General features: G+C 32.9%; 3 protein-coding genes across 8 annotated transcripts; all 3 read left to right on the forward strand.

Annotated features, from left to right (window-relative positions):
- The first annotated feature begins 8,959 nt into the window (after window positions 1-8,959).
- Window positions 8,960-36,009, forward strand: LOC117923633 (protein LSD1). Its single transcript, XM_034842021.1, has 8 exons — window positions 8,960-9,131; window positions 9,220-9,262; window positions 15,009-15,122; window positions 28,152-28,262; window positions 32,580-32,695; window positions 35,206-35,286; window positions 35,383-35,436; window positions 35,545-36,009. Exons 3-8 carry the CDS (start codon window positions 15,011-15,013, stop codon window positions 35,584-35,586), a joined length of 516 nt encoding a protein of 171 aa, XP_034697912.1. The 5' UTR covers window positions 8,960-9,131; window positions 9,220-9,262; window positions 15,009-15,010; the 3' UTR covers window positions 35,587-36,009.
- Window positions 36,010-37,493: 1,484 nt separating this feature from the next.
- On the forward strand, window positions 37,494-40,303 carry LOC117924060 (CASP-like protein 1B2). Its single transcript, XM_034842612.1, has 3 exons — window positions 37,494-37,809; window positions 38,669-38,792; window positions 39,885-40,303. Exons 1-3 carry the CDS (start codon window positions 37,565-37,567, stop codon window positions 40,128-40,130), a joined length of 615 nt encoding a protein of 204 aa, XP_034698503.1. The 5' UTR covers window positions 37,494-37,564; the 3' UTR covers window positions 40,131-40,303.
- A 7,695-nt stretch (window positions 40,304-47,998) lies between these two features.
- LOC117923807 (lysine-specific demethylase JMJ18-like) lies at window positions 47,999-58,840 on the forward strand. Of its 6 annotated transcripts, none has more exons than XM_034842267.1 (12): window positions 47,999-48,225; window positions 48,730-48,845; window positions 50,159-50,230; window positions 50,775-50,852; window positions 50,956-51,471; window positions 51,643-51,867; window positions 52,404-52,565; window positions 53,981-54,349; window positions 54,467-55,580; window positions 55,699-55,802; window positions 56,310-56,507; window positions 57,940-58,840. In XM_034842267.1, the coding sequence occupies exons 2-12, from the start codon at window positions 48,804-48,806 to the stop codon at window positions 58,318-58,320; spliced, it is 3,261 nt and encodes a 1,086-aa protein (XP_034698158.1). In that variant the 5' UTR covers window positions 47,999-48,225; window positions 48,730-48,803; the 3' UTR covers window positions 58,321-58,840. The 6 variants fall into 6 exon arrangements, with proteins under 6 accessions (XP_034698158.1, XP_034698161.1, XP_034698162.1 ...); XM_034842270.1 differs by having other exon boundaries at window positions 48,790-48,845; XM_034842268.1 differs by lacking the exon at window positions 47,999-48,225 and adding an exon at window positions 48,256-48,461.
- The last annotated feature ends 13,249 nt before the right edge of the window (window positions 58,841-72,089 follow it).

A 72,089-nucleotide genomic window follows, 5' to 3' on the forward strand; every position in this document is an offset into this window, starting at 1 on the left:
TTATTAACATGTAAAAGGGTCATTTTAGGAATTAATTATTTGAATTATAATAAATTACATGTATTTTAAAATATTTTTAAATTGGTGAAGATAAAAATGATTTATAAAAATTTGGGTTATTTTTTCTGTATTTTTTCTAATTAGTGAATCAAACTAACTTTTCCCAATAAACTATTTTTTAATAAAATAATAAAACTTTTTTTTTATAAAATTAAAAGATCCCTTTCTTAAAATTAAATCCAAAAATCATTTCTTAAAATAAAGTAGAACTATTTTTTGGCAAAATTGAGATATTTTATTTTTATTTTATCTTCATATCTAAGTCTTTTTTTTCTTAATAAAAAGATATTTTTTAATAAATTTTAATTGAAGGTGATGATTTTCCTTTTATAATTTTTTTAATAAAAGTGAAATAATCATTTTGAATAACAAGAAATTTAAACCTTTTTAATTTTTTTATATGTACAGTAACAAAAATCAATTCTTATTTATCAAAACTCTTTTGTTCATGAAATCATAAAAATCCTTTTTTGAATAAAATTGGTAAAAAGAAAAAATTGAATTAAAATATCTTTTGTCACACTTGGGTTTCAGATTTAATAATTAATACTCAAATACAACATAAGTGCTCCCAAAATTGGGAATACAAAATTTTAAATGTTGAGTTCCTAGTTTGATTTTGTGCAAAAAGAGAATGTGGAAACTTGTTATAAAGAAGTATACATCCTATAATACACTTTGTAACGATTAGTTAACAAAATATGATTTGTTTCACAAAGATAACTTGTACCTATATTACTTTACATATAACAAAACCCCATGGTTCACGAAGGATAGCCCATACTACAAGTATACATGACAAATATACATTACATCATTCTTTCAAAAAGATTTAGGTGGTGTTTGTTTTTTTGGCTTTTTGCTGAAAGCAATTTGTTTTCGAAATTTAGGTTGTTTGTTTTTCTCCTTTTTCATGACTTATTATAGACTTTTTACTAAATAGAAAAAACCAAAATATGTAGCTTTTTCTAAATAGAAAAAATAACATATTGGTTTTTTTTACTTTTTAATACTTAACAGAAATAAAATACTATAAAAACAAACAACCTAATATTTAATACTATTAAGCATTAAAGTTCTATTTAGAATTAAGTAAAAAAACAAACACCATCTTAGTCTTCGTATGATACAAAGGCAAAGCCTCAAAACACTTTCAATGTGAGCAAACAACATCCAATCAATAGAAAAACAATGCTCAAGTATTATTTCCAACATAGGTCTTCTGACCTACATCAAAAGGTAGAAGGAATAAGGTGAGTTTACAACTCAGTAGAAAAGTTTATAACCATCTTATGCATATCCCTAAAAAAAACCTTGAATTAAACATATAATAGCATGCATGATAACCAATTTATAACCATTAACAAATATGCAATAATGTTAAACATGTATGCATGTTGTTGATGGTTTCATCTTTGCTTTTCCTTATTCATCATTTCACACTTGATAAACTATTAACCCCCACCAATGTACACATCAGATATCAATGCTCCACAAGATACTCGATCATAAATTATGAATATTTTGGGACTATCACCCAAGGGTAAGTCATACCCCGTGTCTTCTGGGACTCATACCTAAGGGGAGGACCAACCCTGTGTCTTTAAGGACTAAAACTCAGGGGCAGGACCAACCCCATACACCCACATCGAAGTGTCTTCTTTGAGGGCTTCAGGGACTTTCACCCAAGGACTCACGATCCCACATAAACAATATATAAAATGATAGTATAGCTTCACATAAACACTTCTCACATATTAATCAATTCTCTGGATATCATTTGCCATTATTCAATATCATTTTTGCATTGCAACCACACCTTGAACCATTTCCTCAATACTGAACCATGAATCCTCATACCAATATATGTTCAAATATCATTACAACATTTCAATACAATAAACCGAGATACAATGACACATTAAAAGAATTCCTAAAATCATAGAAATGATATGAAATTTCAATAACTGTTTCAAGAAAAGAAACCAAGATACACCATGGAACAACATAAAATTCCCTATCTTACTCCGACCTTCCCTTTGTGATTCTTCTATGTAGGCGATCTTTACCTATTACAAAGAACTGGAATGAAACAACATAATTTAGGTTTCCTAACCATGAAAATTTATACAATTGAAACTTATGACATTTTCCTTTCTTACTAATTTTAACAACTTACTATTGCTAATTTTAATTCTCATATTTTCTAATCTATATGCTTTACTAATCTATTTTTCAATTAAAGCAAACTAAATAAATATGTATGTTGATTCTTCCATCAAAGATACTTAAGTTAAAACTCTTTAAACCTTAATTAATTTTAATTTATAACTAAAACATATTTATAACTAATTACACTCAACTTTTAAACAAACTTCACCATTAATTCGTTTCAAAATGTCATTAGAAACCTAAATATACGCAAATAAAAAAATTTATCTTTTTCCTTACCTTAATTCTTCACTTTCTCTCTCTAGCTTCTCTCTCTAACCCAGGCTGTTATAGAGACAAGGCTACAAACGAGGCTACCAGCCCTTATAAAGGGTCCCAAAGTTGCCAAGCAATTATGGCTGCCACCAACCTCAAATCTGCCAAAATTGCTATTTAGTCCTTCTAATTATCTATTATTAAACCTACAACTGCCCATTAGTCCTTTAGGTTTTTATAACTTTAATCAACCCCTAAGAACCTAATAAGTATGCTTAAGTCATTAACTAATTCCGCTTAACCTTAATCAATGTTTAATTCATAATTAAACAAAATTAGCATTAAACTAGTTTTAACATCTAATTAAGCACGTTTAAGATTAAGTACTAAGATAATCATTATTGCCTATTTAATTCATTAGTACTAGGTATTACATCTTTAGTAAATAAATTTTTAAAAATAATTTACGAAATAATTTGTAAAAAATCATAAATTTGTTAAAAGCTTTCTTCTCATATGATTTGTAAAGATTTTCTTTTTCTTAATATATTTGAAGTGAAATATCTTTTGTAAATAAAATTGACAGAAAATCCTTTTTTAATAGAAGTTAAGAAAAGTTCTATTTTAGATAAAATTGTAAAAATCTCCCTTAAGGTAAATTTCTTTTTTAAAACAATTTGTAATTTTTTTTTTAGTAAAAAAGTTAAACAAAATTCTTTTCTTAGACAAGCTTGTAAAAACCATTTTTTTTTTAAATAAAGTTGTAAATAACAATCCCTTTTTAATAAAAGTCAAGCAAAATTCTTTTTAGATAATGTTGTAAAAATATTTTTTTATAATTAAAGAAAAATTCTCTTTTAAATCAAAATTGTAGAATTTCCTTTTTAAAAAAATAAAATAAATAAGAATTCAAATTGGAATATCTTTGTGAATAAAATTATGAAAATATTTTTTTTTAACAAATTTAGATAAAATCTTTTCTAATATTTTTTTCTTTTCTTTTTTTAATAAATTTGAAAATAATTTTTTAAATTTGAATTTCTTTTTTTAGAATCAGAATAATTCACAAAGTTCTTTTAATAAAATAGAAAACCTATCCTTAAAACAAAGATAAATTTTTTTTTTATATAAAATCAAATAAAAAAATTATGTTTGGGAAATAAAAATAATTAAAGTTTCTTTTGTAAACAATTTATAAAAAATCATTTCCTTATTAAAATGTATTTTTTACTAATAAAATTTTATTGGATTCTAATACTTGTAAATAAAATTATAAAAGTCCTATTTTTAATAAAAGTAATAAAAATTCAATTTGCTTGCAAGTAAACTTGAATTGAAATATCTTTTGTAGATAAAGTTATCCTTATTTTTGTCTCACTTGCCTATTTCGTGTTTTTTCTAATTTCCTTTTCGTCGACCCTAAATTTCCAACTGTACTACCATTTTTTGTTTGTTTCTTATGCTTTTAGGCTTATTTGTTTATCGTAATCCCGCATAGGCAACAAGTGTGATGTGTTGCACTCCTAAGCACTCCACTTCCAACTCAATATGACAAGAAATATTAGTAAAAGTTTTTATATTCTCATTATTCATGAGCACAAGTTTCATTTGCCCCCATGATTCAAGCATAAATCAGATAATAGTTGTGATTGCTACTCATCGATTAGGTTATTACCAAGTGCACTTAAGTCAAGAATTAAAGCTAACATTGTCATGAAATGTTCAGCTATCATGTGTTTAAGGTCCTATCATATTGTTTAAACTTCAAAATAAGCGCCCACAACCAAGGATGAAAATATTGGTAATCATGGATGCATCAGTATTTAGATTTTACGGATATATCGACAGATATTTTGATACAAAATATCGGTAAGCTAGAAATTGATTAAAACTCATGGAAATGTAAGAAAAAAAAAACTTTTAGAAATGAAATTAGAAATATAATAAATACTTTAAAGTTGTTTTTTTTTTTTAAGAAACTTGTTTTTTTGAAGAAACTGATGTATGTATGATATGATATGATTTGCAATATTAAATTTAATTATATCGCATTGATCAATAAGAAATGTGAATTTTGTAAGTGTATACTCATTATGAAGCTAAATTATTACACATGTACTAATTATGTGGTTCAAATATATTACTATATATACTAAGTTAATTTATTTACATTTATTGAAGATATACTAATTATTTGTAAAAATCTACTCTCAAATTCAATGTTATATTAATTTAAAAATGTACTAAGTTAATTTATTCTCAATAGGCTATTATTACACTTGAATATCAAAATAAAATTAAATTATTAATTTAAAACTAAATTATTGCAAATGTACTAATTATGTGATTTAAATATATTTATAATTTTTATTTAAAAATATTGGTACATTTTGACACAAAATATTTTTATTTAAAAATATTGATAATTTCATTTATGATTTTATATTTTTCTTATATTTAATTAGTATACAAAATAAATTATAAGATAATTAAAACTAACTTATTTATAATAATTTAATTCTCATTGATTTTTCATTGATATATCTCCAATATATTTGATATATCATCGAAATTTTGACAATTTTTTTCCATCTAGGACTTATTTTTTGCTTGTATCACCAATATATCCATGATTACTAATATATCGCCAATATTTACCAATATTTCGATTATTCAATATATCTTACCTATATATCGTAGTCATCTTCTCCGATATATCCATGATTACCATTATATCACCGATATTTACCAATATTTTGATTATTCAATATATTTTACCTATATATCGTATCCATCTTCTCCAATACACAATATGTCGGTGATATGTCACCGATATATCCTGATATTTTCGTCTTTTCCCACAACCTAGTTGCAAATGTCAAACTATAAGCAATCTTAAGTTTATTCCACATGTATTGAGTCATTGTACATGTTATTCAACATAATGAAACGTGCATAATAATTCTAACCCAAGAATTATAAGCTTCCATATCACATTGATGTTGGGCTAAATTTCGTACTTCATGTTGGATCATGGCATTAGTTAGCATTTTTAAGACCTCTTGTTCATTTAACGGGTATGTTCATTTAACGGGTATTGGATTTTTCTGTGCCAAATATCATAATTATTGCCATCCATTTTTTTTTCTTTTTGTCAAATCAACAATAACGTTTGGGTGACCATTTCACTACATTTATTGCATAAAGTATGATATTAGCATACATTTTTCAATTTCAAATCAACCTACGATATTCTTGTTAGCATAATGAGATCGAAAATTTTGTGATACTCACAACCATCTCTCATTGAATGTGAATTAGAACATTACAACTTACTTTTTTTAAAAATAAATAAATACCAATATCCCTTAAAAAAAACCCACCATAATAGTAAGGAGAAAAAAAAAATCATCCATAAGTAAAGTCCTATTTAAATAATATTGGACAAAACCAACTCACATAAACAATTGATATGAAAATAAAAATTGTATGCATAAAAATAAAATAAAAAAAAATAAAATAAAATAAATCCATAAATCCATTGAGGTTGTCAAACTTTTGTGGTTGTAAGTCTAGGCTTGCATTTTTAGATTAGACTTGCACTTCTAGACAATACATTTTTGTATTTGCACACTTACATCTACACTTTTGGATTAGCCCTACACTTTTGGGCAATACATTTTTGTGTTTGCATGACTGACCTTATTTAGATTGAACTTGTGCTTCTTGGTAATCCTTTTTTTTTTTACACATTTAAGCCTATCCTTTTGGATTGGACTTGCACTTCTAGGTAGTTCACTTTTGTGTTTGTATGCTTGGGCTTACATTTTTGGATTGGACTTACGCTTCTGTGTAGTCTACTTTTGTGTCTACAAACCTACTTTTGTGTTTGCAAGTTTATGCTTATGCTTATGCTTTTAAATTGAACCTACGCTTCTGGGCAGTCCATTTTTGTGTTTGCGTGCTTGGGCCTACACTTTTGTATTGGATAGTTGGGTGACTCTGTGTACCTTATATAGAGATGTTAATATATATACACACACACACACACACACCTGATATAGCAATATTTAGTGATATTATCTAGTAATATTTTGACACAAGATATTATAAACCTAGATGATGATAATATGATGTACCTATTTATTGATTGTGATATGATATTAACATGAGTTAATGTAAATTGAAAATATATCTTCTTTTATGAACAATTAACATATATTAACAATATTATGAGAGAATGGAGAGATTGGATAACATGGATTCATGATTTACTTATAATCATTACATAAGAAATACGACTAAGAGGTTGTTTGGTAAATCAACTCAATGACTTAAAGTGACTTAATAACTTAAATTATTAAGTAGATTAAGCATGTTTAGTAAAATAACTAAATACTATCTTAAAGTTAAAAATGAATCAAAATAGTTAACTTATTCTTAATCTCAAATATTTTTTTGTCTTATTTACCTACATTTAATAAGAATATATTTTAGAATTATGACTCCACATTTATGATTAATTTTTTATAGTAAATATTTTAAGGTTACCTTATATATTTAAACATGATTGTTTAATAAACAAATGCATTGCTCAAAATTAATGAAAATAAATATTAGTTAAAATTATTAATAATAGATATTAATTAAAATTAATGAGGATAAATGTATCAATTTGATAAGTTAAAATAAATTTTAAGTTAAGTTTATCAAACAACCTTTATACTTAAAGTAAAAAATAAGTAATAAGTTTTAAATTAACAACTTATAAAAAATTTAACTTAAAGTCAACTCAACTTATTGAGGGAATGTTTGGTAAAACTTAATACTTACTACTTAACGAGCTAAGTTAACTTTAAGTTATTGACTTAAAACTTATTATTTAATTTTTATTTTAAGTATTAAGGTTATTTGATAAAATTAACTTAAAATTTATTTTAAATCATCAAATTGACATATTTATCCTCATAAATTATAACTAAAGTAAAAAATGTCGAGTAATAATGGAGGTCATAAAGTAGTGAAAAAGATTGTGGAAATAATTAAGACAAATGAAAGCAAAAAGGTAAAATGTAAATATAGATTTAAGAATAAGTTAATTATTTTTACTTATTACTTAAAGTTATTTTTGACTTTAAGTTATATTATTAAGTTATTTTATCAAACATGGTGTGTGATAAAAAAATTATACTTCAAAACATATAACATTTATACAACAGATTAAAAAGATATATTCAAAATTGACTAGATTAAGATACTTATAATTAATATTTAATTAGTTAAAATGTACATATAATGTTTTACTGGCAAATACTCTTAAATTAAAATTGTCAAAATTCTTGTTAGTACATTTTTATTAAAAAAATTTAAAATATCACAACTTTTAAAAAGGCTTCACAATTTTAAAATAATATTACAAATTTACAATTTAGAGTATGTTTGCTTAAGGAACAAATTTAAGAAAGTTCAACAAAATTGAAAGAAGTAAGGGGGTGTTTGGTAAAACTTAATACTTATTATTTAATAACATAAGTTGACTTTAAATTAAATTATACTTAAATTATTGACTTAAAACTTATTACTTAATTTTTACTTTAAGTATTAAGGTTATTTGATAAAATTAAATTAAAAATTATTTTAAATTATCAAATTGACTTATTTATCTTCATAAATTATAATTAGGATGAAGGAGGTCGAGTAACAATAGGGATTATGAAATAGTAAAAAAGATCATAGAGATAATTAGCGTAAATAAAAATAAAAAAATAAAATGAAGATGTAAACTTAAGAATAAGTTAATTATTTTTACTTGTTACTTAAAGTTGTTTTTCATTTTAAGTTATATAATTAAATTATTTTATCAAATATACTTAATTTACTTAATAAATTAAATTAAATTATTAAGTCACTTTAAGTTATTAAGTTGATTTATCGAACGTCCATTTAGTTTTATTTAAATAAATGTAAAATATGAGCATCTAGTGATGGGGGAGAAAATGGAAGAAAAGTAATGGCATATTTATTACCATTTTTACTTAGAAATATTTGATTAAAAATGATAAAATAACATCTATAATTAGAAAAACAACTTTTATGTATTGAACATATAACCTTTTTATGACATTTTTAGCCTTCACTCTTTTTCTTCAAAAAATACTCGATATAAAATAGGGATTGAAAAATTCCTCGAAAGAGGTCATTTTGTAATATTTATGTTTTCAATGTCCCTTTTAATCTGATAATTTTTCTTAGTCAAATTTTATTTTATTTTTTATCCTCGAAAATTGTCTTAAGGAACCTCCACGTAAAGCCAGTTTCCACCTTTCAAAACTAAAGTCTGTTCTTAAATTATATGGGTAAAGTGGTCAATATCTTCGAGTGGAGGGTGTTTTTAATAAAGTGAGTAAAAAATAAGGCGGGTGTGAAGAGAAGTATTTGTGGGTGTATTTAAATATAACCCTTAATTGAAACATCATGAGGTTTACCGTTTTATTCTTTGTGGGTGACGGATCTGACCCTCCAGGCAACGAAAAGGAATTTCAACGCGCAATATCCTTTCTTAAATCTTCAATTCTCAAAATCTGATTCCACCAAATCTACAACCTTTTCAGCGTATTTTCGCATTCAATTCATCGCCTTTTCCGGTAACAAATCTTGATTTGGTGTCAGAACTATGAGTTCTTGATTCAATTTTGAAATTTGGGTTTTCAAGGTTGTGATTCTTGGTTTCAGTTCAATTGTTCGAGGTCGGAGAGGAAATTCAGTTATCAATCAGGTGAGTCATTTCACACGGTTTCTTGCATTGGATGAAGAAAATGGTCAAAGATTTGGCGTTTTTCTTTTTCTAGATTTGTATTGTTTGTTTGGTGAGAAAACCTGCGAAAAAGATTATTTTTTCGACCTGTATTTTAAACGAAATGAGAATACATGCTGCGTCATCCAGTGTTATTAAAGGCTATTACTCGCGTTGCCTATGACCAGGCAACCTAAAGGTCACCTTGTCGGCCTATGTCCATGGTGCCGGCCTAAGGCGATGGCATCGGCCTACGGCGATGGCGCCGGCCTACGGCGATGGCGTCGGCCTAGGGCAGGAGATCCTCTCGGCCTAAGGCGATCGCGTTTTGTCTCGGCCTTGCCCCATTAAGAGGAGGCAAGCTGTTCCTTGAAGGAAGAAAAATGATCCAATGACGATAATTTGTATTCCAAGGATGGTTACGACGATGATATCTAAAGCCTCTCTAGGATGTTAATTGTCGTGTTTTGTTTTATTTATACTATTATTTATCTCTCTGTTTGGGAAACTAGAATATGGATTTTGGACATTTGATGCTTTGTGTGGTGTGGGATACAATATCTGATGTCTGAAACAATTATTATTATTAGTATTATTTTGATAATTCCCAAGATAAATTGTAACTTAAGGTATGAGCATTCGATAGTGTTTGATTGTTGAATCATATTCTTATTATCATAATCATCAAAATCATGATCATCAAAATGATGGTGATGATGATATATATATTTTTTAAGTTTGGCAGTAGGTTGAGAATGTACACACTTGTCATTTCCCGACATTGCCTTGTTTTTTGCCTTTCCCCTGAGGCAAAACAGGGTCTTATCTCTTTGACACCTCTCTTTGTGATTGACAACACTGGGGAAACATTTAACAGCTAGTGAAAAAATTTGTACAATGTTATTTATTTTGTTTGTGGTTGACCATTTTGCTTGTACTTGTACTAGAAATTCACTACTGTGAAGATCTTTAATGTAGTTTAATTTAATTAATATTTTAAGTCTAGGTTGCTTTGGGAAATAGATGTTTGGAATATTAGTTCCTCTTTTGTGTTGGCATTCCATTTCTTGTTTGTCCTATACTGCATCTTCATACACATTCAAAGTCCTGAATTAGGATTGTGATTAATTTGGTGCTTGCAATTTTCTTTTAATATCCTCATTCTGATCTATTCTTGATGATGAAATTACAGCTAGAATAGTTGACACTGCTGTTTCAATTTTTAGGTTGAACTGAAACATCAACTCCAATAACTAGTTTGTTGTTCTATGCAGGTAGAGTTGATGTTTCAGTTCAACCTACAAATTGAAGCAGCAGTGTTAATTATTCTAAATCCTATTCCAAAACATATATTGTCTTTGTGGCCTGCAATTTTTAAATTTATTTTCATTATTATTATTATTATTATTATTATTATTTATTTATTTATTTATTTTTTAAAATCACTAATTTTGCTCCAGATGATGAAATGAACACCCAGGATATTAGCACTACTGGTTAAACGTTTTGGTTGAACTAAAGAATCCACTCCAGTGATTGATCTAGTATGCTGTAACTATACAATAGCCCCCCATCTTGCACTTCTAAGGTGCTGAAAATTAAGTTATATAATGTTGGCATCGTCTGGCTTCCTTACAGTCAACTCATGGTTTCCTTCAATCAGCTCCATCCAAAGCAAAAAGGAAATTCATGAGCAAACTTTGGTCATGAGGGACTATTCAAGATAATTTAAAAAATTAAGTTAGATTCAATGCTTTATTAGAAGACCTTGAATCCTATAAACATGTCTGTTCAAAATCTAATTGATACTTCCTTCTTTCCAACCTTGGCTTTTCCTAAAGTTTTGGAAGATAGGAACTTCTTAAATAGAAGTTTTTAGAAAATAAAAGATTTGAAAGTATAGAAAAGGCATAGCTAAATACCACCAAATTTTATTTTAAACAAAAAAAAAAAAGCAAAAATTGCCAAAATATTATTTTCTTCCCTGTTGTGAATATGTACTAAGAGGTTTATGCCCATCAATTCCCCATACTTGAAAGAAGCTCGACCTCGAGTTGAGATGACTTTCATTGGTTTATTGGAATCACAAGTAATATCTTCTATCCTTTCTTTCTTTGTTATCCCTCATGAATGAATTGATTATGCATTATGCATTAGTTGAGCTCATCATTAGAGCCGTGTAATCTTGTTTCAAAATGAAACAACCTAGTGAGGTATTCCAAATTTCCAACTGCTCTTTAAATTTATTCTTTACCAGTGTAAAATTGGGTCTCAAGATCTCTGTGGCTTGTAACTCCAAGGACAAACAGTGAAGAGGGAGGAGGACAGAGTAGTTTGGAAGGGAGATAGTAAAGGAGTCTTCTCTATAAGAGGGCCTTATTCTATGTTGGGGACACATTGTATTGTCCCTTTCCTTTTAAAGATAATTTGGAACTCGTGGATTTCTTCGAATGTGAGTTTCTTCACTTGGGAGGCTTGCTAGGGAAAGGTATTGACTTTGGATCAGCTTTAAAGAAGAGGGTGGATGTTGGCCAATAGCTGTGCATTGTGTAAAGATGTGTCAAAGTCCATTGACCATATCCTCCTTCATTGTGACAAGGCAAGAAATTTAATGGCAGCTGGTATTCTCCATTTTTTGTACTTGGTGGGTTATATCTAAGTCGATTAGGGAGATTCGCCTATGGTGGCATGACTCTTTTGTAGATAAAAGGTGTACTGAGGCTTGGAGAGTTGCTCCTTGTATTTTTTGGACGATCTAGAAGGAAAGATATAAGAGATACTTTAAATGTGAAGAATTGTGAGATCAAAGGCTAAAAGATATTTTCCTTAACAATTTCCGTGTGGTTAAGGGTGTATATAGATAGAGGATATACACATTTGATTGATTTCATCGATTGGTTGGGTTATGGATGAAGGAGGGAGTATTTTTTTGTGTACCCTCTTTCCTGTACAACTCATGTACTCTTATGCGCTTTTTTGCGTTTTTTTAATATAATCTCTTCTGAAAAAAAAAATGTTATGCAAGGCAAGTACCAAACTAAACTTCCAAGAATCATGTGAGACAAATTGATGATTTCTCAAATGATGGTGCTATGTTTGAGCTGTGGCCAGTTGGATTCATGCTTCTTTTTTATTCTGCTGCTTCATCAGTAAAATGCCATAATCATATAGAAACTGGTTTTCTCCCTCAATGCAAGAAAGGATTCATCATGTAAACTGTTCCAATCAAACCAAGTGCCTGGGATGGTAGTTTAGGATCACAAGTACAAATGTAAAAGACAGCTGCATAAACTTAGCTATAGCTTGCCTTGATTTGTCCTATATTAGTTTTCCTGCTTCAATAAAATGGACAGTTGCTTAACTGAAATGGCCAGTTGAATGAGCATGCTGCCATCTAGGCATCTTGATGGTGCTCTCATATGATGCCTGTAGAAGTTTTGAAAACCAATCAAACTAATTTCTGGCCTACATCAAACCTCCAAAATCTTTCCAAATCAAGCTGGTGAAGCTGCACAACTATGTTGTTTGGACTTGGGTGTGGGTTTCAGATGTTGGTACATATCTAGGAGTCAGATTCTTTTAACCCCAGAATTTAGGATATGGAGACACAGCTAAAACAAATCTCAATAATGGATATGGACACTTTGATATGACATACTAAAAGGAATCTCAATAACCTCAGGAGGAGTACATTGTGTTTTTCTTTCAAAGAGTCTTGTTGCTTGATTAGTGGAATTGCCTCTATTGAGGGAAGCATCTTCTTATTCCTTTGTGCACAAAGTTATAGGTATTTTCATAGTCTTCATGTTGGGCTGTTGATCAAAAAGTCATGTTATTCCAAGCAAAATACGGTTGACATTCATCTTGCAAAAATCACACCATACTAATCTCAAAATCCTTTTTTTTTTTTTTAATTTTTATAGGCATACTAATCTCAAAATCCTTATAACAAGAATATAAGGATTTGTATAACACTCCATTCTTAGATCACCATGCTGCATCCATGCACAAAGGGCATGCCATGTGCACTACCCGGTAGGGTATGCTTGAAGTACTACCTCCATTGATAACTATAGTACTTGCATAATCTCCTCTAGCAATAAACACAAGTTTACTAGATGCTAGAACAGCACAAAATCTTCTCTTTGTATTTGGTACAGCTAGTAATGGTCACATTAGATAGTGACATAGTTTTAAAAGGGTCAAGGCGCAAAGTCCTCCTAGAGCATAAGGCACAAGGCGCAACTAAGGCACTAGCTTTAATGAAGTGAGACACACCTTAATTTACATATATAATTTTATATAGTACTCTTGGAAAGCTACGTTGCTACTTCTTCTTCTTCTTCTCTTCTTCCTCTATTGAATGGCTTCTTCCTCTTCTTCTTCTTCTTCTACACACATGAGATAGAGAGCCCTAATTTGGGCTGAGCCTTTTTTTTTAAGCCCTAATCTGGGCTGGACCTTTTTTTTTTTTTTTAATTTTTGTTGGGTCAAAACCCCAATCTAGGTTGGGCCCTTTCTTTTTCTTTTTTTGAATTTTGTTGGGTCAAAACACTGCGTTTTGATCCAATTGAAAAAAAAAAAAGCCCTCTCTTCTCCACCTCTGCAACTCGTTTGTGGTTTGTGGAGGAAGAAAGGAGAAGAGAGAAGAAAAAGCATACTTTTTTGGGGCTTTGCACCTGGCCGAAGGTGAGCACCTTGCACGCCTAAGCCGCTCCTCCTTCAACAAGCGTCGCTTGGAGTAAGGCGTGCCGCCTTGTGCCTAGGCGCACCTGAAACGCGCCTTTCACAACTATGGACAGTGACACTTGTAGTCATGGTTGCTTAAATTATTCACATCTTTAAAATTACGTACTTTGAAGCTAAGAACTTTTCCTTTGATACTAAACCTAATGTAGGACAAGATAAGGCAATAGCCTACACTCAAATAAGGGTAGACCAGGGATTTCATTTTTAGGATTTAAAGAGAGAAGTACAAAATTAAGGTTATGCAAGCAGGGAAAAAAAAAAAAAGAAAAAAGAAAAAGGGAAAGAACTTCTGATTTGATCAATGTGGATGACAGAATGTTGTTAGGGAGTAAGTTTATGGAAGGGGAGGTGGTGGCTGCTCTTAGACAGACCTTAGGGTTTGACCTGACCCTGACAACTTGATAGCAAACCTTGGACTGTCACAAAGGATCTGATGAAACAGTGCATTGAGAGGGCAGGTATGCGTGTGCTGGGAGAGCAGAAATGTGCAATCACACTTCCATGTGAGTACCTATTATTGTGGTGTAGCAGTACCTTAATAAAGACCCTGAATCAAATGTTGGTGCAGGCTTTTTGTTGAGTTCTTACGTAAATAAAATTCTCATCTGAAATCTCTCTCTCTTTCTCTCTTTATCTATCTATCTCTCTACTGTTTTACCAGTGTAGTCTTGAAGAAATTTTGAGTTGACTAGACCAATTAAGTGAGTAGCAGTCAAATTGTGGTGCAGATTCATCTTATTTTCTTATGTAAATAAAACTTTCTTGTTGATGAGAATGGGTAAGTTTTTTGTGTTACCATTATAGCTTTGACGGAAGTTTGATTCCACTAGACTAAAAGTGTATTACAAGCAATTGGGGCATGTTCAGTATATAATTTCAACAATTGAAATTGTGGAAGCCATGGAGGGTATAGATATCTCTTATGGTGTAATGTAGTTTATTAGTTAAGCTTTAATATGTGGACTTTCTGAAATTGCAGCTATGCAGAGCCATCTCATGTGTAATGGGTGTAGGAGCATTCTTGTTTATCCCAGAGGAGCTACAAATGTTTGTTGTGCATTATGCAATTCAGTTACCTCAGTCCCACCTCCTGGTACTTTCCTTTTCTACTTTCTCAATTTTGATTGCTCATCTAGAATGTTTAATCAGCCAACTAATATGTTACTCTTGTTTATATACACTGTTTTTGTGCAAAATGCTATCAGTAGTTGAAAACAAAAAAAAAAAAAAGGAAAAAAGAAAAAAAAGAAAAGGGAATTTAAAAGCAAGGAAAAAGGAAAACACCTCTTATGAAAGAAACCCTTGTGCAAATGACATATGTGACTGCTATAACTCAAAATAATCTATAATTACAAATCAGTGTAACAGTTGGGATAGGGTATGAATAGGTGCAGAACCCAGCTTCTTGATGTTGTTGTGTGATTGATACTAAAACAGTTGAAAAAACTTGATGCAGATGGAATCCAGGGTGCTCCTTATATTCAAAATAATTTCACATGCTGAATCATCCAATTCCGCTTATGATTTTGTAGTCTTCATTTATTTATATGTCTATTCCCAATCTCGTGTTGACAAGAGATTGTTTGGCAACCAAAAAAGTTTAATACACTAGAAGAGAGGATACAAATCATAGAAGACCATAAATTACCCAAAACAAAAAGAAGACAACAGCAAAGCAACTACAGTTGAAAGAAACTTCATTTTGACAAATGATCTGCTACTAAGAATATGAAGTACCCTCAGCCATGGGGATGTCTGAATACTTCTCACAAAAAGTGTAAACAGCCTAAGTTGTGAAGTTTTATCAAAACTTGATTAATGAATTATAAGCATCTCCTTGGATGTATATGACTCTTGTTTTGTGAGCTCCAGGCTTTTTTGCTTTCCTCTAATTTTCTTAAGACCCAAACATGATTTTTCATATTACTTGCATTTCCTTAATCCCAGGGCTTGAATTATTTATTTATTTATTATTTATTTTTTTGATAGGCTAACCCTAAAGGCTTGAAAATGTCAAGGCTAATTGCTCTTCATGGTTTTTAGTTATTGCTTGAGGCCCTATTACTCGAATCATCAAGAAGTAATACATCATCCTTTGAGGGAGTATTACAACTTTTCTAGGGCTGGTTGGGAGATAACCCAGGGGGAAACACCGTGTTGCATTGTCAATGGCCCGGGGTCTACAAAGAAGAAGACTGTTACTAGTTAGGAGCTGATGGAGGTTAACAATGGCAGCAATGGAGAATGTGGAGAGGAGTTATGCTTGGTCCGTACAATGCCACATGAAGCTACAGAATGGGAGGAGGTCAATTGGGAGGATAGTGAGCTGGCTAGATTCAGCAAGTTCCTAGGGTTTTCGACAAAAGGCTTGGAGAAGGACATTTTGGATTTCTTGGTCAAGATCAGAAAAAGGAGGGAAAGAGTCCATAGCAAAGTTCTTCTGGACAAATCGAAATTTGAAAGGGAATTGAAAAGACTAGAATGCTTCATTAACTACGAGGGGGAGGGGGGGAGGGGAAGAAGTAGAAGTGCGGTACGCAAGAAAGAGGGGGCCTAAGCTGGAATGTGCGTGGAGCTAATGATAGCTCCAAAAGAAAGGTGATTAAGTCCATGATTAGAAATCAAAGGGTGGATCTATTCTGTCTCCAGGAGACAAAAATTCAAACAACGTCTAAGGGTGTGGTGAGGAGTCTGGGCTCTGGGAGGTTCCTGGACTGGGGTGCCATGGATGCTCATGGACCTGCGGGTGGAATTTTGATTTGTTGGGACAAAAGGACCCTGGAGGTGCTTGAGATGGAGGTGGGACACTTCTCAATTTCCTGTAGGCTCAAGAATGTGGAAGATGTGCTCGTCTGGATTTTCACAGGAGTATATTGGCAGTTCTCTACGGAGGACAGGGAGGCTTTATGGGAGGAGCTAGGGGCAATCAGAGGCATCTGGAATGACCCCTGGTGTTTAGGGGGTGATTTTAATGTCATCCTTTCCCAAAGAGAAAGGAGCAGTCAAGGAAGGATAAGTGGTGCAATGAGAAGATTTGCCTAGGTTGTTGATGAGTTAGAGCTTCTAGATCTTCCGCTGCAAGGTGGTGTGTTTTCCTGGAGTAGGGGTAGGAATAACCAGTCTTGGGTTAGACTGGATAGATTCCTTGTGACCCAGAACTGGTTTGATCAATTCTGTGGGGTTGTCCAAAGCAGGCTGTCGAGACCCACTTCTGACCACTTTCCCATCTCGCTGAAAGGTGGTAGGTTAAGACGAGGCCCCTCTCCGTTTAGGTTTGAAAACATGTGGCTGAAAGTGGATGGGTTTAAGGACCTTCTTCGGGGATGGTGGCAGGGGTCTGAGTGAGTGGGAGGGCCAGTTTTAGATTGGCCACTAAGTTGAAAGTGCTGAAACAGAAAATCAAAGATTGGAATAGGGACGTGTTTGGAAGGTTGGAAGTTAACAAAAACTCGGCTCTCCAGCAGGTCGAGTTCTGGGATAGGGTGGAAAGTGAAAGGAGCCTCTCAAAAAGAGAAATGGAGATGAAAAAAGAAGCAAAGGAAACTTTCAAAAAGTGGGTTCTGTTGGAAGAAACCCATTGGAGACAAGTGTCGAGGGAGTTGTGGCTGAAGGAAGGGGACAAGAATAGAGGATTCTTTCACCGGATGACCAATGCCCACTGAAGAAACAATTCCCTAGATAGAATTAAAATTAATGGGGTGTGGAGGACTGAGGAGCAGGAGGTGAGGGAGGAAATTGTGAATGCTTTTCAGCAACTACTCTCTGAAGAGCCAGGCTGGAAAGCTGATATAGAGGGGTTGCACCTCGAAAGTCTAAATTCCAGTGAAGCTGAAGGCTTGGAGCTGCCTTTCACTGAGGAAGAAATTCACTCTGCTCTGTTGGAAATGAATGGTGACAAAGCTCCTGGACCGGATGGGTTTACAATGGCCTTTTGGCAATTTTGTTGGGACTTTGTGAAGGAGGAGATTGTGGATCTGTTTAAGGAGTTTTATGTACAAAGATCATTTGCCAAAAGCCTCAACACCACTTTCCTGATCCTTATTCCAAAGAAAGGGGGGGCTAAGGACAGCCTTTTAGGGGGCTGTACAAGCTATTGGCCAAGGTGTTGGCGAATAGGCTGAAGAAGGTCCTAGGAAAGGTGGTTTTTGTAGACCAGAATGCCTTTGTGAGGGGCAGACAGATTTTGGATGCCTCGCTCATAGCTAATGAGGTGATCGACTTTTGGCATAAGCGTAAGAAGAAAAGGCTGATTTGCAAACTGGACATTGAGAAAGCCTACGATAGCATCAATTGGAATTTTCTCATGAAGGTTTTGCACAAGATGGGTTTTGGGTCTCGGTGGATGGAGTGGATTTGGTGGTGCATTTCAACTGCGAAATTTTCTGTCCTGATCAATGGGGTGCCAGCAGGCTTTTTTTCGAATTCCAAGGGGCTGCATCAAGGAGATCCTCTGTCTCCTTACCTCTTTGTCCTGGGTATGGAAGTGCTAAGTGCTCTCATAAGAAGGGTTGTTGTTGGGGGTTTCATTTCAGGTTGCAACCTTTGGGGAAGAGGGAGGATGAAGATGGATGTCTCTCACCTACTCTTTGCTGATGACACAATCATCTTTTGTGAAGCAAGGAAAGAGTTTCTAACTTCTTTAAGTTGGATTTTGGCTTGGTTTGAGGCGGCTTCTGGGTTAAGAATAAACCTAGCTAAAAGCGAATTAATTCCTATTGGGGAGGTAGAAGAAATTGAGGAAATGGCAGTGGAGCTTGGGTGCAAAGTAGGGACTTTTCCTTCAGTTTATCTGGGGCTGCCCCTTAGAGCCCATCACAAGGCCATATCTATGTGGGATGGGGTGGAAGAAAGAATGAGGAGAAGATTAGCCCTTTGGAAAAGACAATATATTTCTATGGGTGGGAGAATTACTCTCATCAAGAGCACTTTGGCCAGCATTCCTATTTACCAATTGCCCCTTTTTCGAATGCCCAAGATAGTGGCAAGAAGGCTTGAAAAATTACAAAGAGACTTTCTTTGGGGAGGAGGAAGAATGGAAAGGAAAATCCACTTAATCAATTGGGAGGTGGTGTGTACTCAAAAGGAGTGTTGAGAGAGAGAAAGAAGAAAGACCTTAATTCTCATTAATGTAAAATCTACTTACAATTGAGAAATATATATATATACAAGGCTAGGAGTCCTAACTACCATACATGTATCCTATATTAACAAGGAAAGGTTATACACTATAAATACATTATATTCAACACTCCCCCTCAAGCTGGAGCATATACGTCATATGCACCAAGCTTGTTACAAATATATTTAATCCTAGGACCTCTGAGAGATTTAGTGAAGATGTCAGCTAGTTGATCATTTGAATTAACAAAACTTGTAGCAACACATCCTGATGCGATCTTCTCTCTAATGAAATGACAGTCAACTTCAATATGTTTGGTCCTTTCATGAAAGACTGGATTGGATGCAATATGTAATGCGGCCTGGTTATCACATATGAGTTTCATCTGTTCATCCTTTCCAAATCTCAACTCTAGAAGAAGATGTCTCAACCATATGAGTTCACATGTTGCCAAAGCCATAGCTCGATACTCGGCTTCAGCGCTATATCTGGCCACTACATCTTGTTTCTTACTCTTCCAAGATATTAGATTACCTCCAATAAGAACACAGTACCCTGAAGTGGAACGTCTATCTGTGGGTGAGCCAGCCCAATCTGCATCTGTGTAACCAACAACCTGAGTATGACCTCTGTTCTCGTACAACACACCTTGGCCTGGTGTACTTTTGATATATCGAAGAATGCGGATTACAGCATCCCAATGGCTATCACATGGTGACTGTAGGAATTGACTAACAACACTCACAGGAAAAGAAATGTCTGGACGAGTAATGGTGAGATAGTTCAATTTACCTACGAGCCGTCGATATCTCCCGGGGTCTCCTAAAGGCTCCCCTGTCCTGGTACAAGTTTGACATTCGGATCCATAGGTGTGTCTACCGGTTTACAGTCTAACATACCAGTTTCTTCCAGGATGTCTAAAGCATACTTCCTTTGGGAAAGGACCACAGCAGAACTGGATTGAGCTATCTCAATTCCCAAGAAATACTTGAGTTTCCCCAAGTCTTTGGTCTGAAAGTGGGTAAAAAGGTGTTGCTTTAGTTTCTAAATACCATCCTGATCACTGCCTGTAATGACGATGTCGTTCATATAAACAACCAGATAAATACACTGCCCCAAAGAGTTATGATGATAGAAAACTGAATGGTCTGCTGTACTGCGAAGCATGCCAAACTCTTGAACAACAGAACTAAAACGGCTAAACCATGCTCGAGGAGATTGTTTCAAGCCATATAGAGAACGGCGTAACCTGCATACTAAACCAGACTCCCCCTGAGCAACAAAACCAAGAGGTTGCTCCATATAAACTTCCTCGGCAAGATCACCATGAAGGAAGACATTTTTAATATCCAATTGATAAAGAGGCCAAGAACACATGGCAGCCATGGAGAGAAGCAGACGGACAGAAGCAATCTTGGCAACCGGAGAGAATGTGTCACCATAATCAGAACCATAAACCTGAGTATAGCCTTTAACAACTAAGCGGGCCTTAAGGCGATCAACCTGACCATCAGGACCAACCTTAACTGCGTAAACCCAACGACGGCCAACGGTAGATTTACCCGAGGGTAAAACAACAAGATCCCAAGTGCCATTAGAGTGCAGAGCAGCCATTTCATCCACCATTGCCTGTCGCCAGCCTGGATGGGAAAGAGCTTCATGGGTGCTCTTTGGAAGAGAAACAGAGGATATAGCAGAAACAAAAGCAGAATAGGGTGAAGATAATCGATGATAACTCAAAAAATTGTAAATAGGATGAGGATTACGAGTAGAGCGAGTACCTTTCCGAACAGCAATGGGTAAGTCATTAGGAGAAGGCAGAGCCGGGGTAGGTGAAGCCGAAGGGATAGGAAGTGAGTTAGCAGGTGCCTCAGCAAAAGGGAGAGGAGCAACGACACGAGGGCGACGATGATAAACCTGAAGTGGTCGAGGAGGCATAGCATCAGGTGGGGAGACAATGGGAATAGGCAAGACTTCAGAAACAGGAAGAGACTCAGAAGTGGTGGAAAAGAATGGTGAGTCCTCAAAGAAGGTGACATCGGCGGAGATAAAGTATCGATGAGTCTCAAGGGAATAACAACGATAACCCTTCTGAAGTCTGGAGTATCCCAAGAAGAGACACTTCATGGCTTTGGCGGAAAGCTTGTCCTGTCCAGGAGTGAGAATATGAACAAAGCAAGTACAACCAAAGACACGAGGAGGAAGGAAATAAAGTGGTTGGTCAGGGAAGAGAAGGGAGTGAGGAATCTGATCATGTAAGACAGAGGAGGGCATACGATTAATCAAATAACAAGCGGTAAGAACAGCGTCCCCCAAAAACGAAAAGGAACATTGCTATGGAGGAGGAGAGTACGAGCTGTCTCAACAAGATGTCGATTCTTGCGTTCAGCTACCCCATTTTGTTGAGGAGTATGAGCACAAGAAGACTGATGAAGAATCCCATGATGAGACATAAACGAAGTAAATGGGGCTGAAAAATATTCTCTGGCATTGTCACTGCGTAACACACGAATAGAAACATTGAACTGGGTTTGGATTTCAGCAAAAAATTTCTGGAAAATAGAGAATAACTCAGCTCGATTTTTCATTAAAAATAACCAAGTACATCGAGAATAATCATCAATGAAAGTAACAAAATACTGAAATCCTAAAGTAGACGCAGTCCGACAAAGACCCCAAACATCAGTGTGGACAAGCTCAAAAGGAGACTTTGCCCGATTATTCAAACGCTTTGGGAACGAGACACGAGTATGTTTCCCAAGCTGACATGACTCACACGGAAGCAACGATAAAGTGGAAAAACGAGGGACCATCTTCTGGAACTTGGAGAGACTAGGGTGGCCCAGACGATTGTGAATGAGGAGAGGAGCATCAGTGGAAATGCAAACTGCAGGAGATGAATCCGAGGTGAGGTGATAGAGGCCTTGAGACTCACGTCCTATGCCAATCGTCTTCCCCGTACTCCGGTCCTGCAAGGTCACAAATTTATCAGAAAAGGTAATAGAGCAATTAAGAGTACGAGTGATTTTGCTGATGGAAATAAGATTAAAAGGACATTCAGGAGTATAAAGGACAGAAGTGAGAGGTAGAGAAGGCAGAGGAAGGGCCAAACCAATACCTTTAGCCACAGTTTGAGAACCATTAGCTAAGGTAACATTAGGTAAAGTAGAGGTAGTAGTAATAGAGGAGAAAAGATCCTTATTACCAGATAAGTGATCAGAAGCTCCAGAATCTAGAATCCAGGGTCCAAGAGAAGATGTGTGGGTAAGGCAGGCAGAGGCATTACCAGACTGGGCAACAGAGGCAACAGAAGCCTGAGATGCGGAAGAGCTCGGAGCTTGAGGCAGCGGAGAATCAGAGGACTGGGCCACATGGGCAGTGCGAGGAGGTCGTCCATGTAACTGATAGCAACGATCGCGAGTGTGGCCAAGTTTATTGCAATAGGTGCAATGAGGACGTTGACCTCTACCTCGGGTACCACTACGGCCTCCTCGAGAGTTAGTTTGAGAAACTAACACAGAAGAATCTGAAGTGCTATCAAATGGCAAAGTCTGAGTGGAGGAGATACGGAGGAGGCGAGCAAACACATCATCCAAGGACGGAACTGATGAACTACCAAGAATCTGATCGCGGACAGGCTTAAGATCCGGACGGAGGCCAATAAGAGTAAGAACCATGAAGAACTTGTCAAGCTGTGTTTGTTGAGCCCCAACATCAGGAGTAAGAGGCATCACAGTCAAGAACTCCTCCTTAAGAGAGGCAATCTGGCCAATATAAGTAGATAGATCTAAGTCCTGTTGGCTGAGATGGACAATAGCAGAAGCCACCTTATAAAGACGTTGGATATCATTCGTATATAATCCTTTGGCCTGAGTCCAAAATTTAAAACAAGTTTTGTAGGCCCGAAGATGAAGAAGAATCTTGGGATCAACCGATTGCCATAATACACTACATAACTGTGCATCTATCTTCCTCTACTGTATGCGGTCAACCTCAGGGATATCTGCCTCCTGTGTAATCAAGTGATCCTCATATCCTTGACCCATAAACCAAAGTTCAACAGAGGCAGACCAGGAAAGATAATTGTCACTGCCAACCAATTTCTCCGAAGTAATCATAGGAGATCCAGATATAACAGCGGAAAAAATGGAATTTTTAGTAGTCATATCTACTTATCTGGAGAATGAAGTATGTTTGGATCGAAGAGAGCCCTAATACCGCTTCAGATTGCGGCGTGGCACCACCGAAAAAGGGAGACGGCCTCAGATCGCGGCGTGGTACCACCAGAAAGGTAGAAGAACACTTCCCAAGGCACGTGCAGGGATTGGAGTGGAGAAAAAGTAGTCGGAGCTTCGCCGGAAAGACTGTTTGGAGGGCCGACGGAGACAAAAATCCCCAAAAGAGGTACGTGCAGGGCTCGAATGGGAGAACCAGGGAGGTAGGGAGGCTGGTCGGCGTCAGGCGAGGCTGCTGGAGGAGGCGCGTCGCCGGAAAATCCCTCACGCGCCTCACGCGCCGGCGCGTGAGATGCAGCCGCCGGACGGAAACGTGCGCGTGGGCGGCGCGTGGATGCTTTGTTGGTGCCGGTGCCTTCACAAAAGTTGTAGATCTCCTCCAGGCGCTCCTTCTGGTATGGTCGGTGTCGGAAAAATACGTCGCCGGGAAAGTTCGCCGGAAAAGTTCGCCGGAAAAGTTCGCCGGCGGTGAGTTGTTTCTGTCGACGATCCGAATGACCGGAAAGTATTGGGAGATGGGGAAGGTGACCGGAATGAAACACGGTCACCGGAAGGTTTCCCGGAGTTGATGACACGGGAAACAGGAAAGAATTAGGTTTTCTTCCTTGGCTCTGATACCATGTTGAGAGAGAGAAAGAAGAAAGACCTTAATTCTCATTAATGTAAAATCTACTTACAATTGAGAAATATATATATATACAAGGCTAGGAGTCCTAACTACCATACATGTATCCTATATTAACAAGGAAAGGTTATACACTATAAATACATTATATTCAACAAGGAGAAAGGGGGTCTAGGTATACGGAAGATTGATCTCCTTAACAAGGCCTTGCTGGGTAAGTGGATTTGGAGGTTTGCCTTTGAAAAGGATATCCTTTGGAAGAAAGTGATCGGGGTGAAGTATGGCCAAGAGGGCTTTGGTTGGCGGACTAATGAAGCTCGTGGGGCATTTGGAATGGGGGTGTGGAAGGAGATTTTGAAGGAGGCAAATTGGTGTTGGGATAACATGATGTTTAAGGTGGGCAAGGGGACTAAGGTCAAATTCTGGATTGATCACTGGTGTGGTAACACGGCGTTGTCCCGAATTTTTCCTCAGTTATTTGCCTTGACGGTCCATAGGAATGCAACGGTAAATGAGGTGTGGGACTCTAGCCTCGGTCAAGGGGGCTGGAACCTCAGATTTGCTAGAGATTCTAATGATTGGGAGCTGGATTTAATAGGAGCTTTGTTTAATATGTTGAGGGACTTCAAGATCTCCTAAGAAGAGGACTCGGTGTTATGGAAAGGTGGGGGTCAAGGCACCTTTGGAGTTAGGGAAGCTTACAATTTGCTGGTTGCTCCCAATGCCCTTGCCTCCCGGTTAGATGCATTTGGGTGGACAAGGTCCCATCTAAAGCTGCTTTTTTTGCTTGGGAGGCTACGTGGGGGAAGATCCTCACCTTGGATAGGCTTCAAAAATGAGGGTGGCAGTTTCCTAATTGTTGTTTTTTGTGTGGTTGTGAAGAGGAAAATGTAAATCACATTCTTTTACACTGTATAGTAGTCAGGGTCCTTTGGGAAATTGTCCTTGCCTTGTTTGGGGTTCATTGGGTGTTCCCAGAGACAATCAAAGAGGTGTTATTTAGTTGGAGGGGCCCTTTTGTGGGGAGAAAGAGGAAAAAAATCTGGTATTTCATCCCGTTGTGTATTTTTTGGACGGTATGGAAGGAAAAAAATAGATTAGCTTTTAGGGGGGGTTCCTTAAATATTCAGAAACTCAAAAATTCTTTTGTTTGTAACTTGTGGAGTTGGGCTAGAGTGTACATGGGAGAGGAGTCCTCTTTGCTTTTAGTCTTTTTGGAGTGGCTAGCAGCTACTTAAGGGCTGGTGAGGCTGCTTGTTCTTTTGTTTTTGGGTTAGGTTGCGTTGTATACTCCCTGTATGCTTTCTGGCTTTTTGCCCTTTAATATATTTTGTGCTCATTTATCAAAAAAAAAAAAAAAAAAAATCTTTTTAGTTTCATCTTATTGAGGGAGGAGTTCACCTTATACCATGAATGAGAAGATGCAGAAAGTCAAACTACATCTCTGATGATGGGGTTGTGGCACAGATTATTTCAATTAGTAAAGATGGATTGGGTTCCCCCAAGGAGCATCTCTGACATGTTATCTACTAATTTTAATGGTTTTGGATCTTCTAAGAGACGGATTGTTTTATGGCAAGACGCGTGCATCGCGTTAATGTGGGTGGTGTGGCGGGAAAGAAATGCAAGGATTTTTTAGGATAAAGCAAGGAATTCAGAGTATCTTTGGGATTCTATTCATTTTCTTGCTTCTCTTTGGGCTTTTTGTTCTAAGGTTTTTAAGGGGATACCTCTTAACGTGTTACAACTTGATTGGTTAGCGGTGTGTAACTAGAGTGTTTGCTTATTCCCTTTTTGTATTTTCTTATATTTGATTACTTGTAGTCTTGTTTTTCTTTGGTGGGAGGATTCCTCATCCTTCTATTGTACCTTCTTTTTATCAATATATTCCTTTGTCGTTTCCTATCAAAAAAAAAAAAAAAAAAGAAAGTCAAACTACATCTAGTTCTAAGGTATGAGATAAAGAGGGATCTCTTTGAACTCTTTACAGGCTACCTCAACTGAAGATTGGTTAGAAACCCTCTCCATACTGAACCCAGAGGATCTGTCATAATAAATTCCACCATACTTCCATGCCCTTCCCAAGTAATAGCAAAAAAGAGACAACTCCAAGGGGCTCCCACTTCCTAACAGATCCTGGAAAAGCCCTCTTAACCAAGGAAGAGAGATGAGATAAAGTTTTCCAACTATCACCACTAACCCACAAGGTCTTTGCTTTGCACTTCTAAGCTGTCAGACAATGTGTGCAGATATGGTTGACCAGTTCAATAACTTTTTTTGAGTAAAACAGATACAAAGCTTTCTCCATCTTCTGACCTACAGCATAATCCTGATGAAAGGACCAGGTAAGAGTTCTGACTTCCAGAGGCACTTTTGGATGCTGTATTAACTTTGACAATTAACAGGGTTTTGGATATCAACAAGGTCATGGAAAAAATATTTACAGGAAAATATAGCCAGTGACACCCCAAGTTTCATGGTTTAAACCTGCATCAATATGGGGTGGTCTATCTTGATTATCAAAGTGGAGACCTTGGGTTAGTTTATTATTAGAGTTTCTAGGAAAGATTGGACTGGATCAGCAGGAAGACATTCCAATAATATGCTGTCATCTAAATACTTAGGTTCTAGCTAGTGAACTGCAGTGCTCTGAATCCTGAGAGAACACTAGAACTTGAGTGGTATGTTTGTTACTTTGATTAACCAAATGGCATGATATTTTGTGGTTTAAAATATAGGTTAATTATGTAGTCTATGTGGTAGAATTGGGGAATATTTTATTCCCAATATGGAATCGACAATTTCTTTGAGATGGATTGAAGCTCCTTAAGAGAATTTGATGAGTTTGGTTAGAGTCAAAGAAGTCCTCTGCATTTACTGCAATGTTTAGTGAATCATTATTGATTAAGCATGGGCAGGGTCGTCAAAAAATTGTAAGATGTAAGTGAAGATGTTGCCCGTCAGGGTGCCCAGATGGTTAGGGCAAATGCGGGGATGTGTGGTAGAGGCGCATGGTCCCGGGTTAGATTCATGCCACTAGTTGAATGCCCCAGATTACCCAGTGCTGTTGTGGCAGGCAAAATTAGCACCTGGAGGTTTTAGTCCCATGGAGAGTCCAAAGGGCTTAACCATGGAAGGTGATTCTTGGGTTATAAAAAAGAAAAAAGGTGTAAGTGCAGATGTTGAGGGCTCGTTAAACACCTAGTTTCACTTATGGATGTTAATATATGGAGGGTTGTTACTGCAAATTTTCAATAGTGGTTATCAATATAATGGAGGGGTATTACTGCAAAGATTCAGGAGTGGTGCTCAATTCATGGAGGGTTATTACTGCAAATATTGAGTAGGTCCAGGTACACTTGATTTAGCATAAATTTTCTGCTATCATGTAAATACATGAATCTTAGAGTTCATCTGCAATTTTTATGTGGAGAAAATTGCAATTGGTGGGTTCTAGAAGTTTTCATTGTTTGTCAGAGCTAGATTTCATTTGTCCTTGTGGTTCCCAGACCAGCTCACTATATGTATCCTCTTCACCATGCTTTTCCTCTACTCACTGTCTCAGAATCTATGTAAGCCAAGATATAATCCTTGCTCCTTAACACTGTTTCCTAATGAAGTTGTGTTTTACCCCTGACTGAAACTTGGTACTGATGATGCTAGTATGAGTGCTTTTCACTTTTGAGGAGGTGGAGTTATTGGAGACCATGATGATTTTATTTTCTTCCTCCAATACAGAGTTTTTTATTCCTAGGATGAAAACTCTGTTCTGTTGAATTTTATGTGCCAAAGAGGATTCTTCCTAATAATCTTGGAAGTGGTCCCCCAAATCCTGGTAGAAAATATCAACACAAATGCTTTGGCTTTGAAATATTCTGTATGACCTTCATAAAGTGAAATAGTCGGTTCTTGGTTTCTTGTTTATCCCTCCTTTTTTTGGCCTTGTATACATTGTGTATACTTTAGGTGCTTTTGGGCGCTTTTAATACAATTGCTTTACTTATAAAAAAAAAAGTGAAATAGTTGGTTTCTCTTATGTGGTTTGAATTGACCATATTTATAAAGAAGGTAATGTGGCTACTGATTTCCTTGTGAACCATTGTGATCAGCTTGATTCACCAAAATTTATCAATGACCCTGCAGGGTTGGAAATGGCTCAACTTATATGTGGAGGATGTCGGACGTTGCTAATGTACACTCGTGGTGCAACAAGTGTGAGATGCTCCTGCTGTCATACGGTGAACCTTGCACCAGGTAATATTTTCTCGCTTGAGCATGATGTTTTAAGGTCAGTCTCTATATCCTAATAGCCAATATCATCTTGTGATTGTCAAGATAATCTACAGTGCATCCAGGTGAATAACAACATCTTGTAACTCTCCCTATAATGAGCATGTTCAAGGTTGGGACCCTTTGTTCAATGAATGATGTCTGGCTCTCTTTGGTTGAACTATGCTTTACCATTGTAATGAGTTTCTTCATTAACATGCTTCAATGACTACTTTTGTCATCTTAATCATTCTAGCAAAAACAAAATTTGGGTAATGAGATTATATTTTGTAGTAATGCCTTTTTTTTTGGTTAATTGTGTCGAGGATTTTGAAGATTAATTATATATTTATGTAAGCTAGACAATAAAAGTAATTATCGATTTCTAATGACTAGCATCTATATATGTCTTCCAATTGGCAGAGGGGGAGGGGTGGAGAGATGGGGAGAGAGAGAGAGGGTTTTTGACACATCAGAAAAGGGAATCCATTTTGTTTGGTGTTTATATGAATAAAATCTTTTGATTATTAAGAACACAATGGGACCTTATCAGAAAAGAGGGGGTGTGTCTCATTGGGTTTTTACACTCTCATTTCAACAACTCAATTCATCCATTTACTATAAAGATGAACCCAATCCTGAATATGAACCATAGAAGAACATGCCTATAAAACCAATTAGAGAGAATACCGATTACAATACATATTAGCCAAAGAGGAATCCTTCCAAAAGGAAGAGCCATTTACTAGACTTCCCTCCACATTTCATCAAGTGGTAATGGAAACAATAATTGAAGGAGATTTTACATAATGTCTCAAACTTGAGGTAGATTCCTAACTTCAAATACATTGCAACCTCTCAGTATTTTTACATTTCTTAAATGCTGAAAAGTTTTCAGAGGGTGCACTTGTTACAGCAGCCAACTGCAGATATGGTGGCTCTTGGTGCATCACCCTTCACTGTTGCTACTTGTCTAGCTCTCCTATTTAATGGATGATAAGAGCTTTCTCAAATTCTGGTCCTTACAAAACTCCACCATATCTATATTTTCCATTTCCGATAACTGCACACAACTTGCTCTCTCATCTTACTGTAGTCGATAACAAATAGCTTCATCACCTCCTCTTAGAGACCTTCATAGAAAAGCTGATTTGTTTTCTCAAACCTCCAATTTTATCAAGCACCCAATATGAAACAACACTCCCTTCAGCAGCTCCAGAAACACCTCCTTATCAAATCTATTGTCAATATCAATAGCCTTCAAAATACCCTTTAGCTTCAACCTTTGCAAGGATCAAAGCATCCTCCAAACTATATTAAACTGTGTGATGATCGCCACCATTATTAACTTCCCTTAACTCGCCCATACTCATTAGCATCTCATTTGCCTCTCCTAAAACAATGAACCTGACAGTCACAATGGATGTGTTCCTTAGCCCTGAACTACTGTTCTGAAGTCAAAAGGCACCCTGGAGATTTCCAACAAATCAAAAGAGAACCCTCTGCAGAACTTACAAAGTGCTATGGAATTGGCTGGTTAGGCGACGACCTCCTGTCCCACAAGAGAAATGTCAAAGAGATATCCATTAAAAGATTACCAAATGCTGCTTGCTATCTGGAACCCAACAAGATTGAAGGCTCCTCTAATTCTACTAGTAACTACTACCACCCCATTCCCAAAAGTAGGAGGAGAAATTGGCACCAGAGGACCTAAAGGACACACATGCCCCTCTAAAATATCACCAGCCAAGCCATGTTCCAACAACATCAGCACCGCCCACCACGGCCACATGAGGACCAAATCTAGATTTGCAGGGGCTCAACCCTTGCCTCTTCTCTTTATCAGTAGAAGTTTTGGCATAGACTTTAAATGCCAAGTTCAATTTGGCCGAAGCCTAGGATTCTATTCATTTCCTTGCTTCTCTTTAGGCTTTTTGTTCCAAGGTCTTTAAGGGGACTCCCCTTATTGTGTTACAACTTGATTGGCTAGCGGCGTATAATTCCTTTGGGTTGGTCTACTCTAGAGAGTTTGTTCGTTATTACATTGTATTTTCTTGTTTTCATATTCTTGTAGTTTAGTTTTCTTTAGTGGGAGGATTCCTCATCCTTCTCTTGTACTTCTTTTTTCTATCAATATATTCCTTTGTCGTTTTCTATCAAAAAAAAAAAAAAAGTTTGGCCGGAGCCCATGCCTAAGTACACGATAATGGAGTAACTTAAACCCATAGGCCAAAGGTGCCTTTATCGCAAATGGGTTTCTCAACCACCAAAGCCTACACCCAACTCCACTGGAAGTGGATAAAAATCGGCCAGCTGGGCCAAAGGCCAGAAACCCTCCATCCCTCATCCATTAGTGTACTGGCTGAATAATGATCCTGTATAATTGGCTAAACACTTTGTGTTTCAGCCTCTCCACCATGCTTCTTTGCAGACTGGGGCATGTCACCAACCTCTCTCCCCTGTCCAATCAAGGCTACATGGACTCCACTGGCGTCACCAGATGCCAAGCTCCCTCCAAAGCATGCCCCTGCCCCTTCATCTTTAACCTCCTTATACGCCTACATCCATACCCATGCAAGAATCTTGAGAAGCATGGAAGGTTGGACTTCATCACCATCCAAGGTAGCATATCCCACCATAGTAGTTCCTGAGAGTCATCCCATAATTCTTGACACATTGCTTTTGTCTTTGCCTATCAAATCCAACTTAAATGCTTTTTGGTCTGTCTCACTCCAACAGAAGCCCCTACATGAGATATGGTCATGGAGACCATTTTTGAATCCAGGCCTCATGAGCTCAAGCTCCACTTGAAGCACCCTCCAGCAGTTCCAGCAGTCAAGGGGAATAATTTTCCTCTTAAAGGTACTGTTTTCACCGCTTTTAGGCATTTCTAATGCAAGCCCTTTATTTACCTATCAAAAAAAAAAAAAAAAAATTTCCTCTTAAAGACTAGCCTGTGGTGAAGACCCAACAGGAGCATCAGATGGCCTAAACTCAACAAGAACATGTTACAACTTTGGTCTATCCACTCTCCATCAAACCTTGTTAATCGAAGCTTCAAACTCAGTGAGAAAAGGAATAGGGCCAACATATCCAACCCCATCCCTCACCCAAACTTTCAAGTCCTTGATCTCAAGAGCAATTGCAGCCTTACCAAAAAGCTCAAGACCTTCAGGGAAAGATAAATATAAAAACCTCTTTGCATTCTCAGAGAAGATTGAAAATAACAAGAATCTACATGTATCATTATTTTTCATCTCCAAAAAATTCCATGTTCCTCTCTCTCTCTCTCTCTCTCTCTCTCTCTCTCCCTCTCTCTCTGAAGTCCCCATGAAAAGTTTTCTCAGACTACCACATTCAGCAATGCTCCAACCTTTCCAGTAGCCAAACGTAGCCACTCTTCCCTGCTTTGATCCATCTTGAGAGATTCCTTGCCCTTTTTATGATCCTACCTTCCGTGCAACCCTTCACCTCATAGCAGTAGTTTTTGGAGTCTAAGTGATCTAGAGCTTTCTTCATTTTCCTCTTTTGTTTGCTAAACTTAGAACCATCAATTCAAACCTCAATGTGATACTAATTTCCCAATTTGGAACCACCAAGCTTTTCAATCTTTTTCCTTCTTCTGCCATTTATTCTTCTTGTTTCTTATAAAAAGGCAAATACTGGTGAAAACAAATAAAGAGATGATCGAAAAGAGAGAGTTAAACTGATTTCAGGTGGTTCCCCCAAATGAGGCAAGCACGTTCATCCTGTTCCACTAGACTATGAGGGAAAAGGCAAATAGAATACAATATAGCAGTCTTCTTCTTGCTAGTTGTTTTATATATATATATATGCTCGAAGTCCTTAGGATTTAGGTAGATTGAAGGATAAATACCCAAAATATAGCTCAAGGTTTGTATGATATTCTATAATAATGCTATTCTATCTTAGCCTTTATGATAATGCATTCTTTCTAAGTTTCTTCTCCCTGATAACAACTTTTTTTATCTTGTTACTGATATACACTATGTGATGTCATTGTTCCCTTCTATGCCAAACTCTGAAACCTGACTTGGATGACATCTCAGAACCTTTTTGGGATTTGGGTGCTGCAATGTGTTAATATTCTTTTATTTCATTTGTTCTTTACTTTTTATGCAAGAGTGTAGACTTGTGAAACGAAATTTTGTTAGTGTCCCATACCATTTTGATCCTAGATTGCATATATGGATCTTCTTAGTTCCCATTATGTTACTCATCTTCAGTGCTTCAACTGACTTGTTCTGTGTATACTTTGGTTCTGTCCTTGTGCATAAAAAGCGCCATCCAACCAGGTTGCCCATGTCAACTGCGGGAACTGCCGAACAACACTTATGTATCCATATGGAGCTCCATCAGTCAAATGTGCAGTTTGCCACTATGTTACAAGTGTTGGTGTAAGTATAATAAAAATTTCTTTTATATGTTAATCAGGGAAATCATTATTCAGTTTTTGGATATGATTCTAAATAACCATTTGTAAATTGTCTTAAAATTTCTTTTTGGAAAGGTCCTGAACTTGCTTTACTGTGATGAGCTCCCTAGCTCCTTATCAGTTTTTCTCTCTTCAATCATGCATTGGACAACTGTGTAGCTTGTGTACTTAACTAATGAGTTCACCTATCTTATGTACTGTGCTAGTGATTCATTCATATGTTACTCACTCCTGTTTTTTAAGTTGTTGGGCTCAGACAGACACATGTAGACATGGAAGGAAATATTTATTCATTTATTAATATATAGGTCAGGCATATCAACCAAGTTTGATGGGCATTCCTCAAGAGATTCCTAAATGGCAAGTCCTGACCAAGATATTGGTACAGTGAAAACATGTATGCAATGTATAGATCCTGCCATACATCTACTAATTGTCATTTTACTAGTTTCTCTGGGTTACTTAAAAAGATTCCAGAGATATTCAAAAACTGATAACCCACTCAGATTTTGTTATTCTTTTTTTCCTTTTTTTTTTGCCTTTGTTTTCTTCTGCTTTTTCTTAATCTCTGTTTTTATTTTTATTTTTTTGATAGGTAAATTTTTGTCCCTACTAGGACTTGAACCTGGAACCTCCCACAAACCCTTCCCATCCCTTTACCACTTGAGCCATGCCTCAAGGGCCTTAATCTCTGTTAGTTATCATGATAAACAGGTGTCATAAGTTGGTTTTTATATAAACATTTTTTTTTCTAATTTTAGACATAGCATATTAGTTTATACCTAAACCTCAATGTGTATATTTCTAACAAAATATATTGAGATAACAGATCACATTTTTGAAACAAAATGTTAATTATATCTCTATTATCAGTATTAAGTTTAATGATATATGTAGTTTATTTTGATGGTTGTGTGTAATAAGTTAGTTTTAATTATATAAAAATATATTGTTTGGGATTATCATTAATAGGTGCAGTATTTAAAGAATCTTGGAAGGTTAACCTTACATATTGTTGAAAGAAGTTCCTGTCCTAGTTGTGTGGTAAGAGTTGTGAGCTTCCCTAGGAACTCTATGTGGTATTGAACATTAACCGACTTTGGTAGTGTTGTAGGTTTCTTGACTGAATATTTTGTATTCGCACTTGTATGATTGATTGTTGGATCATATATGAATAGTATTCTATTTATGGCTGTTTTCTAGATGATACCATTGTACATGAATGCAATTCTATTGTTGAATGTTTTTTGGATACTAAATGGAGCATGTGGATTGCAACCAGCTATTGCATTTTGTTATTTATGCTTTTTGTGTTATATGTATATTCAGGATTGTTCATTGTTTGTCACTTTTGAAGATTAGTTTCTTAAAGTTACATTGAAATTTTCAATGTTTTGCTGTTAATTTCAGACTTCTCAGCTATATTGATATTGCTATTGATTTCAATTACTTTCGGGACTCCTTTTAGACAATAGATTTTTTCTTCCTTGCTTCCACATGACACCTCTTGTTCAATTGATGTTTTTTATATGGTTCCATCTTCATGCTGTAATTGGATCTGCATTGCGTGTATCTTGTCCTGGGGATGCTTTACATCCTGTGCATTTGACAATGTTGTGTCCATGGAATCTAGTGGTTCAGTGCTAATGTGGACTCCGAAATTAAAATTATCTATATTAGATTTTTAGAAATAGTACAAAAGAACTACTCCATACTTGGATTGAAAGCCAAGGAGAAGAAAGGCCCTTGCCATAAGCTAGAGTTCAGTTTTTCATCTCAATTGTTTGAAAAGCTAAAATTACAGATTCTTCATCCATTGAAAAAGAAAACTTGCTTCATATATCTACCTCTCCTTGCTTTTATGGAACCTCAAGCCAAACTTGATCTCTTTGAAGAAAGAGAACCTAGAAAGAAAGGAGAAGCACAACAAAGCCTATTAGGTTTCAAATAGGGAGTTCCACTTACCCTAAGTTTTATGGTTTCTACCTTTTTGCAGGAAAGATTTTTGGGGGCCAACTCCATCTGGGGAAGTTTCGTTCTATTTCTTTATTTTCACAAGCACAAGGGAGCCATCCTCAATTTCTTTTTTTTCATTTGTTACCTACAAAACTTCCATGCCAAGACCCTAAAATCGTCCTGGCATCCTGATAGACTCCTGACTTTGAACTTTTCCAATGTTGAGTTAATCCAACTTTGAAGTAAATTTGACATTATGATGGAGGCAAGATACTGCATGTGAGTGGTGGGGTTTTTTAGCTAACTCAAGCATTATCTGTTATCTCTAAACAGCATTTAATGCTATGACTGTAATTTAATCTTTTTTTTAACTACCCCTCATGTTTTATGAGGTAGAATTCTGCAGTTTTGCATATATATTCATTTCAGCCTATGGCGAGTTAGTGTACAGTGAGTGCCAAAAAATATAACAGACAATGTAACAGAAGTCTATTCCTTGTTTTCCCCTCCTTGCAGATGGTTAATGTTAGGGTTCCAATTCCTGTGCACAGACCTAATGCTGCAGCAATCTCTGCATCAACACCCTCTACTTCATCAGTAAGTTGTCAATATTTTTCTGTATTTTAGTTGGGAAGTCTGGATTTACCTGATACTAAATAAATTTACTTGGACACCCTGTGGGCCCATTCCCAGAGCCAAACTGTGGTCGTCGAGAACCCTATGTCTGTTGATGAAAGTGGCAAATTGGTAAACTTTTTCTCACTACCTATTTCTTTCCCCTCCCCCAATTCCTTCTTCCCTTTTGACTCTCATCATAAAAGGAAAATGTTCTGATTATATCCCAAAACTTTTCAGGTTAGCAATGTTGTTGTTGGAGTCACCACAGAGAAAAAATGATGCTGAGACCAAGAGCGGTTAGCTTACATAGAAGAGAACCAAGTTCTTAAAACGCATAAGATGGAAAGGTGGATTTAGAGATTGGTTGTGGATATTAAGATGGATATGGGCTTTTATAAAATTAGATTCAACAGACTATTTCCAAACATGAGGTTGTAGATGAAATTTTAATAGGTGGTGTACATTAAGAACATAAGAGAAGTGGAAAGGTTCTTGTGAAATGTGTGGTTATCTCAAAGACTAAACCATTGTTTGCTGCATGCTTATTGTCTAGCTGAGTGGATGTTCTCAATGAAGTAAATGTGTTTTCAAGTTTCAAAAATAAATAAATAAATTGAAGAACTTTTTCTGGACTTAAATTTGTACTTGTATATGTAATCAGTCTGTTTATTTATTGTGGCCAACTCTTGGCCTCTTGTTTGATTCCCCAGAGACAAAGTTATGGAAAGGGCGGGGATGTTGCTTGATGTGGTGGTATTCTTGATTCCCCAAAGATTTATTATTATGGAATTGTTTTATTATCTCTGTCTGCGAATGAAATCTATTCTCAGGATTTCTAACTGTGATGATGGTTATGTTTTCCATGACTATTCCCTGGATTTCTTCATCTTATTTTCAATTAGCTTAATAAGAGCCTATTAAAAAGGGTTTTAACTTAACTTTTTATTTTACTACTTTTTCCATTTCTTTCTGGGTTGGTGAAGGGTTGGAACTTGGGTATGAAAATGCCTTACCCAAACTTATACTCCTGTGATTAGGTTGGAAAATGCTGCTTGGATGATCAGCCAAACTAAAGATGCAAACTCTCTATCATCTTATCCAATACTGTTCAACAAAACCCACCCTCATTAATAGTTTTATCTTGCAGAACAATTTTAGGCTGATGTTTGTTCCGAAAAGTTTGAGGGAAAATGTGAGGGAAAGAAAATGGAGAAGAAAAATAAAAGGAACAAAAAAGTAAAAGTAAAAGAAAATAAAAAAAAAATAGGTTTAAAATCAATAAATTATTTTAATTTCCTACTTCTAATTTATTTTATTTATTTAATTCTTTTATATAAAAATTAAATAATTTAAAAATATATAAGTTTCTTATTTTTGTATTTTTATGATAAAACAAAATAAATTATTTTCTTTAATATTTTTTTTCATTTATTAGTACTGAAACCAAATATAACCTATATGTGATAAAATTACTTAATCTTAATCCTTGTGTCGTGCCACAAACTTCTGAAAGTGAGAATAATTCTAAAGAAACATTCTTAGCCCTTAAATAGTTAACCCCTGATTTATTTTTTAATCTTATTAATTTTTTTTTTTTTTTTTTATGTTTTCCATTAATGGAAATCTTGGGCTTTATTGTTTTCATTTTCTAGTCCAAGCTCTTGTTTGATGCTCTTCCATATAAAAGTTATTCTTTTTTTTCTTTTTTCTTTTTTTAGCATAATTTTAATTCTTTTTGAGGTTAATTTCATTTACCTCCTCGTTTTTGCTTAAATATATTTAACCTCCATAGATTTGAAATTTCATCGCATCCTCTCATATCCTTCTCATTTGATATTTTCACTCGTCTCTCCTTTAATTCAAAAGAAGGAAGGTATTTGATGAATTTTCAAACTAATAAAAACTAGTTGTATTTAGTTAAATCTCCGGGAAGTTTAGTGAAATTATCTCTTTTTATAAAAAAATTGCCAAAATTCCAAAGAGATCTGAATTTTATTAAAAAAGACATCTTTAAGTTTTCCCCTGAGAAATGGGTTGATTTGTGAATACATCCAACCAGTAGAGTGGAACTTCAAATTCCCAACCACTGGAACCAATACCCCATGACGTGGATATATGGTTAGACCACCCAAAGAAACTATAAATGCTCAACACTTAGCTTGCAAGACCCAACAAATCAAAATCTTCCTCCAACCCTATAAAAAACCATCCATCAAACACAAACTCATCCTCAGTAATTAGTACTTCTCCATAATCCATGGCCTCAAAAGGTGAAGAAAAGCCAGAATTAGTTGGAAGCAAACAAGGGATCGTCAGTGTAACAAAGGCAAAGCATGATCAGATAGTGTTGGTGTTGAGGGTGGTTGCATTCTTGGCAACAGCATCAGCCACGATTGTGATGGGTCTTAACCAAGAAACCAAAACCCTGCTGGTTGGCACCATTGGGACTACCCCTATCAGAGCCACCCTCACGGCCAAGTTCCAGCATACCCCAGCATTTGTGTACGTTCATTAATTCATGATCTCCTTATATGCATGAATGTCAATATCATCAGTGCATTGGGTTGTTTTTTTTTACTTTTAATGGATGTAATTTACTTTCAAACTTCAAATGCTTTGTTTTAACTTTTTTCTTTTCTCTTCTTATTTTTTAAATTCTTTTAGGAAATAGAAAATGTCAAAATCTCGGGTTTTTTTTTTGTTGAATGTTAAAAATAACTTTTTAAAACAATCAAACATAATCTCAATATAAATTTCACTCTATTAATACTTAATACTACTAAATTGTGTTTAGAATTAAGTTAAATTAAATCATATTTAGATTTAAATAAAAAAAACAAACATCTAATTGGCTATATTAAGACTATGTTTAGCTTTTGAAAAACGCCAAAAAAAGAAAAAAAAAAGTTAAGAAACATGTTTGGTTTTACCATAAATAAATAAAAAAAATGCTTTTCATATTTATTACCCTAAAAAATACTCATTTTTAACAAGAAAACCCATATTTTTTTCTCATAAAAATAATTTTCTTTTTCAAAACCTAAATATAAATAATTGAAATGTTGGAAGAACATTTATGTAAAAAAATGAGTTATTCCTCAAATTCAAACATGGAAGATGTTAGATTTAGAAATATGAGATCATTTCATTATTTTTAATCAATTAATTCAAAAAATAAAATAAAATAGTATATAAAAATAATTTATTGATCTTAAAATATATATATATATATATATATATATATTATTTTATCTCTCAATTTTTTTTTCTTTCTATTTTATCTCACATTTTTCAAGACTGCCATAAACTAAATCTTGTCATTCAAACTTGGTTTTTGATGAGTGTAAATGGATGGATGCAGGTTCTTTGTGGTAGCGAATGGTTTGGCGAGTGTTCATAACTTGGTGATGTTAGGAGTGGATGTCTTTGGAAGAAAGCTTGATTGCAAGGGACTTCGCCTCGTCATAATCACCATTTTGGACATGGTACACTACCATTATCTTTCAGTCTCTGTTTATTTTCTTGGTTGCTTCTCATCCAGGCACCTTTTAAAATTATCATTATCATTATTTTTATTAATAAAAAATAATGAAAAAAATATCAAATTTATAAAACTAATCTCTCCCTTGATGAATTTGAAGTAACCCATTTTTGACATAAATACCTTTCAATACTACAATTATTTATGTATATATTTTAAATGAAATAATTATTTTTACAAGAAAAAAATATGAATATTTTTATCAAAAATGGATTTTTTAAATAGAAATATGTTTAAAGATCACTCAAATAGAATATTAAAGTCTACCAAGTGGTTTTTTTCTTTTCATTAAATATTATTTTATTTTTTAACACAATTTAGGGGTGAACATTTTCTTGAAAAAATCAACCTAAACCAATCCACAGAAGTGGGTGTGGAATCTTTGGATGCAATTCTTGTTTGATTTTTTTTTTCTAAAAAAAAAAATATTTTTTATTTTGTTGTTTATACGTCATTCATTAATTAACTTAGTGTCATATATCTAATAATTTAACAAATATATCTTTAATATTTAAGATCCAAAAATAATATTTGTGTATTTATTCTACAAAAAAAAAAAATTAATATGGGTTGTTGTTAATAAAGCAATATTTTAAAAATTAGATATCCTAAAATTTGAAAGAATTTATCTTGAATACATGTTCAAAAATGAATTAATCAATCCAAACCAAACCAAGATTACAAGGGTTAATTTCATTCAATTGGAATAGTTGTATTTATTTTTAAAAAACCCGCAACAATTTCATCAATTAGTTATGTTTTATTGATATGACATTAAATCGAACAAAGTGGTTCTACGTTTAAAACTCGTTTGATAGTGATTTTAGAAAATATTTTTAATTTTTTTAATATTTAATAATTTTTATCTTTTAAATATTAAAAAAAACTAGCACGGTTCCAAAAATAATCGTCAAAACACACTCTTAACCATCTTTAAAAAAATTAAAAATAGTTATTAGCTGTTAGAGAGAGAGAAAAAAAAAAGACAAGTTAATGAGTAGACATAAGAATTGTGATAAGGGAGTTAAATTGGCAGGTGATAGTGGCAGTGGTGGCAGCAGGGGCAAGTTCAGCAGCTTTCATGGCAGAGCTTGGGAAGAATGGGAATTCACATGCAAAGTGGAACAAGATTTGTGACAAATTTGAAAGCTTCTGCCACCAGGGGGGTGGGGCTCTCATTCCCTCTTTTATTGCTCTCCTTCTCTTGTTTCTCATCTCTGCCATCTCCATTATCACACTTCATAACCAAAAACTTACCAGTCCTCATGCCACCACCCCTTGATCCATTCATTGCTTCTATTATGATTTATATGTTTGCTGCTCTCAACTTTAATACTATTATGTCATATGTATGGAATGATAAATTTCTTGTGAATTTACTTTGTATTTCTGTAAAATTTGTTCCAACATAAAAAAAAAAATCTCGATAAATCCAATATCATCATGGCTCTTAAACTTCACCATTTATGTAACAACGGGTTTTCATGCAGATATTATCCGTTTTGGGTCTAAAAGGTTCTCAGAATTTAGGTTTTCACCATAGATGGCATGAACAGATTACAAAGTGCATCGCCATAGTTTCCTATTCTGTTTTGATTGATGGTGTCCCAAAAGAAAATTTTTGATCTTCAAGAGGCATTAGGAAAGAAGATCTTTATATCATTATAAGTTTTATCTTGTGTATCTAGGTACTGGGTTAATTAAACAAGCCAACAACTCTAGGAGTCAACCAAGTATTCCAACACATCTTAAGGGTGTTTGTTTTTAGAGTTTAGATTATTTGTTTTCCTACTTTTTTTATGACTTATTAAAAACTTTTTACTGAATAGAAAAAGTTAAAATATTTAGTTTTTTTTTTTAAATGAAAAAAAATAATATGTTGATTTTTTTTTACTTTTTAATATTTAACCGAAATAAAATATTACAAAAACAAACAATCTAATATTTAACACTATTAAATATTAAAGTTCTATTTAGAATTAAGTAAAAAAAAAAAAAAAACACCACCTTAATAAACCTAAAGTATCATTGCTCATTTGTAAATGATCACATCATCTTTGCTAAGGCTTCACAACTTGCTTGTCCTAATATTAATATGATTTTTTTTTTCTAAATTTTGTGCTATGTTGCTTCAACTTGTAAAATTTTACAAATTCTCGGTTTAGATTTCTAGTAACATTCAATAGAGTTGTTAGAAATAGATTAAGAGAGCCTTTGAGTATCCAAATGGAATCAATAAATATAGTGAATATTTCATCATCCAAGGTAAAATAAACGAGAAGTACCTTCTCCGAAGTCACCCTTAAATCCCTAAAGAAGCTAACCTCATGGAAAACTTGCATTCTATCAAGAGTTGGAAAAGTAGCTTTAGTTAAGGTTAATTAAGCTAGCTTCGTATTTTATGTAATATATTATTTTAAGCTTACAAAAAGATATAATGAGAATTTAGATAGGATAAATATAAAATTCTTGTTGCCTCAATACCTTGTTATTGAGAAAGTTTTCCTTAACTTCCAAAATATATAAAACTATTTGAATGGAATTATTATTATTATTATTATTAAATTTTTTTTTTTTTTTTTTTTTTTTTTTTTGTGGGTGGGGGTTTGAGAAATGGGTACGATGGATTCCTCCGGTCAATGAAAAATTTAAACTAAGTTAGGATGGATCAAAGATTGGAAATGTTAGTATTTCAAGATTAGTGATTAACTCTAATAGACTTATAAAAATGACTTAAAGTAGAAATTTAGCTAATGCATTAATAAATGTTATAAAACTTGTAACTAAAAGATGGTATGTTGATAGTGAGAAGGGTTAATTTCATTTACTCTCCTTGATATTTGAGCTAAATATACCCCCGTTAGTTTGAAAGTTATTTAAATACATCCACTCCCTTTCTCATTCGTTATTTTCACTCACCTCTTATTTGATTTAAAATAGGGATAATTGTGTTTTGGACCAGTTAGGCCCAAAAATTAAGATTTGGTCCATAAAAGTTGCATAATTGATGGGAATGATATAAAATATGAAAAGACCAATATACCCTTTAAAACTATTTTGACTATTTTCTACCACAATATTTGACAAACTTTTTTATCTTAAATTTTTTTTAATAATTATTCTGAAAATTTATTATTTTTAGAAAACTATTTTTTTTTTAAAATATGTCATTTTAAAAAAATAATTTTGACATATTTTTAATTATTTTTTACATACATAATTTTAAAAATAAATATTTTTCAAGATGTTTGATTTTTAAATAATAATAATAATAATTTATTTTTATTTTTTTTGGAAAATGGTGTATTTTTTTCCAAATCACTAAATTAAATTAAATTTAGTTGAGGTTTATAAAAAGAATAAAATTTAAATTAATATTTTTTTACTCTTTTTTTTTCATAGTCAATAAAGGTCATTTTTTGAAAGATAAAAAATTCATATTCTTCTTCTCAATTTTCACACTTTTTCTAGGTTTTGAGCTTAAATATTGAACTTATATGGACCAAAACTTAATTTTTGGGTCCAACTAGGTCCAAAACACAATTATCCCTTTAAAATAAGTGATGAATTTAATGGAATTTCTAACTTGTAATGACTAGATGTATTTAATTCAAACTTTGGGGAAGGTAAGCAAAATTTATGCATAGTAAAAAACAATGAATTTATGATATAGAGATTGACTATGAATTAAAAATATTTAATTAAATTGAATTTGTGGTACCGTTTTTGATTTGAAGTTCAAATTTTCTTAGAGATATTAGAAGGCTTACATTTGAATACAATTGTGACCCGTTGTTTATTAAAAACCATAAAAGCTTTTCCTTGAAATAACTTCTTTGAAAAAAATAGTAAAATAAAAAGTTCTCAAAAATTTAAAAAGTAATAATAATATAGCAAAAAGTGGGTTTAAAATAGAACCCTTTCTTAGGAAAATTCTAAGGTACCATACTAAATCTAAAATCTCGATTATTGAAGTGTAAAATACTAAAAAAAATAATGAAAAATGCATATAAAGAAATAAGACATAATAATATAATCATTTTCAAGATACAAAATAGGTACCAACCAATATGTATGGCTAATAAGATAGTGTCACGTATATATATAAAAACTATTATTTTATATATATTGATCTTATTAATTTATACCTTAATTTCATTCTTTATCTTTATTCATACTCTGCTACCTTGATCTTATTATTTATACATTTATTTAATAAGTTAATTTTTTTTCTTATAGATTTCAATTATTGCCTCTTTGATATCTTAGGTGGTATTTATTTTTAAAACTTTTTATTGAAAACAATTTGTTTTTAGATTTCAAATCGTTTGTTTGTTTTTTTTTTTTTTTGTTAATTTATTACATATTTCTTAAATTTTTTATTAAATATAAAAAAATAAAATATTTAACTTTTTTTAATACTAAAAATAACATTCATTTTTTTAATATTTAATAGAAATAAAATATTAAAAAATAAAATAACTTAATACTTATTAAGTTATATTTAAAATTAAGTATAAAAAAAAAATCACCACTTTAGTTTTTTTCTTATAAAATAAAGAGACTTTTTGCTATGATATGTAAAATTACCAAAAAAAAATCCTTGGGCTATGGTACCGAATATTGAGCCGAATAGTTTTACCATTTTGTTATTGGCCGGAAGTGGACGTGACAAAAGATAGCCCAGTTTATAGTTGTTATTACAATAATGCCATTGATCACCACGCGGAGAAAAACGCTTCTTTGGAAGAGTCAAGGAAACATCCAAATATATATTTTTTTTTAGGTCTGGTCAAGCTCCGACTTTGACCTCCCAATGCCCGGGGGTCAAAAGAAGAATATGGAAAACCAAAATTCCAATCTAGACAAGGCAACCTTTTCTTTTTCTTTCTTTTTTTTTTTTTTTTTGTTTTCTTTTTTTTTTTCTTAAACAATGTGAATACTTTATTCTAAAGTACATAGTGGGTTCGTAGCATGTGCCATGGCACGAGTAGTGGTACATGTTACGTGTCTTGGCTCGAGTCGAGACATAAGGTCATGGCACGAGTGATGACATATTTTTACTAAAAGCACTTCAAAATAAAAACATTATCAAATATATTCTTAATTTTTTATATTTTTTAAGACTATAAAAAAAAATCATGTCAAGTAAAATAAATAAATTCTTTACTATCAATTATGTGGCTTGTCTATAATCATAAATTTTAGGCTTCAAATCAAGACGATGCTATAAAATAAGCCTTGTTGAATTAGAATTATAAATATTAAAAAATTAAAATTTAAAATAATAAAAAAATTATTATTATATATTTGGATAAATAGAATAAGCAAAAGTATAAATGGTTATTTGCTGGTGTTATTGAATTTTGTTTTAGCTAGATTTTAAATTTTAAAATACTTTTATTAAAAATAAAAAATAATAATATTTTTAAATTTTTAATTAGGTAAAAATATACTTTAAAACATACATGACATGACATGTGTAACAAATTATATCCAACCATATAGATATTATTTGATAACGACAATAACTTTTTTTCCTATCCTATATGCAATATCACAAACACTCCTTATGCCTAAGGTTAAACCAAATAAACTCATACAATTTGTAATGATTCAAAGCCAATCATATAAATATTGTTCATTTTGGATTCAAAAAAATTCTCACGATTAGTCCATACTTATATAGTGTTAGAAACTGTATTCGTTATTCAATGTCAGATATCACGTGTGCATTGCATCTACTATGAATTAAATTATGGTAGCATTTAAATAAAAAAATGTAACTAGAAATAAAATAATAAATAAATAAAATTGATATTGATAATATTATATATATTAGGTCATGGACAGAGACTCTAAGGAGGACTACTTCTAGAAGGATCACCTAATTATACTTTTCTAATTTTCAACATTTTTCCATGGTTGGTGGAATACTAATTATTTTAATGAACATGGAATACACGTGGCTCCAGCTGCTCGATCGTAGTCTAATAAATGTTTGAAGAGATGGAACAACCCATCAGCTTTCTTACAAGTAAATTTCATGTATACCCAAAATTGATGTAACACATAATGAAGAAAGAGATATTATTATTATTATTATTATTATTATTATTTATTTGACTGTCCAGTTTATCCCTAATAAAATGAGTTTTAAAAAAATAAAATAAATTTTTAAAAATACAAACTAATTAGAAGAGAATGTGAGAATTTTTTTAAAACTCTGAACGGATTTAGATCCCATTTTATAGGAAGAACATGTGACTAAAAATATTAAAATAATAATAATTTCATATTGATAATATTTAATATACTTTTATTTTCTTTATTTATGGTGGGGCCTTGAAGTATATTGCGATATAAATGTTGTCAACAACTTAACGGCCATAGTCAAATCATGTTGGATAAGTAGATAAATAATTTAATGATGTAATAATTTGATCGTTGAAAAGAGAATTTATTCACGTTTTAATTGTCATGGGAGCAAATGCCTCAACAAATATAATCCTCACAAATTCATCTCTCTCATCAACTTTTTCAACGACCTATCACATTCATAGGGATATTCTTATTTTTTTTATAAAAAAATTCAATTATAATTATATATAAATTTAAAAAATATTCTATATAATATTTTTTTAAATATATATATATATATATATATATATATATATATATATATATATATATATTAATTAAAATTTTGAGACTAACATGGATGGACATTAGATACCAAAAACAAAAGGAGAAAAAACATAGATATGTATTCTTTTATAATATTAAAATATTGATATTATAACTACCTTGATGATCACGTAGAAAAATAAATTGACTTCATGGTATGTTAAATATATTTTTATTTTATTTATTTGCTTTGAGTCCTAGATCAAATTAATATTTCTTATTTTTAAGAATTTTAATAAATTTTGATTAAATAAGTAATTTAATAAAAATAATAATTTAGAGAGACTTTCCATCAACTATTTTTAATAACGGAAATAACAAATTATATGTATTATAGGCATTTTAAAATAATTCAATTATTATTATTTTCTTCTTGATAATTTCAGTAACGCATAGTTTAATAAGTAATTTAATAATTCAATAGCATAATATCGGTTTAGATGAAAGTAGTTAGACTTGTTTGAATCACTTTTTTTTTAACGGTCAAAATAATAAATTATATATATTATGGGTTAATTCTGTTTACGTCCTCTTAGGTTTGAAATTTTTTTTATGAAATTTTAAATTCATAATGACTAAATATATTTAATTCAAAGTGAATTTTGTTATAAAAATATATACTTTGATATATGAATTAATTAATTAAAAGGGATCAAAAGATCCCATATTTGCAAATTTAACACCATCCATTTTTTTGTCTTGAAAAGTAATATATATATATATATATATATATATATATATATATATATATATATATATATATTTACATATATGTCCTTAATATATTGATTATTTACATGTGTGTTTTAAAACAAAAGATTGTTTTTAAAAGAAAAAAGTGAGGATATTAAGGTCTAAAATAAGTATTTTTTTAGGATTTAAAAAAGTTGAGGATTAAATTTACAAAATGGGAATAATTTTCATCCCTTTTAATAAAAAAATCAAGAATTAATTGGTTAATAATTCTCATATTTATGAATTTAACTCCTTTCATCTTTTTACGCAAAGAGGTTCCTTTACAAAGATATTCATTAATTGAACATGGAAATAGGGGGAGTTGGCTAGCCATTTATAAGGTGGGGAGAAAAAGGTTCAAAAAAAATGGGTAAAATGACTCGTAAGCGAACAATTGATCACATTAGACATTTTCTTTTAGTCTTTAAGCCATGTTGAGAAAAGGACGAAGAGTACATGAGAGTGGATTATGGAAAGGGTAAGATATGCTTCCTAAATCTATTATTGTAGCCAAGGAAAAACCACAACAAAAAAGACTTTTTAGTTACCATATTGGAATTTTGAACAACACAACCCGGCAATTGTATACAATCACAAAAAGGCTCAGACAAACGTTTAGCGAGTTTGATGGGACCCAGATCACTAACCCATTTTTTATATAAATGTCATTGACTATTTCAAGTATTTATATATAGGTTTTAATATAAATGATTATTTATACAAGAAAAGATTGAGAGCATTTTTGTTAAAATATGATAAAAAAAATGGAGGATTAAATTTCCAAAATCAAGTTTTTAATGACCCTTTTAATAAAATAATTATTGAAATAGTGTTTTTTAAACTATATATTCGATAAAATTTGTCCCCCTGTATGAATCAAATTCCAATAATATTTTTATTAATAACATTTAATTAGTTTAAAAAAGTAGTTGAGGCCATGGTTAAGAAAAAGAAGAAAATAACAAATATATTTATAGTATGATTCAAAAAGGAATGTTTGGATTTACTTTCTAATTTTTGTTTTCAAAGTAATTATATAAACACTTTTTATAAAATATAAGGGAGTAAAGATTTTTATTGGAATTTTTATTTTTAAAAATAAAAAATAAAAAATATTCCCCGACTATCTAAATTATTATTTTATTTTGATGATGGTGTATATTTTTAAAATTTTTAAAAATGGCAATCCATAATTTTTCTTTTTCCCCTTTATAAATAGTCATTAAGGACAAAAAAAAAGGAAAAAAAAAAGAAAAAAGAAAATTTGTTTAATTAATAACAAATAATAATAATAAAAATAATAACAACAAAACGTCTTAAAATTCTCATAAAAAATCCATGGAAAAATGAGTTTTCACATATTTATATAAAAATAATTATAAAATAAAAACTTTTTAAAAGTAATTCAAATTTCATATACTTATAATTACGTATAGTATCTAAAATGGTGAAAAATAGTACATATGTTATTAAAATATAGTATTTAGAGAATAAAAAATTATATAAATGATTAATTATTTTTAGATAATTATTTGAAATTTGAGTCTTATTTTATGTTTTTTACTCATTTGAGTGTACGAAAACACGCGTTTGCCAGGATCTCTAGATTGAATATACTACAAAAGATGAAACGTTTTTCCTTTTAAAATTATTTAATTAGTAATTTATATATATATAATAACTTAACGTGTGTGGTTTGTTGGAATCACCGATTTCCGTTAATACTGCGTGCGCGAGTGGGTTTTGTTCCTTCTGGTTGACCCTCTCCCCTTATCAAATTCTTCCTCTCTCTCTCTCTCTCTAGAGATCCAACTTCCTCGTTTCATGACCAGTCTTTGTCCTAGCTTGTCATTCTTTCTTTTTTCTAATCAACCCATTATTTCCTTTTTTTGAATTATTTAATCACTGGTTTGGATACGCCAACACTTCAACCTGGAATATCAACCATTGCTGAGGTATCTTCCTCCTCAATTTTTTTAAGCCTTAATTCCAATTTTTTTATGATTAAATATCTCACAGATTTGTATTGGGTTTTCTCCTGTTTATCTGCTAATGACTTTCCACCCAACAACATCTATTACGAATTTTATTCCTTTTTCAATTTGGCTTATTGGGTCAATCTATTTCTTTAATATAATATCAGGTCTCAGTCAATTGTGGTGAAATTTGTGTGAAATTAGGTCTGAAATAGGTATTTGCAAGTCAATTCCTTTTTGGGTTCTTTTTCTGTTTTATATTTATGGCATTTATTATGCTTTAAGTTTGTTTTGATACATAACAGGCGACCTGGTTCTTCTGAGAATTGTTTTTGGGATCTTTTGGAAGGACTGGGTCTGTCTGTTTTTTTTCCCCAATTGTTTGATTTAGTTTGTGGCTTCTTGAGTATGTATTGATTGAAATATTAGAAACTGTTTTTGGGAACTGCTTTGGGTGAATTAGGTCTGTATTGGTTTTTTCAGGTCACCAGAAAGGGCCATTTTTTCAGAGAGTAGTGATTGACAAATTAGGTTTTGATACAGATTGTTTCTGGTCAATGGAACAGTCCTCATTGGAACCAGAATTTCAGATCAAAGAGGTTAGATTTCTTATCTTTCTTTGTAATTTAATTGTGTCATTTTATTTATATTTATGTTCTATATAAATCCTTGGTGTCTTAGGTATTTGAAGATTTTGGTTTAGTTGGCTTTTGTTGATGTCTTTTAGTATTGACTTGCAACTGCAAACTGATTGTGGATCTGCTCCTTTGATCTTTAGCAAAATTTTCTGCTATTATATGTTTGTTTTTCCTTGATCTAGGTTTTCTCCTGTAGGTATTATGTTTCATCTGTTAAGACATGGTAATAAATTTTCAATCTTGTCATGTATATTCTACGTCTTGGAGGTTTGTGATCTTTAGACATCCACTTTTTCTGTAAATATTTCATTAAATATTCGGCTTTAATGTCTCAGTGTTGTTCAATTAGTAGGGTGTCAGTCTTGGCTTTAGCATGCCATTCTTGTTGAATTTGTAGGGTGTGAGTGTCGATTAAGCCTCAAAGATTTCCTTGAGATGTTATTGAGCCTGATGCTTGCTTTGGGGTGAGCCTCAAGGTGTTAGTCTTTGGAAACGATGCTCAGGAGAATAAATGAATGATTCACTTGCTGCATTCTGGTTCCCTAACATGGATACCTGTAATATAAGCCACCCTTAAACCTTTTTCTGTCAATATTTGTTAAATGAAAAATCATGGTATCATTTATAGCTTACACTTTTATTATTGTAAGATAAGATAGAAAATGAGAGCTGGTCTTGGATGACCGAAAAATAATTGGGAAAAAATATGAATTGGTTTAGGTTGGATCATGGTTCCTAAAAGGACTAATATTGACATAAAATTTCATTTATGAGACCTTACATTGTTGATGAATTTAAGCAATCCCTCAGACTGAAATTCAGTTGCTTAATGGTCATTTGATGATAGGCTATGAGGAATCTGATAGTGGAGAAAATCATTAAGGATATTTCATCTATATTTTTTTTCCAGCTCAATATTGGAAATTTCATTAACTCTTATTCTTGGTTGTGTACTTTGAATTCGTACCACCAGTTCTAAATATTTTAATCTTGTCACCATCATTTGCCTAAAGAAAGGCATTTTGTATGTAGCCATTTGTTATGACTTTTGTTCTTTAATTCTTGAATGTTGGTATCTGATGCTTAGTTCTTCTTGGAAATCTTCTGTTCATCCACTAGTTATCATTTTCTAAAAGGGAAACAATCCTGTAATATGATCTTATTGTCATTCTATCTTATAAGGTGTAGTGTATAATTGGAATGCCTAGATTGGTGAAGAGTTTAAAATCTTAACCACCTATGTATATTTACAACATAAGTTGTATCTTTGTCAGGATCATTCATCAAAGCATGCCTTGAAAAATGACAGCAATATTGAGTACTCAGGCAGTCCTCAAAATCAAAAGGTGCAAAAACTTAATATGGTGTTCAATTTGTTGATCAATGTAGGGAGCAGTAGGGTATGGCATCCTAAAAACGTCAAAGATTTGGGACCCATTATGATTCATAATTTTTTAAATGTTTTTGTCCTATAGAAGAAAATCCATTTAAACTTTTTTAATTGAATTCCATCTTTTGGAGCTTTAGGGAAATTTAATCAATTGATTTGATTTCTGTAGCATTTGACTGCACAAATCCATCTATATACTGAAATTGAAGAAAATTGGGACTTACGGTGTATATGATTGTGAATGCTATACAAATTTTTTTTCAAAAAAAGAAAAAGAAAAAAAGAGTCATGATTCTCACATTGCCCACACTTACACAAATTTTAAGATAGAAAAAGAGACTTAACCAAAAATGCCCTCAGAAGCATATTCCTTTCACTTGATACACTTGAGAAACCATGTGGATGATTCAATTTCTATCTCACATCTAAAATTTCCCTAATTTGTCCTCTCAATTTATGATACTTATTCCTGTAAGAACATTTTTGATCTGTTAAAACAGATATCAGCCAGATGGAACCCAACTGAAGCATGTAGGCCACTCATTGAAGAAGCTCCTGTTTTCTATCCAACTGTTGAGGTATTATTCTTTTCTGTGTTTTTCTACCAGTAGAAGATAGATGCCATTTGATATTTCTTTTGTGGTTATAACTTTATATTTTTCTTGATATGATGGTCCATAGGAGTTTCAAGATACACTAAATTATATAGCAAGCATTCGCCCAAAAGCAGAGCCATATGGTATATGTAGGATTGTGCCACCACCTTCCTGGGTTCCACCCTGCCCTCTCAGGGAGGAGAGCATTTGGAAACATTTAAAGTTTCCTACAAGAATGCAGCAAGTGGACTTACTTCAAAATAGGGAACCCATGAGAAAGAAAAACAGAGGCCGGAAGCGAAAACGAAGAAGGTATTCAAGGATGGGAACAACAAGGAGGCATTCCAGATCTGAAGTTTCTGAAGCAAACATTGTCTCTGACAGCGATGAGAAGTTTGGGTTCCATTCAGGATCAGACTTCACATTAGAAGAGTTTCAGAAACACGCTGATAGTTTCAAAGAGTTTTATTTTGGAATAAAGGATGCTAAGGATAACTTGAATTCTGATGGTGTGGAATGCAACAAAAGGTGGGAACCTTCTGTAGAAGATATTGAGGGAGAATACTGGCGGATAGTGGAGCAACCAACAGATGAGGTTGAGGTAAGGAAATATGGTTTTTCCACTCCTTCCCTCCCTCCCTCCCTCCTTTTGTTTGTGTTTGTGGAAGTATATATTGTGTACACATAAGAAAATAAATTTCTCTCTCTCTCTCTCTCTCTCTCTCTCTCACATTTTCTTTTTTTTTTTTCTTTTGGTTATGTGTTATCACAGGTATACTATGGAGCTGATCTTGAAACTGAAGCATTTGTGAGTGGTTTTCCTAAGGCATCATCCTTGATTTCTGAAAATGATTCAGATCAGTATGTGGCTTCAGGATGGAATTTAAATAACTTCCCCCGACTGCCTGGTTCTGTACTTTGTTTTGAACAAAATGATATCTCAGGAGTTCTGGTCCCATGGCTCTATGTCGGGATGTGCTTCTCATCATTTTGTTGGGTAAGTTATGGGAATTCCTCTATCAAAGCTGTACATGACGCTAAAAAGAAAAATTAAATAAAAAGGGCAAAAGGCAGAATCTCGTTGTTCTTCAGCTTTGTAATAATTCTAATTACTTATTACAAGAAAAATAGCGATTCTAATTAGTGATAGAAGTGTCTTGTTTTGAATTTTTCTTTTCACATCATTTTGAAATGTAGTATTTCTATTAAGTCTACACAGAAAATGAAAAACACAAATTTCATGGACTTACTTCTAATTAACCTAACTAAAAGCATAATAACCACTTGGCTTTGGATAGATAATAGATTTATAGTGTATGGAAGTTTTACTCTTAAAGTAGAATGATAATGAATAGAAATATTAACAAGGTGAAAGCCCTAGCATGGTTTCAAGTTTTTGCAAAATCTACTTTACTATTATGAGACTTTTCTAGTTGCAGCTAGTTGTCTTGAATTGTGAAGTCACCCGTTTTCTTTTCTGGAGCTGACCTGTTGTGCTTCCTTTTTTTTTGTTTGTTTTTTTTTTTGGAGCAGCATGTTGAGGACCACCACCTATACTCACTAAATTATCTACACTGGGGTGATTCAAAAGTATGGTATGGAGTACCAGGAAGTCATGCTTCAGCATTGGAGAATGCAATGAGAAAACATCTACCTGATTTGTTTGAAGAACAACCATATTTACTGAATGAACTGGTAAGTGGATGATATTTTTCACACTTTGTTGTCTATGCCTGGGTCAGAGTGCATGTATTTCTCACACTTTGTGGATTAGATTATGATACAAGAAGATATTAATTACTTTGTAATGAATGCACTAAGTTTGAGCATCAATGATCTTAAATTATCTGTTGATAAAATTGGGTTGCAGAACATGATCTCGTTCTGCATTGTTTTTCTGGCATTTTAGAAATAGAGAATTTTGAAAAATCTTTTTGATGCATATTCCGTGTCTAAGAGTGTAACATTAATAAATTATTTGTTGAAGCGGCCTGTATATTGAAATAAATAAGGGAAAGGTATGGATAAGTAACACTAATGGCTACAGAAGTCATAGCTACTAGCTAGAAAAGGATCTAGAAACACAAAATTCCCTAGAACAATTTCCTTTCAAAAGATAATGGAGTTTCCATACCCAATAGTCTATCCTAATGTGTCCTAGGTATGTGAAGAAAGGTGGTAAAAGGGAGGCTAAAAGGGGAGAACAAGTATAAGGATGGGAAAGCAGCATTCTAGTTGCTTTTGAAATTGGAATGAATTCATGACACATTGGCAACATGTAGTTGTCTCAGCCAATTACACAGTTAGAAATGATACTCTATTTACTTATTTTTTGATGGGTGAACCTTTTTTTTCCTCCATTGGGATTGGAACCTAAAACCAACCCCTAACCACTTGTGCTAGGCCCAAGTGCAACAAATGATACTTTATATCAAATTAAGATACAGGATGTCCTTTAGGCCCAACTCAAGTGGTAAAGGTTTGGGGAGGGTTTATGGGGGGTTCTAGGTTCTAGTCTCAATGAGGACAAAAATTTACCTTTCAAATATATATCTATAGATATAGATTTGATACATGAAGTCTCTTAACTGCACTGTTACCTGCTGTTACTGTACATATTGGCATTCAGTTACTTTTGAATGAGGAGTGGGGATGGAGGTTTGATGTTTGTCAATCCGAACAAGCTTGACTTGAAGTCCGAGCAGCTTGATTTGAATCCCTTACTCTGAACCTGAGGGTGCTTTGGATGTTCCAGGTCTGAATATGACCTCCATAATCATTCACCAAACTCTATCCAGAACTTCTAAACCTACTATAATTTTCCTGATGAATAAATATCAGATGCATAGGCCTTTTATTTGTTTTCCCTTTTCTGTTCATAGTTATTTGCTGACCACACTCTTCAAACAAAGAACATAAAGACTATCTTGTATTAGAGATCTTTTTGGTCAATTGTCAGAGTCCCCTATCCCATGTCTGCCCAGATATCTCAAGAGCGTGTGGGCTTCTGCTTTTATATTTCTACCTCAAATTTGCTTGAATTCTATGTGAGGGTATTACATATATTGAAGTACATTAAGTCTTTTTTTTTCTTGTCCATCTTGGTGCAGGTTACTCAGTTATCTCCTTCAGTTCTAAAATCTGAAAATGTACCAGTATATCGAGCTATTCAGAATTCTGGGGAGTTTATTCTTACCTTTCCAAGAGCATACCATTCAGGGTTTAATTGTGGCTTCAATTGTGCTGAAGCTGTGAATGTGGCCCCTGTTGATTGGCTGTCACATGGGCAAAGCGCAGTGGAGCTCTACAGTGAGCAGTGTCGCAAGACATCAATTTCCCATGACAAACTGCTGTTAGCATCAGCTCAAAAAGCTGTCCAGGCACTTAGGGATCTGTCAGTTCTTGGAAAGGAAGATCAAGTAAATTTAAGCTGGAAAAGTGTCTGTGGGAAGGATGGGACACTTACGAAGGCAGTTAAAGTGAGTATCTGTCTCTCTCTCCCTTCTTCTCACTCCTCTTCCTAGGCAAGTTTCTATTTTCTTTTGAGATATTTAAAAAAAAAAATTTCCCCTTGTAATTTTTTCTTGTTTTTTCAGACGAGAGTACAGATGGAAGAGGAAAGACTAGATCGTCTTCCAATTGGTTGGCGGCTTCAGAAGATGGAAAGAGACTTTGATTTGAAAAATGAGAGAGAATGTTTTTCATGCTTCTATGACCTACACTTATCTGCTGCAAGTTGTGAGTGCTCTCCTGACCAATTTGCATGCCTTAAACATGCTAGCCTTATTTGTTCATGTGAACCAAATCGTAAGTTTGTCCTTCTGCGTTACACCATGGATGATTTGAAGACCCTGGTTGAATCATTGGAAGGGGGATTAGATGCTATTGAAGTATGGGCATCAGAAGACCTTGGATTGGTTTCTGCTGATAAGAATGCTTGTGGCGCTATGCTGGATCAGGAGAGAGAGATATCTGGACCCATTGGTTGTGACCAAAAGGAAAGTCCACCTTGTTCCTCTAGAACACAAGAAAACTTAGACATAAATGAGCCTTGCAGTTCAAGTTATCATGTTTCTTCCGAAGTAGTTCAGTCAGAAAACCAGCAAGGAACATTTGGTTTTTGTGTATCCCATATCAGGACAGACAGGCATAATGACAACTTAAACAAAGAAGGTCTAACTAAGGGCTATGAAAGTAAGGTGGGGCAGGGGTTCTGTATTGATTTGAATCTTGATACCATGTCTGATGAACATGTAAGTGGGTTGCAGCAAGTATCTTATAGCTGTGATAGTAAAGCAACTGGAAATGTGGCTGAGACTTTTTTGTCAGTCTGCAAGGAAGAAAAGGTTAATTGTCCGGATGTTCCAAAGCAACCAGATATAGTACGACTTGGTGGTGATTGTGATTCATCAGTTTCATATGTTCTTCCAAACAAACATCACTTTCCCTATCCAGTAGATAATGGAAATCCTTGTGTATCTGATGGTAGTAAGTTGTTTGGGGCTGATATATTGGTTTCACTTCCACATTCAAGTACTCTGCCAAGCAGCTTGCCAAAAACTGAAATTTTAGGCAGCTCAGATGTGAAGGCATGTGCGACTGATCAAACCTGTCTCATACCAAAGATGAATTTTTGTGTTGAGCCTATGCATTTTGGTACTGTATTGTTTGGAAAGCCATGGTGCAGTAAGCAGGCCATATTCCCTAAAGGTATGCTCATTAGGAGGTTACAGAGTTCTAGGAATGTTTCTTTCCAATTTTGTTCCTTTTCTTTCATCTATGGTATGACCAATTTGTTTATTTTGTAATTTTCAATGGTCCTGTGCAGGATTTACAAGCCGTGTTAAATTCTTTAGTGTATGTGATCCAACACAAATGTGTTACTATATTTCAGAGGTGCTGGATGCAGGGCTCCTTGGGCCTCTATTTAAGGTGGGATTTATTGTTGTATTATGTTTTAGATTTGATAATTTTAGCAAAATTTGCATCCTCTAGCGAGTATATTTCTATCATTTATTAAAGTTTTGATGTTATATGGTGAATTCTATATTTGCTGATGTTGGTTGTCACATGCCTCAAAAGTCTTCAGGGACAGGTTTCCTAATTTTATTAGTTAAGTTTGATAAATGGAAAGATGTTTGCTTGGCTCCACATATCAATTCATTAGCTTGCTTTTGGAATCTTTTCCAAATTTTCTGTTATTTTTGTGGACAATTTTGTCAAAGAATCCAACATAGTTATTTCCACCAATTGTGAATAGAATTTCAATCACCAAAAAGTTTACTAGAACATGTTTTTTATTATAATGAATTACAAGATAATGACCATCCAAACACTCCTCAAAAGGTCTTTTTATTTTTATTTTATTTTATTGATGTGATCAGTGCTTTATTGATTCTGATGTTTATCTTTATTCTGATTCTGTTCTCTGAATTTCAGGTTACTTCAGAGGGGTGCCCAAGTGAGACCTTTGCAAATGTCTCGCCAGAAAAATGCTGGGAAATGGTGCTGCAGAAACTGAAGCAAGAGATCATAAGACACAGCAGTTTAGGGAAACAACTGCTGCCCTCTTTGGAATGTTTGCAGGGTGTTAATGGCCTTGAGATGTTTGGGTTTTTATCACCACCCATCATTCAGGTATAGCTATCTCCTTAATTTGTATTATTTTCTGCTTGTTAATAGTTAATTCTACTATATGTATGCAACACAAAATCCAAGACACTCATTGGGTTTGCACTTCTTGATGGAGATGGTCAAGAAATGAAATCCTTTTATCTCCTTTCCCCTCTATTATACCCTTGAAAAAATTTTTAGTTTCCAAGGACACTCATGTGAAACATCCTTGGAATGTGGAAGATTTTTGCAGGTTGCTGTGTTTGGACTGAAACATTGTTTTTGATGGAAACATTTTGGGCTTTCCTTATAGGCCACTTTAAAATAATTTCTTAAAATTATTTAGTATTTGAGTCATTTATTAGTATGACCAATCAAAGCACATAGTGGGAGTGAGTCGATCTTGATTCCCAAGTTTTTCCAACTTATTCTTTGAAAATATGTTGCCTTTCTTGCATTTAATTTAATTCATGTATTTCCCTTCCAAATGTTCAGATTTGATGTCAAATCCATATTCCAAAATGTCTATATCACAGGATTCAAGTAATAATTTAAACTGTCATTGGGTGTTTATGGTTTCAATATGCTATATTTTATCCTGTGTTAGAATGAAATGATTCCACACAGTTGCATGTAGACAAATGTATGGTATTTCTCATCTTTGGAGTGCCTTTAGTAGTTTTTCAGTTTAACTTTTAAACAAGCTAACTAAGTGGAAGGCATCTTTAATATTGTGAGTTTTCCTCCATATTTTCAAGGGTTTCCATGTTCCCAAATCTTTTCACTGTTCCATGCTTAAGTAACCGTAAAATGTAATTACTTGGGGATAATGAAGGGGTTCTTGCATTTGTTTAGGTCTAGTTGTCATCTAAATATTTACTCGAGAGTATAATTCTTACCATCTTACAAGCTTGTCTTTCATCTTTTCCATCCATTCTAATAGCCTGCTTGAATTATATTCTTGGATTTCAAGCTGAATAATCCCATCTAGTTTAACACTCCTTAATTATGTTGAACATTATGAATGATTTTCAAACTATTTACACAATCCCTGATTGTTCCAAATAGCCATGGAATGATAACTGATCCTTCTCCAAGTTTGTTGCTTTCCTGAATCTCAAATTTATGATTTGATTTTCTCAAATATTTTAATGATGTTTCATTACTCTGTCCCAAAACCCAAATTGATCCTGAATAATCCTTGAACCATAAGTTTGAGCTATCTCCAGCTAAATTCTTTGCTGTTACATTGTCAGAACAAGCTATTACCTACTCATGCATTTGAATTTGATCAATCATCAAGCATGATAGTATTTATTGGTTTCATGATATTGTTACATGATCATGTTTTTGAACCAAAGATAGTCCTTCAGGCATATGATGTGTATTGTCAATATTTTTCGGTTGTAACATTAAAATTCTACATACATATGCTAATTGAAGTATGCTACCGCAGGTTATTGAGGCTCTTGATCCAAATCATCAATGCTTAGAATACTGGAATCAGAAGAGTAGAGTAAAAATGGAAAATGTGAATGACATGTCTGCAAGTAATTCGAGGAAGTACCCTTTTGGATTGAGTTGCTCTCCAGGGGAAACAAAGGCGAAACTCTTTGGTTTCGATTTGACAAAGCAAGACCCTGATAATTCAAGCATTGGAAGAGGTGATCACTCAGTTGGGGAAGACATAAAGACCACATTACAAGGATTTTTCAAGAAGGCAAATAGGGAAGAACTGATAATGATGTATAAGGTATTCTGCAGCGAGTACACAAGTGCAGAATGGGGAGTGGCATTCACAACGCTGACCGAGGAGATCCGGAAAACATGTAAATAAACAAGGAAAAGGAAAAGGAAAAGATGCCGTCATTCTTTCTCATTTGAGGTAGCTTCTTATTTCATTTACTCAATTGATTAGGCATATTCTTTCAAGAGTTTGATAAAAGAAAGGAGGAAGAACCCGGGCATGACTGTTGGACAAGATTAGCAGCGTGCCTGCCCAGCGTGATCTAGAGATGATAGGAGTCTTGATTCCATGATGCCATTAACCCTTTGTAGAAGAGATAAGGCCTTCTTGTACATTAGAAACCATTCTGCTAACTTTTTCTCAGAAATACATGTCCTTTTTTAGTCTGGCAATCACTGATCTTTTTAACTCTTGTATCTCCATAGCCCATGCTGCTTGTGAATAGAATAAGTCGTTTACCTTCTCAATGCCCATCTATGTATCTATAAAAGGCAGTTGCAAGAATGTTAAAAAGTAGGAATACAACAAAGAGGGAGCTAAGCATGATTCATTGATAAATGGCTCCATATTTGTATGCAATTCTATTAGGTAATCATAATTTTTTTCCTCACTTTTCGACTTGTTTTGTTATTTTGTTTTTATTTTCGTGTGCTCGTTTTTTTTTTTTTTTTTCTTTTTCTTTTGTCTCTTTGTAGGGATGGGGGTGGAGGGGAACAATATTTAGAGATGCATAGAAAAGCTATACTATTTGAAATTCTATAATTCATCGCATGTGTAAATAGAAAATTCGTATTTGTTATTTATTATCTATATTATGACTAAGTGTATTTGGTAAAACTTAATACTTTATAATTTAAGTTGACTTAATTTAAATTATATTTAAGTTTTGATTTTAAGTTAATTAAGTATTAAGGTTGTTTGATAAAATTAATTTAAAATTTATTCTAAATTATCATATTAACATATTCATTTTCATAAATGATAATTAAAACAAAAAAAGTTGAGTAATAATGGAGGTCATGGAGTAGTAAAAGAAAGTAAAAGAAATTATAAAGGTAATTAGGAACGATGATAAAAAAGTAAAATGAAGATGTAGATTTAAAAATAAGTAAATTATTTTTATTTATTACTTAAATTTGTTTTTGATTTTAAGTTATACTATTAAATTATTTTATCAAATATATTTAATTTACTTAATGACTTAAATTAGTTATTAAGCCATTTTAAATTATTAAGTTGGTTTACCATTCATTTATAAAACCATTTTTTATTTTAAATAAATGAAGTGGGTATTAGTTAGCTATTGTATGGATATATTTTGTGGTTTTTATTTTTAAAAGTAGAAAATTATAATAACTTTAATATAAAATATAATAACTCTAAAAAACTTGTCTTAAAAAAGAATGATTTTCAAAAATTATTTAAAAAATTAAGGTATAAAAACCTAAAACTTTAAAACATTTATAAACAATTTTAAAAAATACAAGGTAAGTGCATAGATTTTATATAAGTTATTATTAATTATTATTTTTAAAAACAATAATTAAATATAGTTTCCTCACATTTAAAGTCCAACAGTTTGCCTCTCAAACTTGTTACAAAATAATACTTTATCCATAATTACAAACCCTTCATAAAATTATAAAATAGATCCTTCTTTTTTTTTTTGCATTATTTAAGTAGAACCAACTTTGAATTGAAAAGTAAAAATTTTCAATTCCTTAAAACCCCATATGGTTCTTCATCACCGCTTAAGCTTACTACATCGTCATCTAGTCCAAGAACAAGGTTTATTCTTTCTTGGTTGTGGCTCCTTTGTCTGTTTAGACAAGCATTAGCAAAATGTTTAGGATCCCCACATATAAAACATGAACACTTTGCTTTCGATGGTCATTTAACCTGATGAGGTAATTCCTTTTTTGAAGGTAGTACTTCTCCTAACAAATTTTCTTTTTGGTTTTTGAGAGCCTTTTTGAGCCCATTGTTTTATTTTTCTGTTATTTTCCTTGGCAATTAAAGATTTTTGCATTTTTTTCTTGAGCTTTCTAGACTCCCTATACTCTTGTGGAGCGTAGATTATATTTTTGCAAAAGCCAAAGTCTTGCTTTTTGAGCGTACTTTGGATTGCAGCTTGCGAGCATTTTTCACGCATTATCATGTGTGTATATCTTATTCTATCTGGTTGACGGTAGATTGTTTTCATCCTAATTCTATCTCTCTTCCTAATTGTCTAGGTGGTTTTCTAAGATGTTTATTTCCAATTTCTTCATAAAAAAAGCTTCCAATTTTGCTAGCAAGGGAAGTATAATCTGTAGAGAATTATGTAAGGAAAGTCCAATCATGGAGTTGTAACTACTCTAGATCTGCTAAAGCAATATTCTGTTGAGTAGTATTTCCTCTTCCTAGATTTGTTCCTATATGAAGTTCTCTGATGAGAGAAGCGAAGTTATTAAGGGTTATCACCAAGCCTAATAATATCATTTAATCATTGTTTTAAAAACTGGACCGGACCAGTCGGTCCGACTATCAGTCTGGCCACCATTTTGGTCTGATCCGCATCTTTGAGTCGATTAACCTTTGAACAGTTGGAATTGGAGGTCGGACCGATGAATTGGTTGACCTACTCGGTTTTGGATGAATCGAACGATTCAAAAGATTTTTTTAAAATTTATTTATTTATTTATTTATTTATTTTCCTCCCCTTAAAAACGGAGTCGTTTTGACCCTTAAACCCATCCCCTCCCCAAATCTTCGTTGCTCCGCGCCACTGTCACTCCCTTTTAGCTCCAATTCTGCGATGTTGCCAGCCCGATGATGATGCCGATGCTATCTCGACATGCTATCGCCACCATCCAACGATGATGCCACTGTCACTCCCTTTCGGATCCAGTCCTACGACGTCGCCGACCCGACGACGATGTTGCTGCCATCCCGACATGCCGCCGCCATTGGACAATGACGCCATCCCAACAACGGCCATAACTCGTGACATTGAAAGTTGCCATAAACAATAATTTAATAAATAAACTATAACATTCAAACTTTCCATAAGCAATAATTTAGAATTTTGAAACTTTCAAAGTTTTAATGTATAAATGTCAAAGTTTATGACTAATTTTTTTGCTATAATTTCATGAATTTTAAATATGGTCATTAAATGTGTCATAAAAATCTTGATATTTCCATTGCTTTAAAGTAAAAATATTTAAAATATCAATTACATACATATAAGTATGTTATTGATTAAGAATACCAATTATATATATAGAAAAGTTATTTGTATTAGTATCATATTAATACAAAGAAATAATATTTAAATACAAAAACACAATATTATGAGTCAATCATTCAAATTTTTAGATTTTTTTTATATATTTTTACTTTATTAGTTTATTTCCATTATTATTTATTTTAATTTTATAATTTTATTTTTTTAAAATTTTATGATTTTTAAAATTTATAATTTAAATTTAAATTAATCAAAACATTATGATTTTAAAAAAAAATTATGAAAACATTGTGTCACTCATAATTTACTATTTTTATTTTTTAAAATTAATTTTAATTTTAATAATATAAAAAATATATATTTATGACATCATCGGTTCGATCTCCGATTCGACCAGTGAACTATGAACTGGTAACTTTTTTCGATTCAATGATCAGTTCGGTTATAAAAATATTGCATTTAACCTGGCTGGATAATCTCTTTTAAAACAGTCGAAGATATTCATCACTGTTTCTCCTAGTAATGTGGTCATAAATTCCCACATAGTGGTACTGCCATGGTATGCGAATCATGCTCTTACTACATCTGCTTCCCATATGTCTATTAACTCTGACCAAGATCGAGGGTCATAAGCAGCAAAGTGTAACATACTTCCATTTGCATTTGCAACGCACAAGTTTTCAATGGCTTCTAAAGGATATCTCTTACCTTTATAAGAGTTTCCTTCATTAAACAACGCATGAGTTGCTGAAGGCCTTGGAAATCTTCCTGGTAACTCTTGATCTATGTTCCTTGGTGGAGAGGAACGACCCAAGTTGGTCTAGAATGTCCTTTTACAGAAGACTCCGCTTCCATGAACATGGTCTTAGTCGAATGATTTTGGGTTGCCTAACTCCCTTAATAATGTCATCAACATAATCGATATTATACATTTCATGATAAATGTTCATTACTTCGTCATAATCACGATAATCAGATAAGGCATTATCATGAGTTTTTCGAACTTGCTATCTAACATCTCTCCCATTTCTTCTATGCTCGTTAGTGAACTAACTAAAGCCATATATATGTTTTCTTCAAATTCTTCATCTAATAAGTTTGGATCATTAGATGGTGTCCCTTGCTTTATGTAATTAGTGAATCTAACACTAATATTATCATGGACATCTTCATACATTAAAGACTTTTGAGGAACTAAAATTTGGTTTCCAATGAGAGACTAGGTGGTGTTTGTTTTTTTACTTAATTCTAAATAGAACCTTAATACTTAATAGTGTTAAATATTAGGTTGTTTGTTTTTATAGTATTTTATTTCTATTAAGTATTAAAAAGTAAAAAAAAATCAATATGTTATTTTTTCTATTTAGAAAAAATTACATATTTTGGCTTTTTCTATTTAGTAAAAAGTTTATAATAAGTCATGAAAAAGTAAAAAACAAACAACCTAAATTTTAAAACTAAATTGCTTTTAGTAAAAAACCAAAAAGACAAACACCACCCGTGTCAATTCTTTAGTCTGACCCTGCATTCAAATCTGACTAGAATTGTTTTGAGAATAGCTTTAATACCTTTAAAGGTAAGTGTAGAAATAAGGTCATAAGGAAAATCAAGAATCTTTTTAACAATGTGCTCTTGAAGTTTAATCTTACCATTCCCCATTTTCATTCCTAAGAAATCAATGTAATCTTTTGAGAGTTCCATCTTTTTCTTAGAGATGTTGATTCTATTTTTCAGGAATTCCGAAAAAATACTATAGATAGATGATCATAATGGTCTGCATGGGTTTGACTGAAAACCTATGTCGTCTATATAATCTAGCATAATCTTTTATTTTTTTTTATTTTTTTAATATCAAATCCATTTTTCTTTGAAAAATGGTAGGGACATGTTTTAAACCAAAAGGCATTATGAGCCATTCAAGGTGTCCTTTAGGACAGGAAAAAGCTGTCCATTTAATGCTAGCCGAGTCCATCCTAACTTGCCAGAATCCTAATTTACAATCAAATTTGCTAAAGATTTTGCATCCTTGAATGCAATTTATTAGCATATCTTTATCAAGAATTTTGTATTGATCATCATAAGTATTATCATTTAATCTCTTATAGTTGATGACCATCCGAGCTTTTCCTCTTTTGATGTCACTGTTACCATCCAAGTGTTATAATCATTCATCTTCATGTTTCCTACTTTGAGAAGCTTCATTCTTTAGGATTGGAAATTTATTTATAATGATATATAATTAAAATAATTTGATGTTTTAAATTGAAAGATAAATTTTAAGCAAATAATTTTCAAACTTGTTTAATGGCTTTGCGAACAAATTCAAACAAAATACAATAAGGTTCCAAAATAATTGATATCAAACAATTTTTAAATAATCACTTTTTAAAATGATTATAAATCGGACTACAAATTAGATGGGTTGGTCAAATTGATGGTTAACTCGAACCGAATTCAAATAAAGAAATAATCAACTCGAGTCCAACCCAACTTGACCTCTAATATGAAGTACTCAGATTGATTGTGTTAGACTCAGGTTGATTGAGTTAGATTTAAGTTAATTGGGTTATATAATTCAAAATTTGTCTATAATATTTAAATTTTTTTGTTATATATTTATATGAAAATTCCAAGTAGCAACAAAAAAGTTAAAAAAATATATATTTTTCTAAAATATGAAAAAATATATATAATATAATATAACTTCATATTTTTCTTAAAAAAATATAAAAGAAAATAAATATTATTATATACGATAATATATATTATAAATATTATAAAAACATTAAATGGAGTTTGGGTTAGGTTTGAGTTGTCCGAACCTTATCTTAAGCTCAATCCAAATTGAACTCATGTTAAAAAAAAAACATAATCCAAATTTAACTGAAATACCGAAAATGATTATCCAAACCCACTCAAATATAAGGTTGGATGGGCCGGCACCAACCCTAATTATTAACATTGAACAAATAACTTATGGACAAAATCATGTCAACTATTACATCAAATGATTTTTAAGACAATTTCGTATAACCTTTGAATTTCAAAATGGGAGGTGTTAGAAGTCTCTTTTTCATAACACAAATAAGATGTAATTTTTAAGAAATGTCTTAATTTACAAAAGTAAAACTAATAAATTTGTGTGATTTATATTATTTCAAATTATTAAAATAATTATAACTTTAAAAACACAAATATATATATATCAAATATATATATATATATATATATATATATATATATATATATATATATATATATATATATATATATATATCTCTCTCTCTCTCTCTCTCTCTCTCTCTCTCTCTCTCTCTCTCTCTTGACGTATTCTAAAAATGACTTGTATATTTTAATTTCCAAAAATAAAATAAAATTAGTAGGCTCATTTTTCATATCACCATCTTTTCTTTCTATTTTTCTAAATTATTCTTTTAAATTTTCTTAATTTTTTTCCTAATAAATTTGCAAAATAAATATGATTATAATTTTATCATAATTTTTAATTGGTCCATTTTACATGGAATGAAATAAAGAAAACCCTAATAGCAAGATGATAAGGTGATATATGGTAATGTAACACATCTCCCATTATGAGAATTTCATCTAAACTTTCCATGGACAATATTGTCATGTGAAGTGCAGTCAATATAATATTCAAAATCATTATCAAGTTTTAAAAACAAAATTTAATGATTATGTAGATTAATTCTAAACTTAGATTGTTAAATACGTAAATAATTATGATAGATAAAATTAAAAAAGAGATTTTATAGAAACTTTCTCCTCATGGAATTATAATTTGTCAAGGCTAGTAGTTAACTTGTATTGGGTTGTTAAAACAACTGGGCCACTTGTTGCTTCTATAGTGGAATTGTTAGAAATCTACTAAAAGGTCGGTTAGTACTCTACCACAAGATTAGTTAGTAATCAACTCTATTTAAGCCATCTAATGTACAACTAATGCACTATAATGAAAAACACTTCTTTAGAAAAAAAAGCTTCCTCATTTTCTTTAGATTCTTGAGATGGCATTAGAGCCAAACTTTCTTGCAAATGAAATTTCCTTAGTATCTGTCATGACAACTTCTTCATCATTCTCTAGATTTCTACCTGTTTCTTTAACTTGCTCTTTTTATTTGAAATTGGACAACAACAATTTCATTATATGGTGTAAACAAATTTTTGCAATTGTTCATGGTCACAAGCTTTAACACTTCCTTCTTAGCACGAAAACACAACCATTGAAGTACTTAAAACTTGGTGATGAAGCAATTGACAAAACTAATCAAGATTTCTTGGATTGGAAACAATAAGATCAATTGATTATGTCATGGTTGCTCTCATCCATGCCAGAATGAATTCTTCCTCGAATAGTGAATTGTGATACCCTAACTCAGATTTGGAGTACTCTAGAGGTATATTTCTTGTCTCAAATTCGAGCTAAAGCCACTCAATTTAAGACATAACTACAAAACACAAAGAAAGCCTTTTTATCCATTAACGATTACCTCTTAAAAGTTAGGGATTTTGTTGATTTACTTGTCTTAATTGGTTATCATTTCTCTATGAAAAGCCATATTGATGCAATCTTTGATGGTTTGTCCTCTGAGTGCGATACCTTTATAGTGTCGGTTAATTCTTGTATTGACCCATATAGTGTTGATGAAATTGAATCTCTTTTATTGGCATAAGAGACTCAAATTGAAAAAAATAATAAAGCTCCTGATTCAACTAATCCTAGTGCAAATCTTGCCATGGGCTCAATGCAAGATGCACCACAAAGGAGGAAAAATTATAACAATCTTGGAAATAATCAAAACTACGGTAAATGATATTGTTACAATTCCAATCTTTTTGGAGAAGGAAATTTTCGTAATTTTCATGGATTTTCCAATAATAGAGGAGGTTTTAGTAATATAGGAAGAGGTCATTTTGGTGGTTCTAATGGTCATGGAAGATATTATAATAACAACAAACCACAATGTCAACTCTATTGTTGGATATAACGTGTTGTGATGCAATGCTACTATTAATTTGATCAATCTTTCCAAGGATCATCTCAATTTTAAGGGCATTTTCAAGGACAACCCTCAACTCGGTAGACCCAATAGTCACAAATGGTAGCCATGATTACAACTCCAGAAACCATGTATAATAATAGTTGGTATCCAGATTTTGGAATGACAAATCATATCACTACAGATGTTGGAAACCTAATGACCAACAGAGAATTCTTTGGGCCACATCAGGTTCTTATGGGCAATGTTAAGGGTTTATCACTTAGGTATATTGGTCAATCCATGTTTACTTCTTACCTTTCTTCCAAAACTCTTTTTTTACATTTGTTTTGTGTTCCTCAGATAACCAAAAATCTACTCAGTGCCTTACAATTTGCAAAAGACAATATTACCTTTTTGAATTTCAAAATTCTTTATGTTTTATCAAGGACCAGGTCACCAAAACAACTTTATTGGAAAAAAGACTTAAAAGTGGGATCTGTGTGTTTGATCACACTCAAATTGATCTAAAAATTCAATTGCAATCAAATTTACTTCAAGAAAAGTTAGTGGAAAATCATAGAAGTTAAAACATGATGTTTTTACTTTCTCTATTTCTATACCAATCTCTTATTCAAAGTCTACACCAATTTCCTCTTTTGTTTCAACCTATAGTCTTTGGCATAATAGATTAGACTATCATTTTGAAAAAGTTGTAAGATCCATTGTTTTTAAGTATAATCCTTCCACTATGAATAAAAATGACTCTACCTTTTGTTCAACCTGTTGTTTAGGCAAAATCCATAAATTTCTTTTTCCACATTTTGGTTTAGAATACACAAAATTGCTCTAGTTAGTTTATTCAAACATGTGGGGGATATCACCATCCTTTTCATCAAGTGGTTGTTGTTGTTGTTGTTATTATATACACTTTGTTGATGCCTTTTCATGTTTTACTTGAATTTATATGCTTAAAAATAAATTTGAGGCACTTCAAAATTTCATCAACTTCAAAAATCAAGTAGAACTTCAACTTGGTTGTAAAATAAAGTCCATTCAAACAAATTAAGATGAAGAGTATAGGGCATTCAGTGGTTTTCTTCTTTCACATGGCCTCATTCATAGAAACTCTTGCCCTCGTTATCTTGAGTAGAATGGTGTAGTTGAAAAAAAACACTGTTGCATAACGAAAAATGGTCTTACTCTTTTTACATATGCATCAATGCCTTTAAAATATTAAGATGAAGCTTTTTGAACATTTGCCTTTCTCATAAACAAATTACCTACATTTGTTCTTCATAATAAGTCTTCACTTGGAGTTATATTTCATGTCTGACTAGATTATTCACAACTTAGAGTTTTTTGTTGTGCTTGCTTTCCAAATATCAAACCTTATAATCAGCATAAGTTGTAGTTTTGTTCTACTCCATATACCTTCCTTGGTTATAGCTTAAATCATAAAGGTTCCAAGTTTCTTGACACCAATGGTCAAATATTCACATCTTAAGAAGTCATCTTTAATAAGCATTTTTTCCCTTTTGTTGAATAATGTTCTACACAAGTTAAACCTTTAGAAGTTCAATTTGATAATAGTTTTTTTTTTCCTCACAACCTTGTACTTCCACTAACATTTCTACCCTTGTTATTTCAACACAATCTTTTTTATCATATTAATAGTAATTTAATCCCAAATAGTGATCAATTCTAGCTTGTTCATATTTAGCTTATACTTCAATTAAGACTCTAAATTGGTTTCATGGTCTATTTAATCTTGACAAAAACACCATTGACCAACATGCTAAATTATTAGACATTATAATTGTCCCAATGTCAACCAAGTTATAGGTTGCAAATAGAAATTCAATGCCAACTAGATCAAAAAATGAAAATTTTAAGCCTAAAGTATTTTCTACCACTAAAGAACCTGATTCTATTGAAGAACCTTTATAACTTAATCATTGGAAGCAAGATATGATAGATCAATTTCTAACATTATTAATAAATAATACTTGGTCTCTTGCATCTCTTCTTGAAGGAAAGAAGACCATAAGATGCAAATGGGTTTTCAAAGTTAAGGAAAATTATGATAGAATGATAAGTAAGGATAAAACAAGGCTTATTGCCAAGGGATTTCATCAAGTAGTTGAATTTGATTTCAATGAGACTTTCAGTCCTATTGTGAAACCTATAACTATTTGAGTGGTAATCACACTAGCATTAACGAGAGGGTGGACAATTCGACAATTAGACATCAACAGTGTATTTCTTAATGGTGATTTGTAAGAGATAGTTTATATAGAACCACCAATTGGTTCCAAAGATCCAAAAACAACTCAATCAACTTGTAAACTTTTCTCTATGGTCTTAAACAAGTCCTAAGGGCTTGTTTTGAGAAGTTGTATAATGCTTTTATTAGTTTTTCTTTCCAATAAGCCAAGTCAGATCAATTACTCTTCATACGGATTACTTCTCAACATTCTACATTTGTTTTAGTATATGTAGATGATATTCTCATTTCAAGAAGCAATACTAAAGTGGTGTAAGAATTGAAAACTAGCCTAAATCATAAGCTTTCCTTAAATGATCTTGGTGTTGTGGATTACTTCTTGGGCATCCAAGTGCAACATGCTAAATGAGGACTTTACCTTTAAAAAAAAAGTATATTATTGTTTTTCTATGTCGAGTTAAGATGCAATATGCTAAAGTATTCAATGCTCCAATGAAAAGTGGACTTCAACTTACAACATATGGAAGTGGCACTGTAGAAAGTGCACATATGTACATAAGTGTAGTTGGGGCCTCGTGGTATGTTAACTTTACAAAACTTGGAATTGCTTTAAGTGTTAATAAGGTTTGTCGATTCACGCAAAACCCTTTGGAGGCTCATTGGAAAGCAGTTAAAAGAATCTTGAGATATTCAAGTGGAACATTGAAATTTGGCTTGATATTAAGAAAGACATCTACTACTATTACTTTAGACCTTGTTGGCTTTTGTGATGCAAATTGGACATTAAATTAGGATGATTGAATGTCTAACTCTGGCTATTGTGTCTATTTGGGGCCAAATTTAATAGCTTGTCAATCTAAGAAAAAACACAATTTCTAGGTCCTCCATTGAAGTTGAGCATAGAAGCTTAGCAAATTTAGTTGCAAAAATGTCTTGGCTATAACCATTGTTTGGTGAATTACACATCAAATGTAGCAAAGTGCCAATTATATGGTGTGATAATTTGAGCATAGTGATGCTTGCTGCAAATCCCATTCTTCATGTAAGGAGTAAACATATAGGGCTAGATCTATATTTTGTGAGAGAATGAGTTTTACAAAAACTAATAAATGTGTCATGTGCCCTCTGTACATCAAATTGTTGATATCTTCACTAAGGTGATTTCAAGTTCCAAGTTTCCAACTTTGAGACACAAAGTCAAAGTAGAAAACTTATTTACTCTAAGTTTGAAAGGAGCTATTAAGGTTAGTAGTTAAATTGTATTAAGTTGTTAAAATAATTAGACTACTTGTTGCTTCTATATTGGAGTTGAAAGAAATAAGTTAAAAGATTGGTTAGTAGTCTTTTAGAAGATTAGTTAGTAATCAACTCTATTGAAGTCATCTAATGTACAACTAACACACTGTAATGAAAATCATTTCTTTAGAAAATAAGCTTCCTTACTTTCTTTAGATTCTTGAGATCAACAAACAAAACTCTATTTGATAGTTATAGTTGTATTCATATCATCTTGGTTAAACAATTAATAGAAATAATTTTTATAAATTTAGAAAGAATCATAGGATATTAAGATGGAATAAATGGTATCAAAAACATATAAATAAAATAATTTAATATTTTATACATAAGTTTTCTTTCTGTTTTTTCTTCAATTTTTCCTTTCTTTTAACCTCAAACATAGCCTAGGAATGTGAAGATTGGAGAGTCATTGCCCCAAATGAGGACTAAAAATAAAGGTAAATGGATGTTAGGGCTTTCTGGTAGCAGAATGGAGAGAAAGATTAACAAGCTCTACTAGGAAGATGACACTAACAAGGATGACGAACACGATCCACGCCATTTTGAAGGGCGATGTCCACGTTTGTTCAAAATATTCTTGAGTCATCTTGTCAAATTAAAAGAAAAGGTGATCCTCAAGTTCTCATATTTGGATCACTTTGTCTAGGGTTGATTTAGTTGAAAATGGGATCTATAATGAAAAATGGGTTCTCTATATCTTTAATTTGGGGTATTTTGCTTTTATTTTCATTTGGATTGTTGGTTGTTGGCGATATGTCTTATTATTTGGAGCTCTTAGTGCCCATGTGGGATTAAGACACATAGATTCTAAATTCTATGTAAGTATTGTCTCATTTTTGTTTCTGCATGTGCAGGTTTTACTTGGGATGTTGGTTGTACTCTTTTAAAGAGGAAGTAAAAATGGAAGAGATTCGGAACAACCTTCAACCACCTGGTTGTGTGGGATTTTCAATCTTTGTAAGATTCAAATTTGGGTTTGAAATGTTTAGAGTTTGTTCTGGGTAAGTTTCTTTATCTAATTTTAGTTCAAAATAGCTTTCTGTACATGCTTTGCATCTTGAATTCATTCCCTAATTATAAAGGGTTGAGGTTGGAAGAGTATGTATGGATGATAAGCCTCATATTTTTCTTTGTATTGTTTTCTTATTGGCTTTCGTTTGGGTCAATTTTGTGTTTACGATTGTGACTTGGATAAATGATTTTGGTCTAGCTTCTTTAAGCGTATTAGAAATTTTATTTTTGTAGTGGGTTTGGGTCTTGGTCTACTTTGGTGTAAGTTAGGTAATAGTTTATTAATAAGGTGAGTGTATTTGGGTAGGCACAAAGGGCATGTAGCCTATTACATGTTCTCCCATCTTAAATTTAATGCACTTGTAACCTTTGTTTTTGATTGCCTGTACTTTTTTCTTACTTATAAAGGGAAACTGTGGATTGAGACTATTGATAACAATCTAATCCTTCATAGTTGGCCTGCATTCTCTATTGATTACAAAAGGCTTGTTCTCCCTTCCACGCTTTATCGATTCTAAGCTTTGAGATTGCTATGTGTTGGTTTTCTTTTCTTTTCTTTCTGTTGTTGTCCATTCCTTAAAATGGATTTCAAAGTTGTCCTTACCCACAGTTCAAGAGCCCCTACTAAGTCTTGTGCCCCCATCCCCAATCCCACCTTAGATCTAGGTCTTGAGGATTTACCTATCATGGATGAAAAAGACTTGGATTGTTGTGAGAGTTTTGCTAAACTTTACCTCATTGGTAAATTCCTAGGTGAATCAGTGCTTCTCAAGTCCATTTCTTCCTAAATGAAAGTAGAGTGGAAGATTTTAGGTGAGTCTTGTTTTATGGACTTGGTCAATTACTTATTCCTCATTAAATTTTCTACTTTTAAGGACCGTACTAAGGTGTGGGGAGAAAAACCTTTTTTCACCCAAAACCAAGTTGTTGTCCTTCAAAGATGGAGAAAAGAGTTTGATCCTTTCAGTGAGACTCGTAAGGCAACCACTTTTTGGGCCTGGGTAATTGGTTTCCCTATTGAATTATGAAGGGCCAATATAGTTAGAAAATTCATGGCTCAAACTAGGATGGTTTTAAAAGTCAATCAAATGAA

Source organism: Vitis riparia, chromosome 10, assembly GCF_004353265.1.
Source record: "Vitis riparia cultivar Riparia Gloire de Montpellier isolate 1030 chromosome 10, EGFV_Vit.rip_1.0, whole genome shotgun sequence".
Classification (NCBI taxonomy): domain Eukaryota; kingdom Viridiplantae; phylum Streptophyta; class Magnoliopsida; order Vitales; family Vitaceae; genus Vitis; species Vitis riparia.

What these genes read in the sequence shown, in the direction of transcription:
- LOC117923633 (XM_034842021.1), top strand. Translation starts at nt 15,011, where the DNA reads ATGCAGAGCCATCTCATGTGTAATGGGTGTAGGAGCATTCTTGTTTAT. An exon ending in ACTATGTTACAAGTGTTGGT is followed by an intron (nt 32,696 to 35,205) that starts GTAAGTATAATA and finishes CCCTCCTTGCAG; the next exon opens with ATGGTTAATGTTAGGGTTCC. An exon ending in CAACACCCTCTACTTCATCA is followed by an intron (nt 35,287 to 35,382) that starts GTAAGTTGTCAA and finishes GCCCATTCCCAG; the next exon opens with AGCCAAACTGTGGTCGTCGA.
- LOC117924060 (XM_034842612.1), top strand. Translation starts at nt 37,565, where the DNA reads ATGGCCTCAAAAGGTGAAGAAAAGCCAGAATTAGTTGGAAGCAAACAA. An exon ending in CAGCATACCCCAGCATTTGT is followed by an intron (nt 37,810 to 38,668) that starts GTACGTTCATTA and finishes GGATGGATGCAG; the next exon opens with GTTCTTTGTGGTAGCGAATG. An exon ending in TAATCACCATTTTGGACATG is followed by an intron (nt 38,793 to 39,884) that starts GTACACTACCAT and finishes TTAAATTGGCAG; the next exon opens with GTGATAGTGGCAGTGGTGGC.
- LOC117923807 (XM_034842267.1), top strand. Translation starts at nt 48,804, where the DNA reads ATGGAACAGTCCTCATTGGAACCAGAATTTCAGATCAAAGAG. An exon ending in AACCAACAGATGAGGTTGAG is followed by an intron (nt 51,472 to 51,642) that starts GTAAGGAAATAT and finishes GTGTTATCACAG; the next exon opens with GTATACTATGGAGCTGATCT. An exon ending in TATCACCACCCATCATTCAG is followed by an intron (nt 56,508 to 57,939) that starts GTATAGCTATCT and finishes ATGCTACCGCAG; the next exon opens with GTTATTGAGGCTCTTGATCC.